Genomic DNA, 60948 nt, shown 5'->3' on the forward strand with positions numbered 1-60948 from the left:
GGTGGGAGTGCTAGTAAAGATCCAGCTGGACCAGCTGGCAAGCAGGTGAAGTGGTCTCAGAGCTGGGGAGTGCCTGTAAGGGAACAGCTGCCCGTCCCAGCAACAGGGACAGTCCCAGCCAGCAGCCAGAGAGACCGTGGGGTCTAGGGGTCTCTCACCAGGGGTGAGACCCACTGGTGTCTAAGGGTGAGGCCATGGCAGTTGGCTACTGGAGGGACCAGGGGAGTCCTGGCCAGCTGTGCACATGCACGCACTTGTGTCTGTCTGTGAGTGATGGGGTCTGCACCAGCAACAGGAGTCGGGCTGCAGCCTTGGGGTCTCATGTGCCCAGGTGCCAGCAACTGGGGAGACTGGGATCTGGGAGCAGGCTGTGTGTCTGAGCCCAGCTCCTGGAAGCATCCAGACGTGTATATATGTGTATATAGAGAGATATATTTCCTGCTATTGGACCTCCATCCTGCTCAGTCTGGGAGGGCAACAGGATGAAGCCATTGGTGCTGTTTGTGTACATGCTCTGCGTAGATCCATGTGGCAGCCATGTGTACATATGTGTACATATGTGGTGTGTATGTGTGTTTTTATGCATATGCCTACAGGAAATACATGCTCAGCCTTGCTACTGGAGCTGTGGCAGCCTTGCTCCTTCTATCAGGCTGCCAGATCCTGCCCTAATTCCCTAACACTTTGTGTTTGACTTATCTTGGCTCATATTTTTCTTTTTCCTAGCTTACTTTCCATTTGTTTGCAAGCATAGCAAACTCCACCTTGAATCTGATCACCCAACTGTCTCTGGCATTAGCTCTGGAAATACTCATTTACTGGTTAGTGTGGGAACTTGCCATATTTGGGGAGGCTCTTAAGCATATCCAAATTTCAGAGGCAATCTTCAGACCGCACAAAGCATTCCTCTAAAATGGCCTCATTCCTTGTTTATTCTTGACCTGAACTGCAAGTGCGGCACAAGCGAAACTTCAACAGTATTAAATACGTTATTAAATACATACATAACACCAGTCCAACTTAGAAGCAATAAGAGTTTAGCTGAAAATTAAATCTCTAACACACGATGCAGAACACAGTGGGTGGCACTTCTTTATCTACGGAGCTCATAGAGTAAACAGCAGTAAGAAAGAGACACGAGCTCAAAATGCATCACCAAAACCCAAATTTCCCTATGGAATGTGGGAAAAATACCCCACCCTCCCATTTCAGTGAGTTTTGCCCCAGTCTGAATTCATCTGCTGATGCTCAAATATTTAGATTTGAAGTTTGCATCACAGCCTGTTCCTCCTAAATATCAGTTTTGCTTCTGTCCTAGGACACACACCTACCCCCCACATCACAGATAATTCTGAAGATCAGCTGTTGGGGGAAGTACCTTATTAGCAGAACAATTTGATACTGCACCAAGTAAAACTATCCACCTCGTCTGTTTGTGAATATAATAGACATGTATTATGCAATGTACATTAACTGCACTAGCATGGAGGCCCACTGCAGGTTGCCAGCGGCCAGCCAGACACAAGATTTCTAAGGGAAGGGCCGTACAGAACCGGCTGCAGGTAGAACCTGATGCTGGCTGCCCCACATTAAAAACCAGTATCCTAACCATGGAGGTATGGGGATTGAGAAAAGATCATCTCTTGCTTAAGAATCTTTCTTTTTAGCTTTGAGTATGTCTAAACTAGTGATGCCAACTAACATTTCATTTCCAGGGAACTCACATTTTCTGAGAAAAGCTGTTTTAGTCAGAGAATGTGTATTTAGCATTAAGAGCCCAAACAATGAGCAAGCCTGTTCTTAATTTATCTCAGAGACTGGAGCTGGCAAGTGACCCCGCAGAAGCACCTTGCTGTGTGGCTTTTTGAGAACATCGGTGGAGCTCCTACAGGTACAGTTCTCTGGCAAACTCAGTTCATATAGACAAAGTCTTGGCTCAAGGGACAGATGAGGAGACAGTACAAGAAATTCTGTGTTAACAAAAAAAATTAATTTTTTATCCTGTCCATGCCTCCACAACCTAATGGGAACAGAGACTGGCCAACAGGGTCATCACTCTGCTATCCAAGCTCCTGGCAATCTGTATTTCACCTTACACTAGCTGCTTACACTGCCCAGCTTTCAGTTCAGCAGTACTGCCCCATATGATGAAGCTCTTTCCTGACTCTCCCCTCCAAGTTTAGTGAATTCTTTCTCATGCTTATTATTATTTTGCCTGGAGAACAAATTCTTCAGAGATAAGAGGAGAGCAGGGACAAGAAGGATTATTATGCAGTGTTTGCCCTGAGAGATGATTTTTCTGTTTGTTGTGTTTATAACAAAAGAGCATTCAGAACAAAGGAGAGAGAATGAGAGCCAGCATGGGCCAGATGCTTCCCCCACAAGCCATGAGTAACTTTTATTGTTGAGAGAAGCTGAGAAGGAGTGGGGGAAAGGAGAAACAAGAGGATGGGTGGGGAGTAGGCTGGCCTGTACACAACAGGATGTTAAGAGAGTGAGAAGAGAACTAAGGGAGAGACAGAAGGCAAAAACAAAAAGAAAGGAAAAGGCATAACGAGGTGAAGAAAGAAAGCACTAGAACAGATTAGAAAGGCAGGGCAAAGGAATAAAAGAAAAGGAAGGAAAAAGCAGCAGCAAAATACCAGAGGAAAAGAGAACAGGTGAGTACATGAAAAAGATGGACACACAGAGAGAGAGGTACAGGAAGAAATTGCAGAATTTCTCAACCAGGAGAGCACAGACACAGCACTGGAGAGATCATGGCATTAAACCAGTCTTCTTTAACTTCTGCCCTCTCTACCATGGTGAAATGTAGGCTGAAGCTAATGTCTCTGAAAACTTTCCTAATTAACCTAGTCGATTAATCAAATCACTAAAGTAAAAAGTTTTTAAAACTTTAGCACTCACTTGCAAAGGGGAAGTAAGCTTTGTAAAAAAAGTGAATAGTTCTGTAGAAACCAACACTGGCGAGTAAACCACGAGCAGTGGCATCATATTGAAAATTCTGTTTCCTGAACCTCAGTGCTACGCGAGAGACGTGACAACCCCCAGAAAGCCGTCTATTTTTTTCCTAGTCTTACTTCCTATAACACTTCAGGCCTTTTCTTCTTTTGCTCTGATTGGTAAAAGACTCCTGCCCAGCATCTAGGCCACAAGCCTACTTTTTTTCTGATTGATATTGCCTGGGCAACCAGGCTTTCTAGCAAAGCGAGGAGCTATAGATCTGTGCATTTGCCTTCTTCTTGTGCTATCTATTTATCTTGTTTCATTCTAACATTGGTCCACATCTGAGAATAGTAATAATGAAGTATGTGCATGTGACTCACAAAGAATGCTGTAAATATATTGTTTCCATAAGCAACTGCTCTTATTACAGTCTCTCTCAGTTTCCGCCTCCTTTTCTCTGGAATGTACTGGCAACAGGTCAACTACATCCAAAACTGCCCCAAAGCCTTCCTCCCTGTCCTGGAGTGGGATGCTGCAGCAGCTGGGGTGGTGGAGGCAGCAGCAGAGCTGTGATGGGAGCTCAGGAGTGAGCTAGCAGGAGGCCACAGGGGAGGAGCGACAGGCTTTGGCCAAAATATCTGTGGTGAGGGTTTTTTTACATATGAGCCACTGCATCTCGCTGTGGTTTCCTCCACCCTAAGCAAGAAACTGAATTTGAAGGGCAACGTAAGAAAACAACCTGACTGATGAAGCTCACTTAAAAACCATCATCATAAGGAAAGGATAAAAAAAATGTACTGAGGAATAAAATTACAAAGATAACTTCCTAGCAATGTCCTGAGCAGCAGCATAGCAATAGGAAAATACACCCAGTTCAGGAGAGTGGTTGGACTGAGAACTGGTTCATGAAGAGGCCTGAAGAGGAACAGAAGGTATGGGATAGAGGGAATTAGGGTTTCCATTCAGCTGAGACCTCAGATGACCCTTCTCTCCTTTTCCCAAAGGCCGAACAGCACATATATGAGTAGGTTGTTTTTGATGAGTCTTCACAAAACTAATCTTTACTTCATATTTCTCAAGAAAATACTACATTCAGGTGGAAAAATGTTACTTTTTAAGGAGCGGAAAAAATTTTTTTCTGGAAGGCATAAAAAGAATCCTCTCTGGTACGTGCGGGGCACCACGCCAGCCCGATGAAAGGATGATGGGAAGTTTGACGAATTCAGTTAGACAATGTTCTCTAGCTGCTTAACCAGCTGCAGTGTTCTAGTCACACAGATACTGATCAGAAAGCATAGGCTTCCTCACAGCAGCATTTTAAGCCTAGCCTGGTCAATCCAGCACCAGTGCAATAGGTGGTAGGGCATGCTGCCTGCTGGCACATGGAGCCCGTTTGGGCCTGCACACCATGGCATGGGGTGGAGGCGTTTCAGCAGCAGAGGCTACCTTATCTCCTGTCCCCACTTAGGCATACTTCTCACACCCCAGCATTAATTAGTAAGAGAGAACTACACACACAGCCAGCACACAGACATACAGCATGCAGAGTCAAAACCACCCACTATACATACACACTCCCCAGCAAATACACACGTATGTTGACACAGCAGCTCAGACACAGAAACACGCTGACAGACACATAACTAGGCGCAAGCGGAGCTCCGGATTCACAAACACCACTTCTGGAGGCATTTCTCATCAAGCCACGTTCTACTCCCAGGTACCTGGCCCGAATCACATTATATTTTCCAGCAATGACATGAAGGGTTGTAGCCTGGGGGGGGTGGGGGGGAACAGAGGCTGTGAAAATGGCTCACTGAGATCACATGTGATTACAGCAGCAGGATTCACAGGAAAGAAACAAAGCCCCTGGCTGACCCATCTCAGTTCTCCTTGCTGTTGTAATCTAAAAATAGCTCCTGTTGAGCTGGAAACACTCAGGCAGCAGGATCTGAGCCTCCCCCTCTCCCTGTGTGGGCTTGTTTCACCTCGTGGGCTAACAATGGCTAAGCCAGTCTAGCGCACAGGGGTTTATCACTCCTCTCCCAGCAGGAGATGCTCTGATCTGCCCTGTGGCAGTGCTTCCCTCATCCCCACAAGCACGGTGCCCCACACTTGCTGCGTAGTAGCCAGGACCACAAGGAGCTGCCGGTGTAGAACAAGAAAGAGGGTTATGTGAAGAGTGCTCTAAAACACCACGCACCACTCCCGTGCTGAGATCCAGGCAGAGCAGATGAGGAAAGACGAGATTAAACCCATCTCTAGGAAGAGCTGCCTTATGCAACCAGTCACACGCTCTGCATTGCCAGCAGGGTCTGCCACCAGAAAGGGGAAGGAGGGATCCTGGCATGCAAGCCTCATCATCCCATCCCGGCAGTCCTGCCTCGCTCCCCCTTGGAAATGGAGTGCCGGCAAGCCAGGGTGGGCATCTCCCCTAATCCGCCTCCTCATTTTATACAGATGCTTTCCAGAGGAAGACCACACATTTCCTGATTCATGCTTGCTGTCTCTCCCCCAGCCTCCCTCCTCACCCTCCAAGCCTCCTTCCTCACCCTCCAGTGATGCCACTCTGCTTATGAAAACCCATCTGGCTCTTGCATTGCTCCCTCTGGGTGCTCCACACACCCTTCGTCCTCCCCCAGCATCATTCCTGCACGGAATTCCTGTCGCGGCTCACTTCCACTCCTACACACACGTGTATCTGCTTGCCTGTTGCCCTCCTCATCTTTACGAAAACTAGAGTGGTTACATTCAGCTAGCCTAGTTGTGCAAGGGCGCTGTGAACACAAACGATCGGGTGTGCTTCTATGGGCAGGTGGAGGATACTCTGGGGCTCGTATTACACTTACATTTCTATATAAAATGTTCGTATCTGAGTAACTTTATGTTCTGCTACATAAACAGATAAGTAATGTGTGCTATTGCATGCCTGTACAAACACCAGCATGTCTGAGATTACCAGTGCACGAATTCATAATATTGAAATGTCTACATGTGTATTACTTTATGTCCATATACGTATGCACATGCTTTTATTTCTGAGCATACATTTAACATCTAAAGATATTTGCACACATGCTACTTCATACATACAAAGGTATGTACATATGCACTCGTTCATACAAATGTTAGATAATATATAGCTGCATTTTTGCTTGTGTTTGCATATCTCTGCTTGCCTGCATCATGTATCTACTACATTTCTTTATATGTATGCATTTCTGTGTACCAGTATTCACCTGTTCCCTATCTGAAAGCCTGTATTTTTATTGTTTATTCCTACTGAACACAGTTTGTCCAAAACCAAACATTAACTTTCACATTAGCATTCACATTAACAAAAATAAAAGTAAAATAAAATCCTACACAGAAACTTCTGTAGGTAATGAAGGAGGGTTTTTTTTCTTCGTATTTTGTTGTGCAAAAAATATTGCTCTTTACAGTGGTAAGGTTTCAAAACCCGGAAAAAAGAGAGCTTGAGCAGTAGAGATAAGAGTTTTGATGAAAGCATTAAGAAACTTAACACTACCGACCAAATCCTCAAAAGAAATCTGTACTTTTCCAACAAGATGTGAAGGGCAACACTTTTAATATTATACATCACCATTTGCCACGGGGTAAGCCACAACTGCTGTTCTGCACAGCTACCCTTTGCCTTACACTTACGTGTAAGGAGAGGACCTTGGTACTCCCCAGTGGCAACTCCCCGCAGAGGTTGCTGCGGGAATCGCACAGGAGCAATGGTTGCTCTGGCCAAGGCCTCTCCCAGGGAAAGCTTTGGAAACTGGAGAGGTCACAGTCCTGGCTGCATGGCTCCCTCCTTCCTATCCATATTACTCCAGCATGAGTCCTGCCCACAAAATATTTTGTTTGCTCTGGAACAGCTCTGACTGTGGCTCTGTTTCTCAGTATGGTACAGGCCAGCTGTGGAGAGGTCAGGGACTCCTTCATGAATATAGGCTTAGAGGCAGAGATGGTTTAAATATTTTCAGTGCTGAGACGCTTCAGCTGTGAGTTCCCCAGAGATAACACACATTGTGGGACAGCTGGGAGGAAACAGCCTCAGCACAGCTCTGTGTCTTTTGGTCTATGAGAGCAACAGCTTCATAAAGCATCACTTGTTCCAACAGGGGCTTCTCTCTTGGAGTCATTCCTTCAAGGGATTGGGGTGGATTGTACAGGTGTGTATCGCACAGACACCACCATCACGGCTGGCTCCAACCCTGCTGTTGTCTGCCTGAGCAGACAGGCAGTGGACGGCGGGGATGAGCTCTCCATCCCACAGCTCCAGGTAGGGCTGAGGTGGTGTTCACGGGGGAAGTCATCTACATCTTTCCAGGAGGGAAAGTGCTTGGCCTCAGGTCAGTGCTTCTGCACAGATTTGTTCCAGTTTAATTGACCAGGTGGGAACAGGGTGCACTTTGTTTGAAAGAGATTATACTCCTGAATTAGCTCTCCTGCCAAGTCTGTTATCGCTCTGCAAACAATGTGAGTATGGGGAAATGGACCTGGGAAAGCAGAGACTGGATGCATGAGGAAGACCGTAGATTCCTCTGTTGATGACACAGATAAGTAGAGCTGGCCATTCCCCAGCTCAGAAACTAAAGAAATGGATGGCAGATCTAGGATAGTAAGGAGCCATAGTGCAGGGACTACATGCTGGCCAGTCCAATTCACCCTGCCTACTGACAGAGCTCACGAGTGCTACAAGGGGACATACAGAAGGGAAACCACCCACAGGGAAAGACTGAGGAATCCATCCAGTCTTTAAACCTGGTCTCCAGCTAGTGGTCTTCTCCCCACTAAGCAGCATTTTTAAGCATTAGTAGTTTCCCTTCTACAAAACTCCCCCCAGGCGGGGCCAGATGCCATGTTTGTACCCGTTGGCTCGGTGACTCGCTCTCTGCATGTCACTAACTCTCCTCCAGCCACCTCTTGGCACCTCCTGCATTACTACCTTCTCCCAGTCAGGCCATCTCTCTTCTTTTTCCCTTCTTTCTCTTTCTTCCAGGTGTCTTTCCATCCCTTTGTAGTTTCTCTGTCTGTCCTTTTACCTATTGCTGTATCTGCCTCTGACCAGTGTACATCTTTCTGTACACTCCCTGCCTTGACATGTACTGCCTTTTCACCCCACTACTCATCAGTAGCTCCTCCTTTCCCCATCCGTGCTTCCTCTCATCCCTCCTTCCCTCATAATTTTTCACTGCCTGTGCCTCCCCATTCCTCTCCCAGCCTCTCTGCAGCTGTACTTCCCTCACTTCTGTCCGGGAGTCCCTTTGGAAAGGATGCTATGGTCACCACAGGGTTAAAAGGATGAGTGGGGGTGGGGAGCTGCCCTTCTCTTCCCTTGATTATTGACATGTCTTTTGGGAGACAGAAGGTGGCTGGAGGGAGCTGGACTGCATCCGTGGGGTCTCTCACGTCCTCAGCCCAGAGGCTGAGTGTAGCGGCCCTGCTACCAGCTGCATCAGTGCCAGTCAGGAGGGAGGGAGGCCAGGTAAAGCAGGCTTTTTGGCAGACACAGCCAGTACCAACATGTGGAAGCCTCAGAAACATGAGGATTGAAGGGGATTGATATGGTGAGAGACTGCTGCTTTTTTAGACAGCTGGAGCATATTCAGTGTCATTGTCCTTGTGCTCAGCGGCTCTGCAGAGGCCCCTCAGTCCTGCACGCTCCTCATGGGTTCTCCTAGGCTGCAGTGGGGCTCTTGTCTTTGCCTTCCCACAGCATACCACAGAGTCCCTCTCGGTAATCCTCCTTCTGACCCACCTACTCACACATACATATGTGCATTTCTCAGCCCTGCAATCCCCAAGCAGTTGAATTCCTAAAGAAGTTAATACCTTGCAGCAGTCAGTCTGACAGACATCCTCCCTGGAAGACTGAATCTCCTTGGCAATGGTGAGAGTGAAGGGACAGACGGAACAGAATGAGATTTTTCAGAAGTAAGAGCAAGGAGCAGACAACTCCCGATGAGACATCCACACACCCTCCACTCAGAAATACAGTAGGAGAATTTAGTGGGTAGAAGTAAAAGAAATGCCAGAATTGAATAGGACCTGGCTGAGTAAGACTGAGCACGGGAGTTTAGGTGTGATGTCAGGGACTGTGCGTTTGAGCCAAATGTCCCCAGCTGAAGGACTGCTGGGTTATTCCCACTTCTGGTACAGCCAGTTGGAACCTGACATAGTATAGAGCAGTACCTTGCCAGATCCTCAGCCTTCAGGGGATCGCAGAACAATATGTCAGATGCTTCAAAATATGTCACTAATTGCACATCCCCCCCCAACCATGAGGCATGTGTGCAGATACATCATGTCTGCAGCACTGCAGGATCTGGACACGTCACAGTTTTGATTTTTCACAGCACCCCACTGAAAGGAGGAAAGAGCCTTTTTTCAGATGCAGAACTGAGACAAAAAGAGACTAAAAGTGGATCCCAGACAGAGACACCACAATGCTGAGCCCTGCAGTGTAAGCACTTTCTCAGTCCCTTAAAGGGAAATCAGAAGCCTGGAAGATGAATATTGCTACTATGGATCCAAAAAGCCAGCACTCAGGGGAGCAGTAATACAAAATGGCACAGAGAAAAATAGTAAAGCCCAGCATTCTCCAGGCTATGTTGCTTTACTCAGCACTGCTGGGAGGTGTCTCCCTCCCTTGCAACCTCTAGCCTTTCTGAACTTGCACTCACGCCTCTCTTTACTTCTAAAAAAAGCATCTACTACTAAAGAATCGGCTGTTTCTCTCCATCAACAGAGTATCTCTATGGTTAGTGCAATACCCCAGAAGACGAGACCCATGTTCAGCTTCTCCATGAAGGGACCCTTTTTCTGCATTCCTAGACATGGTGTTCATGGATCCACAAGTTGCTGTTGGAGGACAGACCCACTCACCATGCTGCTCTGAATGCCTGATTAGGTTTCATAGCTACCTGCGGTAGTCCTTAAAATATACATATGCTCTCCCTAATAAATTCAAACAAGCTTATGGTGAAAAAATGACTGGAGCAAAGACTAGAAGCCAAGATTCTCCATACCTATGCCAGGTAGGGTAGGAATCAGGCTTCTGCATGCCTCATACCCAATACATCCTTAATTATTCTTTTTATGGGGATGTGTCCCACTGCCTGAGCCAGAATTTGGAGTTAGTAACTTCTTAGGGCCTCCACCACTCCAGTTGCTTCCAGTGGTGAGAAGGACTTCCCAAGGAGGCTTTTGGACAAAAAACACCCTAATCACCACTGCATTTCATGTCATGTCTGATCTAGGAGGGATGCATACAGTATTTTCAGAAATTTGCCTCTATGTGACAGCCACTGAGTGTGGGTTTTCTGGGAACATGTTTTTTAGGTGTAGTTGCCTAAATGCTGCCTATATCCCCCTTCGGATTCATAAGACCCTGTGTTGGAGTCTATCTGAACAAGCACTGCGCTACCTGTTTGTAGAACAAGCAGCTGAACAAAGGGTGGGTGAACTACAACAGACAATGATGTGGGCCTGGGAACCTCTCTCAAGGGAGGAGGTTGTGTGCATAGGTGGTGGGGGAGTACAGCCTGTTTAGATCTACTCCTTAACTCCAGCCACTGCCCTGGCACTACAGCCACTGTAGCGCTCCTCCTATTTTAACTCTCATCTGTTTTTCTAGATCTTCTCATGGTAGCACAGACAGTGACTGAGAAATGGCAAAAGGGATGAAGAATTACTGAAGCAAAACATAAGGGAAGGAAATATCTGTCTTACAGAAAATGAAGGAATGACAGAAAAAAAAAAAAAAAAAAAGAGATAAACCCAAGATGCAGGTTAAAACAATGTAAGAAAGGAACAGTTGTGCAAAATAAATATTTGTGAAAGAAAGAACAATGTAACACAAATGAAGAAAAGGAGACAGAAACAGACAGCTGATATAGAAACATATCTCTTTCTAGTAGACAATATCCTTCTGAATTTCAGAAAGTTACTGGGTATAAGTTGCATGACAGTGTAAGGGAAGGATGTTCTTGTAGCATTTTCATGTGAAGTGATGCAATTTGTGCAGCACTGAGCAGTGGGGACAGAACACGTGCAGGATTCCTCCACTGCCTGCAGGATATTCTCTTTCAGTTGAAAGCCCAGTACTTCAGTGACTCCATAATTTTCAGGTCTTCAAAGTTTCTCTTGGTCAAGAAATATCCCCTGCACTCTCCCTGATGTTAGGTGCAGGGTCTGTGCAGCTCTTTGTGTCACAAAGGCGCAGGACACTGCAACCATTCAGCCTAACTTATGCCAAGAGTTCAGGTTCCCCTGGGAATTTGGGACCCTGAGCCAAACCACCTTTAACAGGTCCAAAGACTTATCAGATAACACATTCTTCAGCCTTTCAGAAGAATCACTGGATCAGAGACAGAGAGGACAATGTGCCAGTCACATGAGACCCTAAATCCTGAACTGACCTAAAAATGCAGTGAAGCTCAAAACTCCATAAATAACATATTTATCTGCAACTGATTCCTAATCAAATGTTGATGCAAGATTTATGGGAACAGCCGAAACTGTGGGGTGAATGTAGTAGTAAAATACATGTCTGACCACTGTTACCATTATCTGAGACAAACAGATGTTTGTGCAGCAGACCCAAGCCTCCCTGAATCCCATCCCATTCTGTGCCAGGCTCAGTGTAAGGTCTGGAATTACTTCCCCATGGCAGCCACTCCCCAGATTGTTCCAGAGTTTACCCCACAGAGCTCAGAATATTGCAGAAACGAACAAATGAAACTACTGATGACATGATCTTCAGAGCCTGGAGCCTGCTAGGGATGGATTATTAATAGGATTTAGTTAGTCCTAAAGGGTTCAGCTTAAATCAGGATGACACTGTAGAAAACATTGTATGTATACAAACAGTAAGAGATAGCTGCGTCCTCAAGATCAATCTCAAGACCTACATACATAAAGGAAAAAAATTATTAACTCCATTTTGCTGATATGGGAACCAGGCATGTAGAGATTATATGGTTTGGCCCAAGCAAAAAATCTGTGATGGAGCTGTAAATCAAACCCCAATATCCAGAGACCCAGACCAGTGTTTCACCAGCTAGACAATCCATGATTTTCCCCTGGACTAAAAGCAGACACCATGACACAGGTGGCTGCTAGGTCTGCTAAACAGAGCCACTACAAATGCTGTATTTTCAGTGTGTGGTTCATGTTCATTTTAGATTTCATGCGTCTTTATTTACTTGAAGCCTCTGGCACCAAATAATAATTTGCTGGGAAGCAAGAAAGTGTAGTTATGGATCATAAACCCTCCCTTGCCTCCTGGGAATGTGCACAGCCGATGCTATCGGGGAACCTACACATGTCAGATTCTGTCCATCTAGCCCAGACCAGAAACAAGAAAATGACCTTTAGAGTTGCACTCCAAATTTCTGTGCTTAGATGGCTGGGAAACTGATATTCCAGTAGGACACTCTTCCTAAACTAGGAAGAAAACCAAAGCCACTCTCTGGGGTACAGCTCTTGGGATATTGCAGCCCAGAATGTAAAAGTATTGTCATGACTCCCTATATGAGCTCAAGCATATTCTTACTTTCTACTGAGAGGAATGAGAGTTGCTCAGTACTGTGACATTGTTCCTAAACTGTTGTTGGCAGATGACAATCTGTTCAAAGAGAGGACCAAAATAACACTGAAGAATACATACTAAAAAAATGCAACCTACTCTTGCAGCCCTATGGCCTGTTGTCCCCACTGGGACCTTCAAAAAGCTAAACTAAACCTAACTAAACCAGTAAAAGACCTGCCTTGACCCCAGTCACAGAGAACGGACATGACATGCTTGAATACCGTACATCTCTTTCTGTCTCTAATTTTGGCTCCTTAATCACCTAATATCTGGACCTGATGTAAACTGCTGTGTGAAGCAGGTTTCTGCAAGTTCAGCATGCTCTGCGGAGATCAGCTGTGTCCTCCTGCCAGGCAGCACGTGTGGACATTGAACCTGCCCAGCCCCTTCCCTTGGTCCATTTTCAAGGTGCCCAGAAGTCAGCAGGGAGGTCAGCCTGGGTCCTGTGTTTTCTAGTACAAAAAAGGCTACAGAGATCCAGAGAGAGATCTGGCTGACAAGCATGCACGGCTCTCAGGCACTAAACTGTGCCCACATTCCCCAGCAGATACCAGCCTTTCCAGTTCTACTCTGCTTTTCTTCCCCTGTCACAGGCTCAGCTGGTGGGCAGTCATGTCTCAACTCCCACCAAAACAATGAAGGTGTCTGATATACCTCAGGGAGGTAACTCTACAGTCAGAATCCCTGAAATGAGGACATCTCTTCCAAATTCCCATTTGAGGCTGGCTTGTAAGGCAGATAAGCTTCTATGCTCCACTGCAAGTTTTCATAACCCTCCTGTGGCATCTGTACCCCTTTCTGCCATCCTTTAAGCAGTGAGGCACAATCAGAACAGGAGCAAGTGCATATGTACAACAAGAGTTGGGGGCACATTAAGCAGTGGGAGTAGGACACATGGAGCAGATACGGATTTTGTCCACGGCAGGGAGGAGCGTACAATCGCCCCAACTTCACTCTGGCTCTGCCCCAGCTGGAAAGATGCTGCAACATCTGGCAGCAATCAATGGCATTCAAACATAGTGTTCCCCCTGCTCTGTTTTCCCTGTACCCCCACCTTGCCTGCAGCTTCAGAGCCCCACCAGAGCTGCCCCACTTTGTGACCCACCACTGGGAATCTGTCAGCATGCACCGATGGGAAATTAAGATGGACCCACAGCAGTTTAAGTGACGATAAATATAACTCCCTTTAAAAGGGACGAGGAAAATGTATGTCACCTATCCCACCTACTGCACGAATCATGTGAACGCAGGTTATTACAACCTGAAAAACTGGATGGAGACTAAACACAGCAATCCAACACAGACAAGCCTGCATCTGCTCACCTCAGACACCACCTCTGCCATTTCTACCTTACAACAGCTCTCCCACAAGCCTCTTTTCCTTGGGGCCCCTCCGCCTGCAGCGTCCCTCTGTTATGCACCCAGGTAATCCTCGTGGAGGAGCTCTGTTACTGCTTGAAATCTTTGCCCTCCTACCTGCCCTATGACATTTTTTTCAGCTGCCTTCCTAACTCCATGACCTGCAATAACTCTCCCACTTTCTAAGTGCTTTCCTCAGGGTAACACCTCCTGACCTGCTCTGGAGACTGTGATACTCGTGTCCCCCCAGGCTTCCAGCCTTAGCTGACCTGGCTTGATCTCCAGCCTCCGCACCACCTCACCTGCCTTCACCCAGGAAAACAAGAAGGTGAAAGGCAGCACAGCAGAAGGAGGAGCTACATCTGGGTCACCGTGTTAGTTGTGCCATCTGCAAGACTTCACAGCCCTCTGCTTCCAGGAGATCTTCTCCCATTCTGAAGAATGGAGGGGCTGATCTCTTTATACTTGTCCCCTAAGAAAGCCACTGTTTGCTGCCCAGCCACAAGCACTGACCAAAAAGGCTTGTCCCGGTGAATAAAAGGCCAAGGGAACTGGGATGTGGCTGCACTGGAGACAATAAACCAGTCTCCAGCACTGCTGGGTCTCAGACCCAATCCAAGATCAGGTCTTCAGGACCTCCTCTCCTTTAGCCCTTTCACTTCTTTCTTACTTCCTTTCCCCTCACCTATGTTCTCCTCCCGCTCTCATCGCCAAAAGGCTGGGGTAGAGGTGTTGCTGAGAGGATCTCCCTGTCACAGTGACACGGCCAGCATGCCAGTGCTGACCCCAGACAGACACGGGGTCCTCAAGGTCCCTTGTCTCTGCTGTCCCTTCCCTGCTCCAACAGAGGGGCTGGAAGGACAGAGACACAGACCCTGCAGGGGCAGGCTGGTTCCTGATGGGCAAGCAGGCTGCCAGGCGTGCAGCAGCTCCCTGGTGCCTCTGGGCCTGCCACAGGACATGGTACAATCTGTCTCACCTCCACCAGGAAAACCTAGAAGCACCACAAGTCACTTCCTCCCCTTTAAGCTTGCCAGTTGTCTTCCATTCACAGCTGCAGCAATCGGGTGGCCTCGCTTGTTCCATCTGGGACAAGGACTCTGCCTTTAGGTCTACAACAATTATGATTACTTTAGAGTTAGTCTGGCTCACGGATTTTGTAGAAGTCTGACAGCTTTCCTTCTTTCAGACAAGGAGTGTCAGTATCTGTGACCATGCTAACACATTCTGAGCTCTCCCAGCAATGCTTCCTTCTACACCATCATGGGCCAAAAATCTCCAAAACGAGTCTTACAGAGTTCCTCTGCCAGCTTTTACCGTAACAAAATAAGCATAGAAATGTTTATGACTCTTCTGTTGCACATTGGATCATTTGAGGCTTTTTATCTGCATTTGTTAAAGTGTAGGTCACAAATGGGCAGCTTTTGAGAAGTGTAAACAAATTCCTCTTGTAGTTCTTTGTGTGAGTCATTTTGTCTTAGATCTGTTATAAAAATCTCTTATCAGCCTGTTTCACAATGAATGGTTATTTTGATAGTTACATGATCTGTTTCTGATGTGCACGTTGTTTCAAAGTTCTATGCTTTTTTTTCCAGACTAAAAATGGCTTTGGAAGCAAGGTACTTGTTACTGATTGAGGTAGGGATAGCCATAGCAGAATAATTATCCCACTGAGATGAACACCAGTTTATTTCCCCCCATAAGTAAGTACGGCTAGATTTAATGGCAACATGAGCCGTGGTAGCCAGTAAGGCCTTAGAACAAGGGGATCTTCTTGGGCATATTAATATCTCTCCAGACAAAGTCAGCCTTGATTTGTCATTAAGTCCTTTACTCAGAACACCATGTTAAGGACTGCACAGAAAAACTACCACAACAGCAGCAACTAATATTTCCAGTAGTTTACAAAGGTCAGAGTTATTTAATGCCCTTGACACGACAAGGGTCAGTCATGCCAGACCTGGAAATAGATTTCAAGACTTTTAATTTTGTAATTCCATTATTCCCTGTTCCCCACCTCCACAGCAACTGGAATTCCTGGCCCTTCTTCTGTTCTCTTCCACCTTGGCACCTCTGCAGCCAAAGCTCCAAGATGGCTAATGTGATGAGAACGTGCAACTGGATCCCCAAGCCTCCCCTCTCACCTCCTGCTCATGCATCTGCCCCGTGCTCACTCTCCTGTAGCAGGTCCCCTCTCACCCCCAAGATTCTGTGCTGTGCTCTGTACCCAGCACTGCCTATCTCTTGCACATTACACATCCCCCTTGCCTTTGCAACAGTTATCTTCTGCACTATCTCTTCACCATCATCTTTCTTCTCTCCAGCCTCTTTTTTTTTTTTCTAAAATCTAACTCCTCCTCTCTTTCTCAGGCTTAATCTAGACTGAGGTTAAGGTGTGATGTTAGCCACAAAGGATAATCTGGTCATTTAACCAGTCTAATATGGACACAGCAGACTGGCAGTCATGTTAACTAGATCAAGTTAGAATCTAAGGCATGTACTTTAAATCCTAATTGAGTCAAGAAATCAGTGTTTCTTTGCATATCTCTCAGTTTTTATCAGTTTCTGACATCCTTTCCAAGAGTCTCTCCTCATTTTGTTTCTGGTCATCGTCTGTCTCTTTTTCTTCCTTTTCTGCCCCAAAGAGGCTCCTTTACACAACTTCTTCATCACCTTAAACAGGACTCAAGTCTTGTTTTTCCCCTTCAGACTCAGCTACCCACAAGGTGGTTTTTAACCCACTCTCAGGTGAATCACATGGCCTTTTTCATTTAGCTGCTTGCTCTTTGCATGTGTTTATGTTACTATGTGCTTGCTTCTCATTCCGAGTTTATCGCTCCTGCCTCAAAGTCAAAGATGATTTTTTTTAGAACAAAGAACTTCTTTTCCGTCTTAGATATGGATAAGGTGAGGTCAGGATCCGGGAGGACTGTCGCTAATCATACAGGGAGGCAGAAAGGGAACAAAAGAGAGTCTAGAAAATAAAGCTGGAGTGAAAGCATGAAGGCAAAAGGTTACAGATAGGGCTGACTAACAGCTAACATCAAGAACAACAGAGGAGGCTTGATTCCACCTTCCCAGCGGTGCCTTTGGCACCCAGGAGAGGGCAGGTGGTAGCAAAATCCGGATTGTATAACAGGACCCAACCCGTTCCAGCACTCCCCTCTGCTGGCCTGTGCCTGGGGCCACCAGACAGGGCGAGGTCTGTTGGGGACTAGGTGCTCCGGATTGCTCCCCTCTGCCCTGTGAGCGAACAGGACCCCGATGAGCCTCAAAACCGTCTCTGCTAGCTGAACCACAGCGTTCTTGGCTGAGGATGGCTGAATTATTGGGGGAACTTTAGCTAAATTTTCCATATTTATTTTGTGTTACTCATTCAACTTTAAGATCAATTAGTAGGTCTTCTATGTTTTTAAATGCACACTAATATACTGCAACACTCTTGTCCTTACAGCACATAACTCTTTCCCCCAGTGGCCTGGATTTTCTTTCCTTGCTGCTGTTAGAAGAGGGTAGAAGCTACAAGAAAATGATAAACAGGAAGCCCTAAAAGGCCAGATCCTTTATAAAAGAGCACGTAGGCACATGTATCCATAATGTATTGTGGATAGTGCTAAATAGCATGAAAAATTGTTATTTGTTTTGCTGTATCCTTTTATACTTAAAGAAATACTGATGTATGATCTTGGTTTAACAGGCATAAAGAGCTTCCTGGCCTGCTCCCCAGATGTGCACAGATCTGTAAAATTTCCTAGAGCTTTTCTGTTGACAGTGCAGTATAGAAGGCACTATTATTTGGCTACAGCAGAGCTCTTGCTGTTTTGTTGCAGGGGATCTGCAATGTACGTCATGTCTGTTGCATGTGTAATGAAGAGAGTTTCCGGATTTCCTTCCTGTGCTGTCGGACTGCAGACTTACAGCCAAGATCCATATTTCCTAAGGCTCCCAGCTCTAGATCTTTCTGCAACTTAAAATTTCCTTTATCTTGCTTTTAGCTACAGGTTTTAGACAGGTTTTCTGGGTACTTAAATCTTGGTAAGCATTCATTTCAATACACGTTCACTCCCCAAACCTCCCACCTGTGGTTGCATCCCACTCTCCTCTCTGGCGCCCATCACGCAGATTCCCGTCTGCTCTCCCAGTCATTCCACCTCGCTGCTTCTTCTCACCTCAGCAATCCCACCCACTCTCTTTTTCTTTCCCTGTTTCCCTCACCAGTCTCCCCTCTCCTTCCTTCCTCCCTTTCTCTTCCTTTCTGCTTTCTCTGAATGACTGTAACGCTGCCAGGACTTGGCAGATGAGACACCCCCATCTCCGAATTAGCTAAATTAGCTATATTAGTTACATTAGTTGTGTGTGCTACAGGGAAACCCTCTTTCACAAGCTCACCTCTGCCAATCCCGGATAAGTGAGGGGCATTTTTAGGGATTCAGTTTTCTGCGGTCAATTCAGCTGCTTGATGTAATTTGCTTCTGAACCGAGCTCAGGTGACTGGTCAGGGCAGACTCTGAGGTGCGTGGTGATTTACCCAAGCAGTTATTTATTGATATCAAAATGTGCCCGTTGCCCCTGGAAACCGGCTCTCCAGCTCATCTCAGGCAGGGGTTGCTAAGCAATGCTCTCGTGCTTGGGGGTAGGGGGAAGCAGGGCTAAGATCTGGCAGTGCTTCTCTTAGGAGTGACCTGTTGCAAAATAGGAGGGCAGGGACAGGCAGGACCACCTGCCACTTAGCGGCAGAGGCCACAGAAGGGATGGCTGATTTATTGTGATGTTTGACCGACAGCTAGTTGCTTGGCAGAGAGAATAAGTGGATGGGATGGAGGGAAGAGCAAACTAGTCCCCATGGCAACTGTGCTCAAGTCATCTGAGGTCAAAATGATGACTGAGGCTGCCAGAGAAAACGAATTTTGATGTGAGGATAAATCCCACAGCAGTGACTGCGTGGCTCAGTCTGCCAGCTCTGGGTGCCTGAGCAGCCCTGTACCCCTATCCCCCCTCGCCCCCCAGACTGGATTGCATTGCTCCTCGTTACGGTTGCTCCTCGGGGCTCTCCCAAAGCCTGATCAATTATCTCAATGCCTGTCCTGATTTCACCCCTAGCTATTTTGGTTTCTGGGTCACCGAGAACACATCTGCACAGCCGGCAGCGGTTGACTGCAGTGCGGGCTGGCACATCCACACGCCCCTGTCACCAGGGCTGCCCACGGCCGCCGGCCGGCTCTCAGGGAAGGCTCAGCTTGCCAGTCACCACTCCTTTGCTGTCCTCAAGTACCCGGCTTCATCGAAAGCCAACGTATACGTGCCTAGTGATGATAAAATCACGTCGGCTAGTTTGTTGTTTTTTTTTTTTTTCTTTTCTTTTTTTGGTAGGCAGGCAGCCTTTGCAGCCCTCCTGCAAACCTTTCAGGCAGGAAGGCAGCTGGAAGCGAGCAGTCGCTGCAGAATCCTACTGCGCTGAAACGGATTTCTGTTGCCATCTGGTGGCAACTGCAGGGCACCTGGAAATGTAGAATAAATACCAGGATCCAACCCCCCCACACCCCCCGCCATTCTCTGAGCGAGGCTTGTTCTCCATTTATTCCAGAGGCCTTTGCTCCATCACAACTTCCTCACTTTAGAGAGGAGGCGGGGAGAATGTTAATGCTATTATTTATTTATTTATTATTTAATCAAATGTTACTAGAATCCAGGTTATACCCAGCAATGCAAGCCTTCCCCACAGTTCTCAATTCAACACTAGCAATTTTTCTGATTACTCCACATGCTGTAGTCGGGACTCTCTCCTAACCTCTGAAGCGTGTGGTTTAGCTCAGCCTAAATTAGAAATCTTTACTCTAGCCTGAGAGTTGCTGAATGAGTCACCCACAGTGGGTCATTTAATGAATGTAAAATTGCCAACCCCATCTGCCTGGTGCAGAAATCTCTTTATAGGATTGCACCCCTGCTTACCAAGGAACATACAAACAGCCAGCCAGCTTCAGACTCCCTCTCTATCTAGCCCAGGGCCCCACCGCTGACTTAGGGGCAGAGGCCTCATGGAAGGCAGAGATCTCGCATCAGATGGTTTGCCTTGACACGCTCCTTCTGTGGGCACTGTTCCAGCTTCTGCCAGAGCCTGGCTTAAACTGCAGCACAAGAGTTGCTGCAGGTAGCCACATATTCACCCTCTTGTCATCTCATTATTTCCTGGTAGAGAATAATCCCCTTCCCATTTCAGAGGGTGCCAAACCTAAAGACTGCGTGGACAACTCAGAAGCAGGGCACACTGATGGCATTTGTTTGTAGTCCTTTGGTTTTTGCTCCCACCTATGCTTAGCTCCTTGTTGGAGCCCTGCCTCTGTACCTCCACCTGTGCCAGCCTTGTTCTTGCCACTGTTCCCTGCTCCAGCCCAGCCATGTCTGCCTCTCGGAACCACCTAACCTCGTTTGTGACCATCTTGCCTAAACTCCAACAAAGTGACTTTACCGGTCAGGCACGGAGTCCCCCTGTGAATTTCCCACTCCGGTGTTCCCAGAGGCAGGGATGACTCACGATATCTTGTCACTCCCAGTAACTCAGCTGATGAAATCCCAGGAGCAGCCAGTCCATTCCAGCTCCCTGCACCAGCTTCTGCCCCATGTGAAACTATCTGTGGAAATGCAGCAGCTCCTTCACTAGCCTCATCTCAGAGCTCGCCACACAAAACCAGTGCTGTTATTTGTACTGTCCACCTATGTCATCAGTTGTTTTTGCCCTAGTCTCTGGTGTGTGCTGTTGATGGTTGTCCTGAGGGCCCAAACAAGCCCTCCGCTGCAGAAGGTGAGGCATTTCTTTTAATGGTTTATGTAGACCCCAGGAAAGGGCAATCAGCAGAAACTTCACCACATTAAAGCAAAGGCAGCGGGACTGAGTGAGGATGTTGGCAGTACTGTGATGCTCAGCATGGTCCCAGGAAGGAGCCCTGCAATGCAGCACCCCCACTTTCAACAGGGGCCAATTGGAGAAGTCCTGGTGCCACTGTAAACATCCTTTGCTTTATGTAATTTATTTTTTATTCTCTACATCAGTACTGACATCCACTGGCAGGAAAGCTGAGTGTTTGAGGGGCTCATCACTGGCAGTGATTCTCTCACCCAGCTCTCTACAGCTTCGTGTTGCAGCTTCAGGCTCACTCCATGTTGCATTCACAACTGTTCCTTCAGTGCAGAGACCGGCACTAGAGAGTTGTTTGCCACCACGCTGCTGGAAGGTGGTGGTGGGACAGATGGCGGTTCTCAGCCATTTTGAGTTAAACACCTGATTCCATAGACATCACAAACAGAGGCAGTCCAAGGCACCCTGCTGACCTGTCAGCCCACTGCTCTGCTCCAAAATGAGGTAACCTCATCCTACCACGATACGATGGCAATGGGTCACATTCATCCAAAAGGCACAGGCCTCTCTAGAAACTTCATAGATACAGGATTTTATTAATTGTTTTTTACAACTTAGGCCTGGAGTGGATCTTCATTCACTCCAAATTATTTTGTGACAGAGATTATTTGGTTATACAACCACACTAGTAAATGAAACGGTGGCTGGGAGTGTTTCTCAGCACTAAAATTTTATGTTTAGGGTTTTGGTAGCAGCGAACTAGCAATCTTCCAAACAGTTCTGTTCATGGTTTTGGAGCCAGTACATGGCAAGGAATGGTCCAAAAGGAAGTCTGCATGCAGCAAACCTGTTATGGAGGGTAAGAGAGTCTTAACAGTATGGTTACTCCATGTCCATTAGCCTCAGAGCCAGGGAAGTCTTGTTTAATTTACTACCACAGAGTCAGCCTTTCTTTCTGAGTGGGCACTGAGCCAATTTATAGACACTTTGTTCACTTTTCATACTTCCCAGTTACTCTAGCCTTTCTGCATGGTGCCAAAATCATTTGGGGCAAGGGACTAATGCAGTTTAGGTCCAAAGTCATCTTTCACTAGCAGGTCTCTACATGGAATGCTTGATTCACTATGATGACAGAGCCAAGTTTATTGGTTTGGTTTGGTTTGGTTTTTTTAAGCTGCATTGCCTTTAGAAAATTAGATCTTGCTGCTGGTTTTCAGGATCCAGGCTACTGGAAACACTGGTTAATGGGTCAGGTGCATTCTCTAGCACGGAGTCATGCTCTACCACATGACTCCCATTGATTTGATCCCAGACGCCAAGACTCCCTATCAGAGCCAAAGCCAATGCTGCTTTGAAACAAAGCCAGGTTACTCTAAATACTTAATATAGGGTTCATGTGTTCCCAGAGCTTCATCTACAGATCTCCATGTTCTTTCTGAGCTGGAAAGAAGAGCTTCCTTGAATCTTGGGCTCCCTATCAAGCACTGAAGAGGAGTACTGGGAAATACCTCTTTAATTGCATCCCTGAGCTACTGGCTTGCATGTGGCAAAAATCACTATAAAGCTAGAGCTGTGGAAGCACGGAAGTTCTAAATCCAAAAGGAAACAATTGGTAAATAAATCTTCCAGGCCAGAACTGGTCATTTCGAGTATATGGTTACTTATCTTGCTGACAGTGATTCTTCCAGAGGCTGCAGGCTAACTTAGCTCTGAATATTTTATGTCATCACTGAGAGTGCATATCATAACTTCAGCAGTGCCATTTTAAGCAATCCAGAGCAGAACTGCTGGCTCATAGCAATTAAGGGCTAGGGACGATTCATGTTAAGATTTCAAAGCTCACAGGTTGAACCAGGCCTACTGGTGTTTATGGACTCTGCAAATGTTTACTACCAATTTGTTACTAAGTTATCAATATTAATACTCCTTAAGCAGAGAGCAGTATTTTGGGGACAGCAGCCATTTAAAAATCCTTTGAAAACTGTACACAAAATAATAAATAATTTATTCTTCCTCCTTTTCACCCTGTGTCTCCTGAAATGTTTAAAACAAAAATCATCTGATTATGCACATGAACACAGTTATCCCTGTTCCTCATTCCTTGGACAGAAGGGCATCTGATGCTGACTATTCCTCTAAACTAACAACTTCAGAACATAATTAACAATATTGTCAAAAAATCCCACAAGTAATTAGGACCGTGTCTGGCCAATGGTAACACCACTTGAAGAAGTATGTTGTGCTTTCAAATGTGGACTGATCAGAAAGCTTTAATAGTTCAAAGAAGAAACTGAATTAAGATCAAGTTAAACAGCTGTTTCCTTTTCCTGTTTCCACTCTAACACCTCAGGCTGAGGAAGAGTAGGACAGCAGATGCCTGTCCACAAAAGGAAACGTTAGTCACCCCCCTTCTCGAGCTCTGTATCTTCATTTTAAATTCAGTCAGGTTTCAGTGTGACTCATAGACCTTTGGGGCTCCTCACTACAGTCTCTCCTGGGCATCAGTCACCTACCAGATAATTCAGCATCCTCAGCCAGGATGTTCCCCCTCACAACCTCTCAACAGCTCATGGGGACATCACCCTAACAAATACACCCATCCTAAGTGTATTGTCATTGAAACCACTAGGCACTTGTGAGAGCTACATAAATGTCCAGTCCTTTCTGAAAGCTAGTGAAATATTTGGCTTAACTACTTCCTTTGGCAATGAATTCACCAGTATGATCTCATGACACAGAAAAGTGTTTCCCCATCTTCACTCCCCAGTTTCATTGAATGGTTCCTCTGTTCTCATATTATGATATAGGAAGAACAGAAGCTCTCAAGTCTACTTTTCCTACTCTAGTAATTGTTTTATATTCAACCACTTCTATATCCCTCCTTTCTAAAATAGCAACCTCAATTTTTCTAAGATCAGAGATTTTACATGTCACCATTTCCTGAAATCTCTTTAAGGGCAGACTTCTGTGTCCTCCCCAGACCACCCAGACAAGATTGTCCACACTGGTGCTGCAATCTCATGCCTGTGATTATCACAGAGTTAATTTAAATCCCAGAATGGGTAACATCAGCCTAAATGTTTCCCTTGCCATTGCACTGTTAACACTGAATTTCAATTACTGTTGCACTGTCCAGTCACCTTCCCTGTTTAGGTCTGACTGAAGTCTTCCAGAGACCTAATACAACTACTCTAAATTACTTTGTCTTCTGCAGAAGTTGTTGCTTCACCGTACTCTTTTCCCTCCTCTTTCCTGATGAACAATAAATAAACACAAGACAGGGCACAGGATAAATCCGTAACATTTTGCTTTTAGCTTTTTGCCATGATGAAAATTAATTGTTCAATTCCACCCTTTGCTTGCTGCTTACAGGACAGTTCTTGTTCCAAGACAATTAGTTGCGTCTTACACTGTAATGTTTAAAATTTTTTAAGTTTTTGTTTGCACGATTTAGGGAAGGCCATTTTGGAAAGTCCCTACTTAATTCTGGAATTTTTTCTGCCTACTGTTCAGCCTAACTTTGTCCACTCTATACCTATTTGTACTAAACTAGTAACATTCTTCCAATTAAAAGCTCCTTTCCCTACCTGTTGCTTACTGTCAGGTATATTTCTGGCCAGCCATCAGATCCCTTCCCAGTCTCAATTTTACTAGGCAAGGTTTTTAAGCCTCCAAAACTCTGGTGATAGAATCTTCATTCTCCAGAGAATTCTAGAACCCATTCTTGCACCTGCTTTAATTTGAATTAATATTTATTGAGAATGACTGATCAGAATTGTTCACAATATTCTATATGAGATTTTTTAAATAGAAAATTCTCTTGATACTTTCCTGGATCCCATTTACCTTTTAGCAGTTCATGGTGTGTGACCAGCTAATACTCAAAGATCCTTTTCCTCCTTCTCTCTCATTTCCAGTTGGTGAGTTCCCAGGAAAAAAAAAAAAAGTTATTAGTCCCTATATTCATGGCACTAAATTTTGCATACCTGAATCTCATCCAAGATTTCATTTCATCCAAATCTCAGAGGTCTTTCAGTATTCATATATAACATCCTGATCATTCTGTCCTTGTGCCATCAGCAAATTTCATCCAAATGCTCTTTTTGATTTATGCCAAGGCCATGAATTCAAATATGAAAAAAGATAAGGCCCCAGAGTGACCTACATTAGTAATCCCTTTTCCCTATCAAGATTTGTCTTTGTGGAGCAGTCTCAAAGGCCTTTTAAAAATCTAAATATATCAGATTAAATGTTTCTCTTTTATTAACTTCTTTATTGACACATGCAGAAAACTGAGAAAGGGATTTATGAGATATTCTTTGCTTAAAGAATTCATCTTGGTTATCACAGTCCTCCAGGTGCTTTGACATATTTTTAATTACCATTCCGACCAGCTTTCAAGAAACAGATAAAAGTTTCACTATTCTACTTCCCTGCTTCATCCCTAGCACCTTTTTTTTTGTTTTTTTTTTAAATTGTGGGTACAGTCTGTATTGTCTCTCCTGATGCTCTGGTACCATGGCAGCTTTCTATGAGAGACCACATATTCTCCTTACCCAAGAAGCCAATGTGCCCCAACTACTTCTCACTTGAAGTTCTCTGAAATTCTTGGAGGTATGCCATATTATGTTTTAAAATTATTAGTTTGGTCTACCATTTCTTCTTATGAGATCTTAATCTCCTGAAGTTGCTTCATTGTAAAAAATAGAATGGATGCAGGACAAGTATATAAAAGCCTCCTACATCCTCAAAACTGAAGGTGGATATGAAAAAGCAAAGTTTTTCTTGATTGTTCTCTTTAACCTCCCTTGATCCAACACATCCACTAATTCTTTCACAGGCTTCCTGGTTCTCACACCCTGGAAGACTCTCGTTTATACTTTTCATTCATTTCATTGTTTGCTTTGCAACTCCTTGTTCTAGCTTCCCTCCTAATTATTACATGCTGCAAATTCAAGCTTCTCCCTGCTGTAAAATTTGAAGAACCTCTTGCACGACTTCCAGTTTCTCAGAAATTATAACTTAAGTCACAAAGGTATCCTATTTTCCTTTTGATCCACAGGGATGCTTGTCATCCAAGACTATTATTATTGCTGATATCATAGGTATCCGCAGCACTTCTAAGGATTTTAATCTTTGACTATTAACTCTGATGGCTGCTTCTCAGTCAGATCGCAACAGCATGAACTGCTCATTAGTTTGAGCTATTGCGATCAAACTTTATATCCTGTCTGCATTTTCACACCATCTGCTTTTGAAGTGGTAGACAGACTGTTAATCAGACTTACTCTGCTTCAGTGTCTGTGAAGTGTAGTGGTTCTTTGAAATGTGACTTGAGGTGGTTCTACATTGACTGTTTCACAGCAACTTCTGTCCACACTTACAGGCAGGCAGAGTTTTCCTAGATGACAGTCCTGGGATGTGAAGGCCCTGGCACCATTGCCTAATATGAAGACCCAAACTTTGAGGCACAAAAGAGGATTTTCTTTTATGGACAGCTACTAATTGATCTTTTGGTTTGTTCACTATAGCTACCTGAAACTTAGAATACCATTTTGTCAGTGCAGTACAGGAAGGAGCAGTATCCAGCTTCTTCTCTCGGAGCTATTTTAATTCTGCAGGGCTAACAAGCAAGAAAAACAGTAAAAATTATTTCAATCGGTCAAGTCAGAAGATTAGTCAGAACACACCTAAGCACCTTAACTGCTGAGTAAGAAAGTACCTTTTCATGTACAGCTTCTTAGCAGAGAATCACTTTATAACTTTGCCGCATTTTCCTTTGTATCCACTGAGCCTATAGTAACATAACGTATAACAGCACCTCTGTGAGCTTTTGGGCCCTAGAATCTTACTCATTATCAGTTTGTCTGTCTGTCTAACTACTGAAATGTCTCACTTGTGAGTACTTCATAATCTTTAACATAGTAACACTACGTAAACCTTCTGAGTTGGGAAAGTGCAATTATCGTGGAAATATTTTCTCATGGAAAGCTTTAAAGATGTCTTACACTGAAGGAAAAACAACAGGAATTGGAAACGTACATCAAATTCACTGCATTCACTGACAACTCCTTCTCTTCCTGGGAAAGCTTCTTTGTCTCACGCAAGTGGGCTAGAACATAGCACAGCAGACCCTAGGCCACTAGAAGCACTTCACAAGACCCCAACGCCCCCCTGGACTGCCAGACCATGACAATGAGGAATCTCATCTCCAGGGCTTCCCTGCTCTCTAGCCAAAGTTGTGCTGGAGTCTGCATTTAAGTATTACTTATTCTCATGTAAGCACTTGCTGACTCTGTCAGCTCTGACTTCACCCTCCAAGCTTTTCAGGTTGGGTGGAAGCTCCAGAACGACTCCTACATACGATTTGCACCCACCAAGAAGACGTCAGTCCCGGAGGCCCATTCAGAGCACATCTCAGCCACAGGGAACCCGTAAGGAAGGGCTGGGGCGTCTAGACCAAGCACATCACTATTAAAACATTTTTCCCTGCTTGTGGGAGATCTGGATCCCGACTCCTGCCTCCCCATGTTGCTTTCTGTCAGAGGTATCACAGTCTAAACACACAATTAAGTATTTTTTGCAGTAAGTATTGGTCATTTTGTATGATGTCCCTGGTATCTTCCATATACTGACTGAATGTCCTGAAGACTAGGGTTTATAATACATCTATTTTTGTCTCTGGGAATATTTAATCACTCACACAGAGGGGAAGAGCTTCAAGCAAAAAAGCATTAGAAAAGGCAACCAACTCCAATTACCTAAAGCTGGGTAATAAGAGCCTTTACCTAAGATTTGCTGGTACATGTCTCTTTCAAACAGGGTGTTTAACCTCAGGCAGACACAGAAGTCTCCTTCTGCTCATGATTCTTGAGAATGAACCCTGCTCTGCTCAGGTACCTACCTACAGTCACTATGCCTGTCTGAAAGATTGAGGGAAAAGCAGGTGACCCAAGTTTAAACCTTTGCTATAAAGCTTTGAGAAGAATGAAAACCCCTTGCAGAGATCTAAAAAAACAAGAACTCCTGTAGGATTCATGACAATAAGAGACCAAATACAGGAGAAATGCTTTATTTTTGTCCTTGCAGAGGGAAGGTCATGATAGGAGCTAAAGATTTAAAAGGCATAACAGAACCAGAATGAAAAGAGACATTACAGATGCACCAATTAGGGGAAAAGCTTCAGTTAGAATTTGTGCCTTATTGGATGTCAAAGAACCCAATTATGAGACCAAAACTGATAAGAAACCAGGCTTTGTTAGTTCTGCAATTCATAGAACTGCCTTCTTCAAAGCACATTAAAGTGCAGCTGTAGCCTGAAAAATGACTATCACAACCATGTGTGATGGCATGGAGCCTGCACAGAGTCCAGCCTGGAGGAAACAAAGAGCAAACCGTCAGTCACTAGGAAATGAAGGCTGGGACTTTCTTTTGAAGACGACTTTCTGCATTGAAAGCACAGCAACTGTCCCTGTCTTGGACTTCCGAAGGGTTCAGGGAAGGGTTCATCTAGTTGCAGGTCCTGTTTGAAAGCAGGGGGTAAGCCCATGGTAGAGACAGGGCAGTCCATGTAGAAACTGTACTTTTGTGGGTGGTGAAAGACAGCAAGACTTCTGTCCACCCAAAATATTCCATTATCTTTCCCAGTGACTAAAACCTCTGGAGCAGGATTGATTTGATGTTTTATGTAACCTGGCAGGGTTACACTGGCAGTTCTTCATCAGACAAGGTTGTAACAGATTAAATAAGCTCCACTGCTGAGTGGAGTTTAAGTAGGAAAAGGATACACTTCACCCCGTGAATTCAGTCATACCTGCCGAGCAAGCGAGTAAATTAAACTTAACAGCGGCTTTTACTCCCATCTACAGAGGCATGAACACAACTATGAGAGCAAGGGGGATTCGCCGCTTCCCGCTGTATCCCCACCCGAGCGCTGCACGCTACGTTTCAACCGATCACGGAGCCTGAGGAGTCCGCGTGAAGGCCGGGCAGCTCCGCTCGCAAACGTAACGGCCCCAGCGTGGGTGCTGCTGCGAGAGACAACATGGAGCCCCCTTCTGCCATTTTACAGCCGCCGCTCCCCACGCGGAGACGAGGGAGGGGGGGGATTCCCCCGCACGGCGCCAGCCGCGGGGAGGCTGCGGAGGGGAAGGGGACGGCGCGGCCGCAGCCCAGGTGTCCCTGCACGGCCACAGGGCCGCAGCTTCCCGCGGGAGCGGCGGGGCCGGGGCGGAGCGCTGCCTCCCCCGGCCGCCAGCCGCACCGCGGCCCCGCACGGGAGGCGGCCGCACGCCGCCCCGCCACCGCTCGCGACGTGACGTGACGCGACGCGACGCGCGCAGCGGCAGGAGCACGGCCAGGCGCCGCCGCGCATGCGCCGGCCGTGGGACGGCGGCACCCGCCTCAGGCCGCGAGGTTAACCGGAAGTGACCCCCGCGCGTCCCGGAAGTGCCCCCCGCGCACTGTGACCAACGGCCCCGCCGCTGGGCCCGCTGCCCGCGCCCCGCTCTAGCCGGCCGCGCGGCCCTTTGTGACTCATTTGACTGACACGCGGCGGGCGACCAATGGGAGCTATGTCTCGCTTCTCGTCTGGCCCGCCTTCTCTCGGGCCACAGCCAATCGGAAGGGCAAACTCTTCTCCGTCGCCGTCGCCCTTTGATGGATGGATGCAGCAGCCAACCAGGCGGTGCGCTGCGGGCTAGCCCTGCCCCCGTCTCCCACCAATGGGCGCTGTGGAATGAAGGCGCTAGCGGGACCGGGGCGGGGGGGGAAGGGAGGGCCGCGCCAGCCGCCCCCGCCCCAACGGGCCCGTCGCCGCCCGCGCGCCTGTGCCCGGGGGAGCCGCCCCCCCCCGCCGTGCGGTCCTCCCGCCGCCCCCGGGCCGGGGCAGCCCCGGCGGCGCGTCCCCGCGGCGGCTCCACTCCCCGCCACACGTTCCCAGGCTGGATGCGACACGGGGCGGGGAGGAGCCGCCCGGCCGCTGCGTGCGGGGGCTCCTGGCGCTCTTAAGGTGGCCCGGCGCGGCGGGTGGCGTGGGCCCGCCGACCTGCGCGGCCGTGGGCGGCGCGGCGGACCCGCGCGGTAACGGCGGGCCGCATCGCGTCAGGCGGGAGCTGCCTGGTGCGAGGGCGGCGTGCGGGGGTGCCCGGCGGCGGGAGCGTGGGCCCGCTTTTCCCTCAGGGCGAGAGGAGGAGGAGGCCGCTCCTGGCTTCGTGTACCGGGAGATAAGAGCCTGTCTCGTCAGTCTTCCTGTGGTGTGACGGCCAGCCGTCCCACCGAGGGAACCGCAGCTGGGGACGAGGTTTCTGCCTTCACCGGTGTCTGAGGCTGGGCCAGCAAACGCCTCCCTCAGCGCTTGCCCAACCGTTGAAACTCCCGAGCTCCCGGTGGGTCTGGCTGGCGCTGGTGGAGACGCAGGGCACGGAGCCTCTCTTATAGTCAAAAGTCCTAAACACGTATGTAAAGCGCCAGATTGAAACCACCAGTTTTAGCCTCTTGTAAGACACATCGTTACATGGGGCTACCCTGGAGAGGGAGCAGATACACCACTTCCATATAGTGCTGAGAAATGATTGAGGGAGCATAGCATGAGCAACTAAAGTAGATCTTTATATTTACACACAAATGCATAAAAGAAAATATTTCCTGGGTAAAAAGACGTTTTGAAAAAAAACCCCCACCAATCACCAAACCCTATTTGGGGAAAAAAATATGTTAGGATAGCTGTATGTTTACATGGGATTGCTGAGATGCCTGTTTACTACTAGTGGCAAATGGATTTCCATCCTTCAGCCAGGATGTGGAAGAGAATTCCTTCCCAAATACTGTAAGTTTCAATGTCCTAACTGCCAAAACACAAAGCCACCTCCTACACCTTTCTGGGAACCAGAAGCCCCAACTGCCTGCTACCCATCTGTCAAAATTCATTGCTTTCCCTAGACAAATATTAATAATTCAGTCATGCACAAAGCCAGTGGCATCTTGACAAGTTGGGAGAAGGATAAAACACAACAAATGTAGTGTAAAAATAAGTTATGTAGTGACTAGTTTACTTCTTCCCCCATGTCTCTACCTGCTATCCTCTTATCTTCTACTTAGCTTGCAGAGGCTTTGGGACGGATCTGTTTGTTCTCTGAATGCTAAATATGATAACAGATCACCATACATTCACTTTTGTGTGTTTCTGCAACACCAATTCTTTGGCCTGCCTGCCAAGGGCTTTTATTCTGTTGGACATTTTTGTATTTACAGTCTTTCAAGTAGTGGAATAAATTAGTTACATCTTTTTTTTTTTTTTTCTTTTCTCTATAAAAAGCAGGCAGTATTTCAGAAATTCATCTGGGAGAGAGGATCCTGAAAACCCAAAGGAAGAATAAATGGGGAACGCACATTGGATGCCTGGCATGTGTCGAGTCCAACCGCAGTCTTCTAACACCTCTGCAGTTGGCTATAGATCAAACAGCTCGCAGATACCACCTGTCAGTGCCTCCCAGCACCGTGATGCTTCTGCCTTGTCTCTCAGTAGAGTTAAGAGGAGCCTGTGTACAGTATGGACATGAATCCTAGCCACAGGGAACTGGAGAACTTGGTGTGGGAGTAGCAGGGAGACCCAAAGATCACCTAGCCCAAAGAGAAGTCCAAGGAGAGGCAGAAGGCTGAGGGAACTGGAGCTCAGATGTTTACCTAGGACTGGAGTAAGGCTGGGGGAAAAGACAGAGCTCTGCTGTGGAGGTGGGAGGGAGAGATGGTTGTTAATGATGGTTGGTGATGATTAGGAGCACTAATGGGATCTGTAATGAAATAATATGAGTAATACAGGAAAAGGGTCAGGAAATCCTCCTTGACAGAGAGAATAACAGGTAGTAGCACAGGGAGAAGAGCTACAGCCAGAGTTGCTGGCTTAGGAGCCAAAAAAAGGTTTGGTGTGGGAGAAGAGGACACAGAGCATCCTAAGAGGATGGAGGTGGAGCGTTCATTCTTGTGACTTCCTGAAATGAAGGCATGGGATTTTGGCACAGCTTTGGACTTGTTGAAGGAAGGAGAGGAGTCATTGCAGGTACAGCAGTAAAGGAAGCCCTGCAAAAGCATCTAGTCTTACAACACGCCCTCTACTATTAGAACAATTGCCATATTATGGTTTCCAGAAGGAAAGAAAGAAATTTACTCAGAAAATGCCATTTTCTCCCAGCATGTGTCCCATCCTCTATTCCAAGCCTTACAGCAGTGTTACCATTTGGAGGGATGCAAAGGTGAAACCACCCACAGAAAGAAGAGATTCTCAAATACAGGGGGTCTTTGAGATAACTGAGGTAGGGACCCTGAGGGTCATGCATTTTGGATTTCCATGTAGAAGTGACCTGCCTATGACACTGCCCTCAGATGCAGAGGTATCCCAGGCAGTGCCGGTTCCTTCTCATACGCACATTTTGGAGTGTTTGACCTATTTAGTTCACTGCACATTCCCCTTTAATGTTATAAAATAGCAGACAGGTATCTTGGTCTGGGTCCCTAAGACCAGCCTCGCAACACACCAAGAGGAGACTCCCAGTTTTCGGCCAGCTAGGTGAAAGCGGCACAACACTATACAGATGTAACTCATGGGGTTTTCTATATGGTTTTAACTGGTTGTAACACATCGGAGAGAGAGCGACGAGACTTTTAACAGGGTTGTGGCAGAAACACCTCTTCAGATTTGGGGATGTTACTGCAAGAGGTTATTGACAAATACAAGGCATGAGGAAAGATTACCAGGGACAGAGAGGTGAATTTTTCGGGGGTGGGAGAAGACTCTGAGCGTCCTGGGCTGGAGCAGGGCACAACCACGGCGTGGCTGGTGGGAGCAGCGCAGGTTGCCTGGGGCGTCGAGCCCGACGCGCGGCGGGGCTGCCAGGCCCGGGCGGCCATTTGGGAGCGGGGTCCGGCGGGAGGCCGCGGAGCGCGCTGCGGCCCGAGGAGATGACCGGCGGGTGGGCGAGCGGCTGGTGCACGAGTGGCCCAACAGCTGCCGCCGCTACCGGCCGCGGGGCGGCAAGAGACTGCCCCTGGCAACGGCCCGAGGGGGGAAGGCCCCCCGGCCGGCGGCCATCTCCGGCGTGAATCGAGCCCCCGCTCCCGGGCGGGGGTGCCGGCAAGGCCGCGGCCGGGGAACCGGGCTCTCCCTCTGCCGCGCAGAACGGGCGCGGCCCCCCCGGGGCAGCCGCAGCTCCCCCAGCCCGGCGCCTCCTTAACCCGGGGAGGCGGGGGCGGCCGCGGCCGGGGGGAGCCGGGGGAGGCGGAGCGGAGGCCGGGGAGGAGCCGGGGCCTGCAGTGGAGCCGCAGCCCGGAGCAGCCGGAGCAGCAGCCGCGGGAGCGGCGGGGCCTGGAGAGACTCAGCGCCGCCCGGCCGGGGCCCCCCGCACCGGAGCCCGGGGAGCCCCCCGGGGACGAAGCCGAGGCCCGGCGGAAGGCGGCGGAGGCGGCCGCTCAGCCCCGCGCAGGCCCGTGAGCCGCCGCGGCCTCCCGTGGTAGCCGGGCCCGGGCAAGAGGAGCTGGGGCCTGGGGGGAAGCCAGGGACAGCCTCCGGGCAGCCGGGGTGGGGGGACACCCCCGTAGCCTGCCGGGGTGGGGGAGAGACCCTGCCCGCCGCCGCCCCCCGCCCCATCCGCAGCCGTGAGGGGACACCCCGTTAGGCAGCCCCGCTCCCGGCGGGGGGGACACCCCGGCGGCCCCTCGCCGCCCCCGCCTCGCTGGCAGGCCGGAGCGCACCCGCCCGCCACCCCCTTCCCTGCAACTGGTGGGGGATCTTAACACTTGCCCCCGTCGCCGGTGACGAGCCAAGGGTGGGCAGAGGCCCCCGGCAGCAAGCTCTGGTAACTATCTAGAAGCAGGTCTGCTCTTCCTCGCTGTGGAATAGAGCCTCCCGGAGCTCCCTCCATACCCGTTTAGGGGAGAGGCATCCTCAGACCCCAGTTTCTGAGGGTTGTGAGAATAACCCTTACCACCTACTCCCCCCTGCTACAGAGGAAATTCCTCCCCCGAGCAGAGGAGACAGCTCTTCCCCAGACCAGATAGTAACAGGGGAGCCTTCATAAAAGAAACCCCGTATGCCCAAGAGAGGCAGTCCCCAAGACAGAAATAAGCAGGAGCTACAGATACTTACCTAGTAATTTTATTTTTTTACGTCTGCTCAGCAGGCAGGAGAGAAAGCAAAACAAGGGAGAGAAAGTGGAGACAGAATTTAGATATTCTTCCCTTTTTCAGTTGCTGTTAACCACTGGAGATAAAGGTAATTTCCAATACTGACCTCATCCTTCATCCCAAGGAAGATCCCTCATCCCCTAATTCCAAGACGGTTTTCTTCAGATATCCTGTGCAAGGAGAGAAGACACACCTCCCAGTTACAGGGAAAAGAGAAGGCAGATTTCGCTGATAATATCCACAGATAGCAAGAATTTTTTCAGAGAAAGAGATTTGCCGACCCTTAAAGACAAGGTGCATCTAGGGGAAAGAAGAGAGATTTACAGGTAGGGAGATTGGGGAAATTGATCTCTGAAATAATCTGACAATCAGTGGAAAGGCTGTCTCCCAGGGGAACACCCCTTTAGCAGTTAGCTTGCCAAAAGGGAGAGAGGATCTCCATCCTGGGATAAAACCAGCAGCTTTAGGGGACTGACAATCCCAAGGAGATTGTTTCAGTACTCAAGATCCTGATTTCGTCTACAATCCCTTCGCCCCCAAAATATTTCTTGAAGAAGCTCTTGGATTAGCTGACAGCAACACTCTGAGGATGGGTCTCAGAGAAGGAGTGTGAAGGGCAGCACCCCAGAAACCAGCACTGAAGATAATCCATCTCCCTCCAGAAAATCTTCCGGACAAGAGTGAGTGACCACGTTATATCACCTCTCTATTCCTAGCTGTCCTTCTCTTTTGCCTTCTGTCCTTGTTTTCCATGTCTCTTCCCTCACTGTATCTGCTTTCCTTTTAATCTTTACTCTCTGTTTCTGAACCTCTCTCCAGGCTTCTTTTTCTGCATGTCTTTCTCCATCTCTCTCATTTAGATCCCTTATATGCTATATGGAATTGACCTGATTGTTTCCCTTACTATTTAGTTTATGGGAGACCTTAGCCCTGTTTAATTGTAATCTGCCCTTTCCCTTCTACTTTCTTTCACTGGTGTGTTAATCTTAGGCTCAGCCTTTATCATCACCGATATGAAATTAATTTCTGTCATTTAGGGGTCACTGAAAAGGGTAATACTGGCCAAAAAAGCTTTGAGGAGACAGGATCAGCGATTTGTAGTGCTGGTGTCCAAGGATGCACCCATGGGGTTGGAGTGTCAGTTGTTCTCCGTGTGGGTCCTACTATGCTTGTAAAGGTGGGAATAAAATCATTGTGCGATGCAGACCTCGCTGTGCTTGGGAGCTGAATGCACAGATCCCGGTGCTCGTACTCTGAGATATGTGTCCTAATGTACCTGGGGGCTGCGGGATGAATTCTGGAAAGAGTGCCCTTGAGAATAGGTTCTGTGGTGCTCAGGGGCCTGGGAATGAAAATTGTGACAGTGCTGGTGGAACCTGCTCTGAAAGCCAAAAGAAGCCATACCGTTGCCACCAGTCTTCATCTGTGTTTTATGCTGTGTTCAGGGACTAGGAATGTGAATCCTAATGCTAGTGCTGTGGTGAGTGAGCCAAGCTGTCTGCTTTTTGTAAATTAGGCAGTCACAAATGAGTATTCTGACACTAACATTGTGATTTCCTGAGAAATCAAGTCTAAGGGAGACCTTGATCTCGAAGCCAAAGCAGATACCCATAGCAGAAGAATCATGCCTAAGGATATCTCACCTGAGATATTACTGTTTCTGTTCTCCAGGGAGATAGCAGTCAGGAAATCCAAGATCAAAGGGTCCTTGGCCAGGACAGGAACTCTTCTGGAACCCATTTGGGAGCACAGTGGTTAACAAGGGAGTCCCTGAGGAAGGAACTCCGCTGTGTAATTTGCTAGCAAGATCAGACAAAAGATGCCAGGTCCCTCCAAAGTGATTCCCCATTTTGGCAGAGGATTTTGACAGTTACCCATAGCTTCACAAGGTGCCTCTTTCTGAGGGAATGCTGAACCATGAAGTGTACATATGTTCTGGGGGTACTGTTAGATGCCCTCCTACCTGTTGCCCTATAGTTATGCAATCAGCCTGTTTTGAGTACAGCTGTGTGTTATCTAGCACAAGGGAAGAGATAACCGAGGCATTTTGGCCTTTGTACATTCAAGGGGGTAACTGACTTTTCATGCTCTTGAGGTTAATTTACCTTGCACTGCCCCCTTCCTCACAGTAATGACTTGACATTTTTCAAGTGCTTTTGGCTCTGACGGATGCCTGGGCACTTTACAGAATATATATGCCAGCCTTACAAAATTCTGTTCTCCAACAACAATTATCTTTCTGTATATAAACCGGTTTTTTCTTCATTATTTGTGGTAAAGATTCAGATTTTGTATTTGCTGCCTGAGCTTTAAATATTCATGACAGACATAACAAGGCTGAAAGTCGTGTGCTGTAGAGTAATTGTTATTTATTTGTTAATTGCTGACAGGGCATTCAGTACTGACTTGGACACACAAAATTAAGACAATCTGTGCTCCAAAGATCTTGTAGTCTAAAACACAGCTATACAAAAGATAGGACATACTGATAAATTGAAGGAAGGGAATAATTTTTACAGAGCATAGCTCTTCAGTGTGATCATGGCATTTACATGAAATGTTTATCACAGGTGAAAATGCAGCTTCCTCTGAGGTGGAATACTGCAGCTGTTCTGCACCATTTATTTTATACAAAAGTATCCATAAAAGAAAAAGGGAGATGATTATTTATCTTCATAAAAGTGTAAGGTACTTTATAGACACATTTAAATGAAAGTGCTATGTCTTTAAGAGTTTACCTTAAGAATGTTAAACCTGAACACCTAAAATTAGACTTTAAAAACCACATTTAGGTACCTAAGTAAATAGCCTAATTCTTGTAAATGCCCAGGAATGTAGAGCTGACTTCAACAGAACAATGAAGTCTTCAACATTTGAGTAAAGAGACACTTAGTTATAGGTATATGGGTTTGTAAATGTAAATTGGGACATTCATGCTTCCAGAAGTTGACTTTTTAAGTTGAAGCAGTCTGATCCTATCCTATGGGCGCTCCACTCCCATCTGAGAACTGAGTGTGTGGCATTTCTCAGGTCAAGGCCTTAAGTAAAATTAAATGAGAAGGTCTAGAGAGTTATGGGAAAAGGATTACGTTACTGAAAGATCATGAGGTTATATTAATGTTTAAGTATGTGTTCTGTAAGTTCTTGGGTTTTATCTTGAAATCTGGTTCTGTAGGCAAGTTTCTAGGATAGAATAAGGAGTCAGAAAAGTTAGAATTAAATACAATAAACAGTTTGAGGAGTTTGGATATAATTTTCCAGTCTAAGATGGGGTTGTGTTGTACTTTTTTTTTTTTTTTTTTTTTTTTTGGTCTTCCTCTAAAAATACAGCCGAATGCTGGTATCTCTGGAGAAGTTTTTTTCTTCTGCAGAGGTACAGGTATCTTTGCTTACTGCCTCGTCCCCTAAACTTCAGCTGACCTTCGTATAGTGGGACATTCGGTCTGCATCACAGTTTGGATCTTCAGCCTTTTACGTCAACTATCACGAAGGAGGTATGGTTAATGGCAACTGTGATACGGACAGCTGTCCCTCAAGAGGAGGACTGAGCTGATTATCTCATTTTACACAGCTGTCCAACAGGAATTACATTTCAGTCATTAGCAACCAAAAGATGAAATGCTTTTGGACTCATTTTTCCGTTTGCTTCTCTCAACCTCGGGTAAAACTGTAACCGGTGACTTTCGCAGAGAACCCTCTGTGTTTTGTAGTGCTCCATTTGCAGGATCTCTTACTGAGTGATGCTTCAGAATTGAAACTTGAAAAACATACTGTTTCTAGCATTTTCGGTCTGAAAGGCAACTTTGAAAAGATGAGTAGTGCCTAGTTTAATGGACCAGCTTATAATAGTATCTCCAAAATGTTTGAACTCTCCAGTTGTGTTAACTCTGAAGCCTAAGGAAAAACATTTAACTCTCTTTATTGCTGGCTGCTAAACATCATGTTATTTTAGAAAGAATATCCAGTTGAACCGCCAAGTGCTTATCTTGGTAGGAGTCACTGTTGCTACTTGCTATCTGTTCTGCTGGTTTTGTTTCCGTCTTCCTTCTGAGGGATCTTTGATGAACTTAAAAATCTGTAACATATTTCTGCCCTGTACTCATGTTTTCACTTTTTAAAGGCAGTCTGTGTATGTGTGTTACTGAGAGAGAGCAAGCATGCTGCAGTATGTTTTCACAACTAATTAATTGCAAATTTTCATTTTAAGTTTGGGAATGTTTCAAAATTCGGAGACCTTGCAACGGAGTTTAGGATTGATTTAATGTTGTGTCCTGTGGTGCTTCGCCAAGATTTGGACTAGACTGTTGTTTCATCCTTCTGTCTTTGACCTGCCCCATCCTCTACCACATCCTACTATGAACCTCGGAGTTGGTGTCTTAAAGGGAGACAGTGAACAGATTTTGCTAGTTCCTGACTCTTGTGAACCCTTTCCTGCATCCTGGCCTGGGCTTCCTAGTGTCGTGTCACAGTCAGGCTCCTCTCCTGCACCTTTAAGACCCAGCATGTTTCCACCCCGCCTACTTCTTTACTCTCATTTCCTCCTACACCCCACTCCTCCTCCCAGTTCTCTCTGTACTGCTCTTTGCATCGCATTTTCCATGCTGTCCCTTTGGCATTCTGTCCTGTGGTCCTATAGGCCTAAAATGCTGCTTCTCTCTTCGTCAGGGAAGCATCCCTCATCTCCTCTCGAGGATTCTTCACTGGCAGGAATCCTTTCTTACTACAGATCACAGTCCCCGCTCTTTCTTCCACACCCGCGTTTTGACCTGTTCTTGGTTTGGCTTTCACTAGATTATATGCTTGTGGACACACAGTGGTTTTTGTCTGAGGTTATGTCAAGAAACCTGTTCTTTTTTACCACTACACAATAAATAGAATTTTGTTCCTCCGAAAATAGCCAGTTCTGCTAGGCTGGGGAATGGTGCTTTGTCTCCATGATCCATCTGACTCATTCATTCTCCCACCCTCCTTTCTCTCCTGCCTCCTTCCCATCCCCAGGAATAGGTGGATTTTAGTTGGTTAGAATGAAAAGCCCTTGCGTTACATTCTCTGGTTCCTTCCAGCACTCCAGGATCTGGGTTTTGAGAATTAGGGTGAACGTTCTGTGCAAGGCCCAGCACCTCATTCATCATCTTTCTAAGCTGGTCAGTTTACTTAATGTGAATTGAAGAAATTATTCCTTTCTGTGTTCCTTTCTGGCCCTTTTTTATGTATGAGAGGCTGAATAATGAGCTAGAGGGGGAGATGACGGGTGAGAGTTTTTATACCTCAAGGAAAATATATTTGCTTTTTTGTTTTTTACAATTAGCAATTCAAATTTTGTTTATGCTCTCTGCTGTATAAAGACTGTGGCTGATTATAGCAGAAATATGTAATTACTGTTAAAAGTTCAAATCTGAATAATTGGGAAGGAATCTGAACTCTTTGTGGTCACAAATTAAAGGAGCAAAGTTTCTGAATTCTCAGTTTCCCCAAAAAAACTATTGTTAAGTAAAACCAAAACAATTCTCCCTCCCCATCAGAAACTTGCAGAGAAAAATAAACAAGCTGCTAAAATAGTTACCTCTGAAATTCCCTTTATCTCTACCTGAACCAAGCAGACAAGCATTGAATGTAGAGAACTGGGTTTTGGGAGACCTGTGTTCTCTGCGTGGTTCTGCTACTCTTTTGCTGGCTGACCTTGGGCTGAACACTTCTCCATGCATGGCTTCCCATTTATCCTGGAATAGGTTATTGATCCTTTATAAGGGTTCCAAAGTATAAGGATGAAAAACACTTTATAAAGGCTGGCTGTTCTTGCTGCTGATTACCTTAATTACAATGTGATGCTGAACCCAAAACCTCTATATGCTGCCTTTTGTGACATTAAGAAACACAGTGAAAGCACAATGCCCCAATTAATTTTTATTTTATGGAAGGAGCTGCGACTCCAAAACTGAAGGATCCTGTACCATGTCTACAGCCTGGAACTGTTTTTTAAAGTTAACTTAAGTATAGATATTCTGACTCCCATGAAGCTTCTGAGATCTCTAATGACCTTTTCTTGGCCAGGTCTCAGGGTCTCTATTCCGTCTTCATCCTTCTTGGCTTCTCTGCTGTTTTTGACACTTGATCATGCCCAGTCTTGAAATCTTGTCCTCTCTTGACTTTTGTATCAGTATTTTCCTGGTTTCCCTCCTACTGTTCTAGTCATTCATTCAGTAGCTTCTGCACTAAGCTATTTACTTTCCTCCGTTTATTTTTTTTGTAAGCTAGACACAAAGACCCACCTCTGGAATACTCTCTTTGCTTTTCTTTACTTCCTTCGTGCCAGTGATACTAAATTATGCAACTTGGCGTACTACCTTAACATATTTTTTGAATGATTTGCTGTAAGTTTAAGACCGCTGGGGCCAAGATGGAAGTCCAGAAAACTCCTTTTAGATTTCCTTTTGTTTCACTCTTTCCACTGTTGCAAGCCTCCACAGTGGGACCCATAACATGGGTTTTCTTGAACTCTTCTTCTTGCTCTGCACATACAGGATAAGGACTCATTTTCTGGTTTCATGGCCTGAATCTCTCACTTCTTCTTAGTCTCTTTGGGTAACCCTTATTCTTTCTCCTTCATTTACCATCTTGGTCTAGCTGTTCTTGCTGGCCGCTGACAAATGTGTTACCTTCTTGTCTTGTTAAAAACACGATTACTGAAGCCATCCTCCTGGCATGTTTTCTCAACATGTTGCCATCTCCTCCTTGACAAGCCTGTTCTTTGGCTATCATCCACCACATAAGGTTCCAGCTTCTTATACTCACTCTAAGGGGCCTTCACATTTATGTTTCTCCCCTATCTGTTGCTGTCTCTTACTGTATTGTCCTTTGCTCCGCCAGCAACACAAGCATGACATTGTGCTTTTCCACTTCTTGCATGAGCATCTCTTCACATTCTTTCTCAGCTGACTCATACCTTGATACATATAGGAAAATTGCCAGCCACTAGAGGCCAGACATACTGGAAACTACTTATTTGCATATTTGAAAATTATTCAAAAGGTCTAACTGATACTCAGAGATAGTTTTCTTGTTACATGTACCCTCCTCTCTCTGGCTTCTTTTGTAATGAAGGATGATTACAGAAGTAAGAAAAGATCATCTTAAGGAAAGACACAACATCTCAGAGACTGGAAAGGTCAGGGCTGGACCAGAATATTTACTTGCAATTGCAAGGTGGCAACTGTGGCAAGTATATGTGTGGAAGAGGGGCTTCTTTCAGTGTCCGTAAGGAAACGAACAGGAGCTTTAATTTGAGGATGATACACAAAATGGAACATTTTATGAGTAGGATGCAGAAAGCCAAATACAGTACTAGTGTTTTAAACCAGAAGAAACTGCTAATGGGTTTGTGTTCCTTGCTGGTGTGGTTCTGAATCCTCTTGACTTTCAAGCTTGGTACACATCTTTACAAGTTGTGAGCCTGGTTAGGGATTGTCACGTGTTTTGTCTCCTGGAAGACAGTTCAGTCAGTTTAGTTCATCTTAACAGCTAACAGAATAGTGAAAAAGAATTATGTTAAAACAGTGGTTGAGACCTAATTTATGAGCTTCACGCAGTATTACTTGATTCTTCTGATCATTCTCCAACTCCAATTTCAGCTCCGCTTTGCTTCCAAACTCCTCTTTACCAGGCTTTTCTGCAGTGCTTTGGTAAACTTAACTCTGGGATCATCTGCTGTAGGTACATTTTGGCCACGTGGTATACAACTAATCTGCACTTTATTTCCTTATTTTCTATGAATTCAGTACATAGTTCTTGCTAGTGCTTGATACCCATTTCCACAAGTGGGACGGAATGGGTTGTGGCTTGTTTCAGCAACTATTGCAGAGTTCATATTGACTAATCTATTTTCAGTGGTTCAGCCTTTGGTGAACAGGTTCTGACCACTTGCAGTCAGATTTTCATTTTCACTATGCCTGGCTGGCATTCATTTAGCCCTGGGAGCTCTCTTACATAGAAGCTTTGTAGTATTACTATTATTAAACTGCAAGGGTAACAGTCATTTTTCACTGATAGACCCATTTTTTAATGGGAATAAGAATATAGTTTTCATTTATAAGTGCATGTTGCATTCTTTTAACCTGGGTTTCAGTACCTATCTTTGCAACGATGTGAAGATCTTCTAAGCAAGATATTCTACATGCTGATCTACTTCTGATACTGTCTCTAATTTCAGAGACAATCTGGGTATCATATCAGTGTTTGCATATCCTGTACTGAAGGTTTACTACTGGATGTGATTCTCATAGGCAGCTAAAATTGAAATCCCTCTCTTCAACCTGGGTGCTCCCACAAGGCTGGGGAAAATACCTTCTCTTAGATACAGTTTCTCTACCACAGACTTCCTGGTTTCCAAGGGAATATTTCATTCCAGGTACGTGTTCATAAATTTGAATTATTCCAAAAACAATACCCAGTACCTTTCTGAATGTAAGAGTAATTGTTCTGTTAATATTCTTAAAGCAAATGCCAAAGATTTCTCTTGCCTGCCTTGGCATATGTTTAGAATTACAGCTCCTGCTTCCCATGGTAAAATATTGTATAGTGGTACTGAGGGTGGAGGGATGCTGTGGAGACATTTCTGCTGTGGTGATGTATTTTCATCGTGCTTCTTCAAAGTGCTTGGTTTACTTTTTACTTCAAATCTGTTATTGGGAGGGTTGTCATGGGACATTTGGCTTATTATTAGAATAAATCTTTTATAGTAGTCTTATTATGAAGAAAATAATTTTCAGTTCAAAAGTATTTTAGGCATACCAGTATTCTCAGTATCATTTGTTATTTCTTTTGACAGGTGTTACGTATTCCTCACTTTCATTTACGCAGCACCATAAATAAGCAAACTAATCTTAACTTTGAACACATATTTTCAGACTGTCTGAGGGGTCTCTGCAATGTTTGTATAGTACTTCTCAGTGCATTTTTGCTTCTTGTTTATATAGCAGACAACAAAAATACTTGATTAGTTGGTCTTATTAAAATCTGGCAAGGCACTAGCTATCCTTGATCTTAGCCTTTTATGCCTTTAAAGATATTGTATCCCTTGACATGAGAATATTTTAGACTTTGGCTATAATGCCATCTGTTGATAAGTTTAAGTAAGCAGGTCAGGTTTTGTAAACTATACCCTTTTGTCAGTTTTGTACAAAACTAGTACATAATTGCTTTTGGAATTGGATCCTGATGCACTTCCAACATGGGGGTTTTGGTGACTTTATAGTTCCCACAAGAGTTCATGCTTCATTAGTACCAAGAATGCATGTACAGTCAGGGCCGTTCATTCACAAAATATAAAATTATACTCTGCTTGTGCACTTTTCACAAAATGGAGGGAATCAAAAGGTCCTGTGTTAAAATGTGCTATTATGATATTGATGTGATTAGTAACTTATGAAAACAAAATTTGTTTTCTTTTTATTTTACCTCAAGACAATATGAACCTTATGTTGTTGAGATTTCTGTCTGTTAGGAAGACCATATCTGTACAACAATTTAATTCTAATAGAACAATTAGTCCAGTGATTTATAATAAGCCATACAAGGTCTAAAAGTTTTCATCTTCTAACTCTTGATTTTTTCAGTACCATCTTAGTGTGCTGTGTTGTAACTTTTAGCAAATTTCCAGTTCAGGGTGCCATAATTACGTACCACCAGTGTTCTTTTACATAAAATAGCATTGAATATCCAAAGCTATTCTATCTTGCACGCTGAGTAGTTTTGAGCAGTGGTACAGAGTCACACCACTGTGCAGTGGACAGGCCCAGACTGTGACAGTTCATATTTGTATAGGTGATGCCATGCTGTGTGCTCTTAGATGCTAGTAACTTCCTTTAGTTTAATTCTTTTCTCCTTTTGGTTCATGACTAGTAAGAACTGTGTGCCCCCTATTACCACATCTGCAAGCCTATAGTTTATTGGGAAAATGGGTTTTTGGCTTGTTCTGGTGCTCACAAAGAAGGGAAGCATAGTTTTAGGGTATGATGATTTCTCTTACCTTTTGCCCCAGGGACCAGTTTTCCTCCTTTCATATGGCACTGCAGACAGAACCAAACTGCAGTGCTTTTCTTTTGGTTTGCTGATACACTGATATGACACCTACCCCTCCTTCCAGGTTAAGTTTCATTTTATGAACAATACCCAGCAGCCTCTCTCTTCCTTCTGGATTTGTTTCCAGAAACACAAACATTTCCTGAAGGCTTCTTACAAGTAATTACCAAAATGATGGATAACCATTTCAGACTATGCAGGTAATCAGTATTCTTTCTTCCAATTTCTGACGTGAAACACATATCTCTCAGCGAGAATGTTTGCTTAGAGAAGATAAGATTTTTAAGTGTTTTGTTCCTTCCCTCTTAGTTCACACCTCCTTATTTTTGAGGGAAAGCACATGTCTTAAAACAGCAAATTTCTCTTCCTGCCAGAGTTAACAAAATAGATTCTTTTTCCCTTTCTGTACTGGCATAAGAATACAGGTTTCTTGCACGTATAATTGACACGAGTATATCAAAATTGCCTTTTCCCATCAAAGTAGATAGAATGTGTCCATTTTTCCATGCATGTGGTATTATGTATTACTTTTCTTCCTTACTTTTTGAGGCAGTTTCCTCTAATTGGCATTGCACTCATCTTTCTGTTTCAGAAGGGTTGCAGTCAAATGGTTCTTTTTTGCCAGTTTGTTGGGTTTGAGGTTTTTTATTGGTTAAATACCTTAGAAGCTAGGTGTATCTCTGAGGATATTAGATGGATATTGTTAGTTAGATCACTGGATCTGTGTTTCAGGCACCTAAATAGAAGTGGTCTTATTTTTATAGGTGTTCTACAGCAAAGTCTCTCATTGCTTGGTAGTCTGTTGTGTGTTTCTTCCTTCTCAAAGTTCATGTTGAGAAACCTAAGTTGAGTTTCCTTTGAATGTTTTGCCAGTAGTGTTTCATTGGATTGGAATAGCAGCAAATAAAGCATCAGTGAAAGTAAATATAATAAAATAAATGTAGATAATTATTCTAGACCATGCATCTTCTGTAGGCTGTGGACAGCATGGGTTCATTCATTGTATGACTCTGCTTCAGTCTTCACTGATTCTGACTGGCCAGCCTCTGAGTATGTTTTAGGCTACAGATGTTTATTAACAATTCAGTATGACGCTTAGAGTGCTGCTCCCCACATTTCATACATTTTTTCAGTCCTGATATATAAGTAGCAGTGATCTTGGATAAGGTCTGACTGGCTTAGAGCAAGCATTTGCAAAATAACAGGGCAGGCAAAGTACAGATTTCTTCACTCCAGCAGCAAGGATGGTACTGTCTGATAGACAGAAGGCTGGCTTGCATTTTCAGCCTGAGGTCTGATTTGCTAGTTGCAAATATTCAAAGTAAGGCAGTAGCTTTCCTGGAAGGCTGTAGTGAAGTATTACTAGTCCCGAGTGAATTAGTGGTTATTAAAAGGTATTCAATGCTAGGATTTTCTTTAATGATTTTTTTTTTTTTTTTTTTTGTAGGAATATGACAGATTCTCATCTGTTTAATTGTAGTTTTGGATCAGAGCTTGGCTGTCATTTCTGCATCTCTCTGACCTGTCTTGACTTGGGGTTGTACTGGAACTAGTTAGTGCTTGAGAAATTAAGACTCTGCAGTCAATTTCCAGCTGATGATGGTGGTTATGACTTGGCTACCTTACCTTTGGTTTTTGAAGTCAGCCAAATACATAAACAGATACCATTTACTGTGTAAAGTGGGAGATTATGAATTCCGTTCTTCGACTTTCTTTTTACTTCTTCAACGTTAATTCTGGTTTGCTAATATAGTAGGATATATTTTTTTAACTCTTGATTTCAGTTCAATGTGTTTGTTAGTCCTTAGTATATTTTTTTTTTTTTCTTTATTTGAGTGGGATCATAAGAGAAGAGTTTGAAAGATTTGCCAGGCAGTAAACTGGGAAGGGAAAGTTGGAAGAATCATCAGCTGCTCTGGTTTGGCTGCAGTCTTGTTTTATCGTACCATTAAGTAGTATCAAGCTGGTGTACTGCTTGGATCAGGTGAATCAGATACACAGCATAAATTATAGCAAGTATTACTGTTATAGTAAGTATTCTTTCAAATAATTTAGTAGCCCAATACACCAAATTATTTTTGCACTGACAGTGTTCTGGAATTGCTACCTTACCTAAGGTTTGGCTGCCTGATGATTACAGATACCATATCACCAGGATACAGACTTATAAATCCAGTAACATGATAAAGTTTAAACTTGGAAAAAATTCTTATTCCACTGCTTTGAAACTTCCTATGTGATTACTATTGGGTATGAGTCTTCACTTTGTGTTCTAAATTACTGTGTAGCCTATATGTTCTTAAAGATCATCTGTATTTTACTGAAAGGTAGTTGTTTCACTACTGGGTGATTAGTGCATATGTATACACAGAGTTCTTTTATTTAAGATTTTGGGATTTTTTTTTTTTTAAATCAAAGATTTTTATTATCCAGGGAATTAAAATATTGAGACTCTTAGTGTGGGTGTAATGTGACCCAATTCTAACCTTGCTTGTCTCCCAGACAAGTGTATTTTACACAAATACATAACACGCCCATCAACCTTATATTTTACTGCATAGCCAGTCATCCCAAATGCTCTACTGACATAACCTGGGCAAATCTGAAGCTCTGTGAAAACTGCAGTGTTTTATTCTGCTTCTTGAATTTCTGATGTTTCAGATTGGTGTCTTAATCTGCCATAGGCTTTTATAACCTAATTTTCTCGATTTCTGTGCTTGTCTTAAAGGAAAAAATAAAAGGGTGGCTGGGAAATTTGTATTTGATTTTGGGTTTGTATTGTTAGCACAACTGATATTTCATAGTGGTTTAACATGCACTGTGGAAACTAAAGTTTATAGGATGCACGCTTACCAAATGAAGCGTTCAACTGATACTTAGTTCATGTTTGTTTTCACCCAGGTTGAATGCTACTTTTGGTGAGGGCTGAACCTGTAAAGTTACCATGCAAATGTAGCAGTGTTTCAGTTACATGGATACCTCAGCGGTCTGTCCATCCCCTCTGGATAGACATACGTTGTTGCTTTTTCCTTGTATAATTCAGGAAGGAATAGTGCTGGGGTTTTGGTGGGTTTTTTTTGTTTGTTTGGTTTTGGTTTTGTTTTGTTTTGTTTTGTTTTTTTTAAAAAAAATTTAAAATGTTTGAGATTAGATCAATCCAGCCAAAAAGCTCTATATTCAATAAACAACGACTTGAGGAGGGTGGATAATGGAAAGCCTTTTGCAGCTCAGATCGTCTAGTTGGCTGTGTAGCGAGCAGTCATCGCTATCATATGTGATAGTGTGGCAGATGAGTAGATAGATAAGTTAGTAGCAGTTGGGCTTTTCCTTTCCTCCACAGACAGAAAAATGTTTCCACTCGCTACAGATGCTGTAGTGCTGCAATTTTACTTTTCAGCCTGTGCGTGCAATAAGCGTGAGTGGTATGTTAGCTGTGCAATTTGGAGGTGTTTTCTGAGCACAGGTCTTTGGACCACTGCTTGTGGTGGTTGAGGGATGGATGGATGGATGGATTTTGTGGGGGTATTGTGTAGGTGTTTGAGCCTTAAGAGGTGTGATGAGCACATGCATGAAAATGAAAGGTTTAGTGCATACAAACGTGTGGAGTGTAGGCTCTTAAGTGCTTTTGTGCTGTGAGAGCACTTCAGTGCAGAAGTGCACGGTATAATGCATATGGTTGTGGGGGAAGAACGGGGAGCTTCTGTGTCAAAATGCAGAGTGCATCTGTCTCTGGATCTGTGCATCCACACTGTGTTATTGTCAAATACCTATTTTTAGAATGAGTATCTAATTGGTATTCATGCAGATGGGTGTCTCCCTGTCTCATCTGATCCACTCATCTGAGTGATGCACTTGGTGGGAGGTGTCTGCTGATGAATCTTTCCTGAGCAGTGTGTTCATGTTGGTCTGTTCTCTTACATGTATGCATGTGTTTAATTTGTTACATGCTTGTGTATGTAAATATGTACATGTGTGTTTGCGCGTTTACCTTTTGTATGCGCTAGCATGCTCAAAGATAGTATCATCTAATCCTCTAAAAAAATAATTTCAAAAATGAGAGACACAGAACTTGCAGCCTTTCAAGATATGATTCTTCTCATTATGCAAAGAACAAGCGCAGAGCAGTGCAGGTTGTGGCCATGGAAACTTAGCCACCTCAGTCCAGACTTCAAGGGATTGCTCCTAGTATAGTGATGCAGCCAATTATGAGTAAGAATGATGATCTTTCTGCTGCCTTGACTACTACAAAAGACAGCATACAAGTTTGGGTGCTAAGTGTATAAGTTCGTACAAGTTCATGCTGCTAAATATTTTCTTGATATAATTGTTAAGTAGAAAACCCTGGGTACAAGTGCTAGTCATGTTGGACAGGTGTGTTTTATTTTCATGAGAGGAAATATTTATGAGAGGAAAGATCCTGAGTCTGTTTCCACCCTGTGGCAAACTTGTCGTGTGACTTTGGACAAGTAAGTTTGTCTTGTGTCTCAGATTTGGGGAAAATACTTGCCTGTTACATTTTGAATTAAGCAAGATTTAATTCAATAAAATGATATGTATATTTGTGAAAAATGGGTTATGGTAGGCAAAGCTTTAACTATTATGAGCTTAATATAGTCTGTTCCACTTCGACATGGTAGATGTAATTATCTATATATAGTATTATGCATGATCTTGGTGTTTTAAAATGAGATATGTAATCCTAGCTCTAAGGAATAGGATTCATTATAATGTCACCTGATACAAAAAGAGAGGCTAGGCCTTAGCGAGAAATGAATTTTCCCCAAATTAAGACAGTCACCATCCTGACTTTTCCAGATGATCTAATTAAATTGTGGTTTGTATATGGCATGAAGGAGTATTCCCTTTTAGCTATAATTTTCCTCTTACCTGACAACAGTAAACCTACTGGATTGCAGGAAGGGTCCCAAGGTTTTATTGCTTACATAGTAAAGGAGTGAATGTGAAACAGCTGCTGAAAAGGCTCCACTTCTTTGGATAGATCTTAGCGCTTTACCTGGGAGCAGCTGTGATGCTCTGGGTGAGACTGTTCTAGCAATGTTACCATCAGCACTGTCCTAGCTACTATCAGCAAGGATGATCCTCCCAGAGACACAGTCATAGGCCTTTTTGGGTGATTCTGACTAGCTGTGAGTACGATATGGGAAGCAGGGTGATCATCACAGAGGTATTTGTGATAGGGGGAGAAGCAAAGGAGGAATGCAAATGGATGTTTCTGTTCTTAGGGTTCACCTTGTTTATGTCTCAGGAGTTCCCTTTCTACTCTTTTCTCCTCACAGATACTCCTGCTTCCAGCATCATGGCCTCTGACCTGGAAAGCAGCCTCACTTCCATAGACTGGCTCCCACAGCTTACTTTAAGGGCTACTATTGAAAAATTAGGGGGTTCTTCACAGGCAGGACCTCCAGGAGCTGCCCGAAAGTGTCCCCCAGGCTCACCAACAGATCCCAATGCCACCCTGAGCAAGGATGAGGCTGCAGTGCACCAAGATGGGAAGCCACGTTACAGCTATGCCACTTTGATCACATATGCCATCAACTCATCACCTGCCAAGAAGATGACACTTAGTGAGATCTACCGTTGGATCTGTGACAACTTTCCCTACTACAAAAATGCTGGTATTGGTTGGAAGGTGAGGACTTGCATTGCTAAAGTACCTTTTTTGTCTAATTCCAAGACTTATTTTCTAAATTCTGTACAAAATGCCCTCATTGAACAAAATAGACAGATGAGAAACTAAGTTGACCAATAGGAGAAAATACAGAGCCAGAAGTCCCATTTTCTCTCAGAAATTTTTTGTATGCATGTGGTGGCCCCTTAAGGAGGAGTGTGCAAAAAACCCACCAACAACCAAGAGAAACAAAACAAAAACCCCCACAAAACCCACATCGCTACCAACCTCTACATCACACTGATACTGTTTTCATTGCACCTTCTGTACATGTATAGGTGATTCAGCCTCATATTATTAATCCTAATCCATCCCTCTCTTTTCCACAGCTTCTGTTCTGCTCAGTTCCAAGTATATGTAGTGAGCTTTGTTTTTTGAGTATGCACCATCCTTCTGTTTTTCCCTACCCGCTCCTGGGCATACTCAGAAGGCTGTATTGTTTTTGCTTTAGCACTTACTTGTATCCCTTACTCTCTCATCAGAACTCTATTCGTCATAACCTCTCTCTGAATAAATGTTTTCGGAAGGTGCCTCGACCGAGAGATGATCCTGGGAAGGTAAGAAATCTGCATGCTCCTGGTCAGGCAATTTAGAACTGCAGGGAATAAGCCGGGGTTGCCCTTTCTAACTCATGGTTGGAATTTGAAACCTAAAGTGTAGGCAAAAATGGAAGCAGTAGTAAGATTTACTGCAGTGCTTTGGCTGCAGAAGCATTCACTTAAAGGGAACTTGTAAGGGGGCCTTAATGGTTTTAGCAATTACTTTTCTTATCTGTGATCTTCAGTTGACTTTAAAGATAATGGAAGGAGGAAAAAATGGGGTTGAATGTGCCTTCTTAGTTTTGTTTCTTTTTTGTGATCTTTATATGTAAAATGTGGGTCTAGTCCAGCCTGTTCTATTATGAAAGCCCATACTGGCTGCTGGTGAACAGCAGGACTATGTTGTGACATCATGGGTTTTGTGGAGGCAAGATCCATGGAAGTGAGAGCAGAACTACTGCCTGTTTAGACTGCAAAACATTTGGTGTTGGGAAAAAGATATCACCATCAGATAGTTCAAATCTATAGAAATAATTTACAAGTAAAACTCAAAAATTTAGAAATTTGTTGGCTAAGTAAGGGCTAATAAAGCTCTGTTAGTATATATAGATTGTAAAGGCAAATTGCTGGCAAAACTAAGACTTGGCATCTTGGCACGCAGATATTATTACTGTTAAAAAAAACAAACAAGCAGAGGGAGATGGTGGGGTCAAGAAGCTGTGTATTTTCACAGAAAGATTGTCTCTTCCCCCCATCCTAGAGTTACCAGAAAGGGCCATTTGCTCAGGCTGTTTGATTTTCAGGTTATATTTAAAGGACTAAGTGGTGCTCAGTTGGTGTCTATAAATGGAAGTAGTATATCTTTGAAGATCACTGCTCAAAAATACCATTGATTATATGGCTCATTCCAGGAAATCCTAACTGACTTCAGTGTATATGTTTGCAGGTGTTCACTGGCACGTTGGGCTGGGCTTACAATGAAAGCTTGTCCTGTGCTTGTCACTGATAATCCAGATTTCAGTTGGAGGTTGAAATGAGATAATCACACTCTAGAGTTCTCTTTCTACTTATTCAGAAAACAACAAACACAATTATAGACTGCTTTATGTTGAAAGGGACCTCTGGAGGTCAACGTGCACCCCCATCCTCCTCCCAGACAGGGATAATTAGATTGGGTTGTTGAGCTCTTTGTTGAGTTTTGAATACCTCCAAAGATGGAGATACCACAACTGGGCTCTTGTTCCAGTGCTGCACCACCATCATAAAGAAATTTTTCTGTATATCTGATTGTAATTTCTCTTGCTCTAACTTGTGTTTGTTTGCCTCTTGTTCATTTTTGAGAAGAGTTTAATTCTGTCGTATTTATAGTCTCCTTACACAGTTGAAGACAGTGGTTAGATCCCCTGAACCTTCTCTTGTCCAGGCTAAACAGATCTCTCTGTGTGTACTGCTTGTCCATCATGTGTTTTAGTTCTTAACCATCATGGTGGCCCCTCTTTGGATGCATTCTAGCATGCCAGTGTCAGTCTTGCACTGGGAACCCCCCAGATGGGCACAGTACTCAAAGTGGAGTCTCACAAGTATGGAAAGAGAGCAATCCTTCTCGCTGTCTCTGCCCAGTCTGAACATTGAATTGATTCTCATCAGGCAATAACGAAGTCAGGTTGTGAGGAATGTACTGAAGGGGGTGTGCAGGCCCTAAAGAGTTCGCCTAGCTTGGAACAAAACATCCTTTGCTCTTCTTGGTGTCCTGTCTTGGAGTGAGGGAAATTTAGAGCATTCTGCCTTCCACCAGTAGCATTGTACCTCATTGTTCAATACAGCCCAATGCAAGAGAGGAGTCTCTTTTTCCAACACCCAAGTTGTCTGATGTTCTGGAGGGTGGTCCTTGTGGTCCTAATGTTTAGTTGGTGCTGCGTTCTTTGGGTCAGTGACCCCCCGCTTCAGGAAGCTCTCTGTTTTAATCATGCACTCACCAATGGGTCTTCTTTCCAGGGCTCTTATTGGACAATAGATACGTGTCCAGATATATCTCGCAAGAGGCGGCATCCTCCAGATGATGACGTGAGTGTTATTCTTTCCAGACAGCATGGAGCAGGAGGGGGAATGCCCTTCTTGTTTCAAGAAGTCCTTCCAGTACCAGACCATGGTATTGTTTTGGGGGCAGGGTGTACAGATGGGGAGACAATGGCTAGGACTGAATGAACTAGCATGTATGTCCTGCTGATTGGCTGTTGCTGCTGTTCAGTAGCAAAGTTCATCTTGTTTAAAGTCCTTTATCCTGACTCTTTAGTGACTAAGGCCCAGTCCTCCTCTTTTCTAAGCCGTGAACTTCTACAGCGGGGGAGCTGGCTTCCCATCTGCAGTTTCACTTCTCCATCTGTTTTTGATTTCTGCTCCTTTCCTTTTCTCTTTCTTCCCCATCCACAGATACCGCAAGACTCCCCAGAGCAAGAGGCAAGTAAAAGCCCCCGAGGGGCTGTTCCAGTCAGCACAGAAGCCTCTTTGCCACCTGAGGCCACCCCTCAGCTGTCACTCCAGAGCACCACCCCTATTGCCAACTACAGCCAGGTGAGCAGAGGAGGAGAGGATAGAAGCTTTATGGTGGGGGAAAAGGAGAGGGGCAGGAGTGTGTGAATGGAAAAGCGAGAAAATAAGGATGAAGTGAATTTTAACGAAGGGCTGGATGGGGATGAAGGCAAAGGTATATAATGGTATTAGGTAGCTGAAGAAAAGGCTGGAGCCAGTGTGCTGCAGAGGGAGGGTGGTGGTTGATTTTCCTCAAGGAAAATGGCGTTTGGGGAGATTTGCTGGGAGATGAGCTAAGCAGTATGGGATATCAGTGCATGTTCTACCTGTATCTAGTCTCTGGATCCCTGTCTCAAGTTACAAAGCTTAGTACAAGCTAAAGGCCTTACTTCTGCCTTCCTTAGCAGGGTGCAGGTCCTGTGGATGTTGCCTCTACTGTAGCAGGGGGGCAGGGCCGTGAAGGGGCTGATGTGCCACCCCCGCTGTACAGTGCCAACCATGACTTCAAGTTCTCCTACTCCGAGATCAACTTCCAGGATCTTAGCTGGTCCTTCCGAAATCTCTACAAATCCATGCTGGAGAAATCATCTTCTTCTCAGCACGGTGAGTAACTGTATGCGTCATGTGGGGTGGGCAGGTATCTGCCCACACAGTCTTGTCCACTGATCTATCCTTGGTATCTCTCAGATCTTTCCTCGTTTAGGAGCCTGTGCAAACAGACTTTCCTTCTTTGGCATGCTGTAATTAGTTCTGCCAGGAGCAGATAAGAAATCTGCATGTCCTTTATCTATTGCTCCCCCTAGTTCTCTCAGAATAAAGAGGATAATGATTTAAAAATACCTTGTGTTGACACAAAATCAAATACTAAAATGGCAGAAGCTTAGGGAAATGAAGCCCTGAAGAAAAGCATGTCGGAGAAGTGTTCACAATGTCAGGCTAGAAACCATGAGAGGGAGGGGATTGCTGCATGTGGAGTTTCTTCAAATGGAGAGTGGAAAGTCGTCATTGCTCAGATCTGTTAAAACTAGGATTGTACAAGGCCTCTGAGAATTGAGTTTTTGTGGATTGAGATCGCGCAAGAGGGAGCCGACAGCTCCATTCATAGCTTGAATTTCTGGGGCTGAGGAAGCAGCCAGCAGAGGGCACAGTGGCTGTAGGGATGCGGTGGGATGAGGTGTCCGTGGAAAAAACACTTCAGAAAAATCTTCAGTTGTTTCCCCCGCTTAAACACTCTTCTAAATATTAGTCTGGTGTAAAAAGGAATGTATTATTAGATGAGTCTCTCACCTATGCTGTCAATTATTAGATGAGCCTCTCACCTATGCAGGCAGAGTTTGCTACTCTAGGAGGAGCCTCCTGAACTTGTAGCTTCAGTGAAATAAAAATTTATTACTTTTACTGCTTTCGTCATGCTGGCACTTGAGATTCCTAGTAGGAGCCTGTTGTGTGAGGTGGTGTAGAATGAGCAAGCTACAAAAACATAGAGAAGAACCTTGACTCAGTGTGTGTCTCTGTAAAAGCTTAGCAGCAGCCTGGTTTTTTTCCCCCAAGTCTTCAGCTGTAAGCTAGTCTAGGAAAAATTGTAGGTTTTGAGGAAATTTTGTGGGCAACTTTTGAGTCAGGATGGCAGTATTCATCCTTTAACCCCATTGCAGTAGTAGGATATTCTGAGGGTTGACTTTGGATCTAGTAAAAAACCGAGGCTTGCTTGCAGATGGTCACGTAAAGGCACGGGTAAAGGCTCACGTAAAGGCTCACGTAAAAGAAACAGGTAGCTCAGGTTAGTGACAGGTAATACCCTTCACTGTGATTTTTTTCCTGGAGATTCCACATCATGAGGGGAGAATTAGCTGGGGGAGCAGACAGATATGCTGAGCTCCTGATGTGGGGAAGAACGGAGAACACCTGATACTTCTGCCTGTAGGGGACGCCTGAAATACAAGAGGATAGAAATGACACACCCAATGAGTCAGGAGGAATGAAAGCAATAAAGGAGCTCTCATGTGTGCATTGTGTTCTGTGTACAAAAGCAGTAGAATGTGTGACCAGTGATGATCTGTGTGAGAAAAATTGTGAAGGTTTCCAACGAAGCTGCTTGTAAGATGGGAACTGAAGGGAGCTTTTGGAAACAAGAAGTCAGATTTATCAAGTTTTCTGTTTTCTAAATGTTTTGTTGTTTAAGTTTGCTTAATGGTCATTTCTAGGAAAACAGCACGTGCATGACGTTTCAGGAGACCATGGGTTACTTTGGAAGGTATAGAAAAAAACCAAGGAGGAGTTTAAGAGCCTAACTCTGTACCAGAAGTTTAAATCCTGATGGGGCTTTGTTGTAGAGCCTTTTGTTTTGAACAGAATTTGGAGCAAAGTGAGGGCATAACCGGGAAGGTGATAATTGTTGGCAGCCTGTAGAGGGCACTCTGAAAGCTTCATAAATAGCAGGATGAGCAGTGTGAAATTAGAGATGGATAATTTAAGTGGAGGTCTGGTCCAGGCAGCTCTTAAAGCTCCCTCCTCTTTCTTTCACTCGGCAGGTTTCTCTTCTCTCCTTGGTGACATGCAGCCCTCCAACCACAACTACTACATGTACCAGCAGCAGCAGCAGCAAGGCCCCTCCTCAGTGGGTGCTGCTCCCCCACTTCACACTCCAACCCCGGAGGGTTGCCCATCCCAAGGGGGAAAGCAGCAGGGTGGTGAAGGTTACGGCCCTCCACCAGTGATGTCCATGCACCCACCCCCAATGCAGCATGGAGGCTACCACCAGCATCAACAACATCACCCACACTCCCACCCACAGCAGCAGCCACATCAGCACCAGCAGCAGCAGCAGTCACAGGCTTCAATCAACAATGCTGGCTTTGGTGAGTCAGGGGCGATGGAAAGAACAGTGGGGGAAAAGGGAGCAGCGAGGAGCCCCCAGGCAGAAATCCCACAAGAGTTTTTCGTAAATAGTGCCTATGTTTTCTGGAAAAAGGGTGAAAAGCCAGTTATGATTGAAATCTGAAAGGAAAATTGCTTCCTTACTGAAGGAAGAGAAGATACATTCACACTCGGTTTGGGATTCTGTTTAGAGATGCAGGATAAAGTCAGGGGCTAAATGAAAAAGGAGGCACCCTCCCCGGTCTTCCGAGACAGAATGGATTTCCGGTCACTGTAGCATCAGGAGGGAAAGGGCAGCCTGTATTGGAATAATCTTCTCCCCATTTCATTCCAGCATTTCCCCCTGATTGGTGCTCCAACATTGATTCCCTGAAGGAAAGCTTCAAGATGGTAAACCGGCTGAACTGGTCTAGCATTGAGCACTCCCAATTCTCAGGTCAGTGTTGGCCTAGTGACCAGGCCTAGTGACTCAGTGACTAGGGCTGTAGTCTAGAATATGTGAGTGCTGTGCCCGGATCTCTTTTTCAATGTAACCGTGTCAAGTCCACGGATTTCTCAGTGACTCAACTCCTCTATTTGTAAAATGAGGTGTCCTACTTCACGGGTTCTGCTAAAGACCCTGAAGCACTTGAACGCTGCAGGAATTTGGGGCAGGGGGGATGAATTCATAAAAGTATGTCAGAAAGCTAACTGAGATTTTTCCCTCCTACTCTTCCCTCCCCTACCTGAGTCAGTGAGACAGTATCCTAGCTATGGAGCTCTCCAGGAGTTCGATGACAGATTTGAAGCGTTGAAGTTGGGTTTGTGGGCAGAAGTTAGGATTTAGGGGTAGAAGGCAGAAAGCCCTTTGCAGGGAGGACCACAGTGTGAATGCTGGCTTTGACATTGTCCTCTGTCCCCTGCAGAGTTGATGGAGAGTCTGCGCCAGGCTGAGCGGAAGAACTGGACGCTGGATCAACACCATATTGCCAACCTCTGTGACTCCCTTAATCACTTTCTTACCCAGACTGGTCAGCTCCCTCATCTGGTTGGCCCACAGCAGCCCCCCCGAATCTCTGATTCTTGTGCCCTGAACAGTGGCAAGCAGGAGCAGTCCATGAACCAAGGTAATGAGGAGGGAGACTAAAATGATGTGTAAATGAAGGCCCAATTCTGTGAATATTCTAAACTACTTACAGCCTTGCCAGGCAACGTAGCACTGAGCAACTCAGGGCTAGGCTGTCAGAGCTGTTCATACAACTCACCTTCCTCTGGCTTTAAAGAATTAGCATGTCCTATGTCTGTGGCCTAGACAGACCGTTATTATGTTTTGCATACCATGGAGAGGCAACCTCTCCAGGCAGAAATACATTTAAAAGGCAAACCCATAAAAGGAGAAGGGGGTGGTGTGTTTGTAGGTGACCAACAGAAAGGAATTGCAAGGTAGAGGAGACTCCTATTCCACATGACAGGGGCTGTAGGAGCTGTGAAGAAGGAAGCTCTTACACCCGTGTTGGAGAAATACTGACTGGATAAAGAGTAGGAGGATGCGCTCTGCGGAGAGCACAGAGAATATCATGGTCTTGACAGAACTGTGATGGTGTGTGTCATCTAGTACTGAACTAAATGAATGATATTGAGCCAGCCTGTGGCGTTTCTGGATGAAAATTTTCTTTTTTTACAATGATAGAGAAACTTCTGCTGGTTCCAAGAACAAGATCCCTGACCAAGCTATAGTTAGGACACAACAGCTGAACATCTCCTCAGTATCCCGTGGGTCTGAGTGAGTTGCTCTGTGGCTGAGCTGCCACCCAGTCAGGGCCAAGGCAGCTGAGCAGAACGTTAACAGGGCTCTTTTTATTCCTTTCACAGTGAACTCCTATGGTCAGCCCCAGCCTCCCCATCTCTTCTCCGGGCCGTCTCCTATGTACCAGATTTCCACCCAGGACTCTCCAGGATATAATCGCCCAGGTAAGGGGTGACATTAAGACATACTGTACCACTGAACGTTAGAGAACTGGTTCCCAAGCTCTTTGTGCATTTCTCCCAATGCATTTACTAATCAAACGGAGCACTGAGGGTAGAGAGGGAGCCTGGGTTGCGAGGGACCCGCCACAGCTCTGGCAACGTTTAGGGTTTCAGTGGCCTGATATCTTTCACTTCACATAAATAGTCTTCTAGCTGAGCCTCACCCTCAGTTAGTTGCTTGAAGGCAACTTTACTTGAGAAGCTTCTGATGATGAAGTCATTCGTGCTCTATCAGTAGTCAGCTGTAAGGAAAGTTAAGGAGACTGAAACTTAACCTCTGTAGAAGCTGCTGTGGCGAATTTCACAGCAGACCACCTACAGACATTGGTAGGTGCTGTCTGACAGAGAAATCCATGCCAGTAGCGTTTTTGCTTGTTAAACTGTTGGAATGGAGAAGGCCCAAATCGCTTATGCTTTCTTTTGCACAAGGGCCCACTGTAAAACAGCGTGGCATTTTTTATTCTAACTGTTCTCTTTCCTTTCTCTTCTTTTTTTCTTGTTTTTGGCTCAGCTCACCATCTGGTCCCTCGGCCTCCAGGGCCTCCTCCAGGCGCCAACGAGGAAATCCCCGATGATTTCGACTGGGACTTGATCACCTAGCGAGTTACAGACTTGATAGAGCCCGTCCTTTGTGAAGGACGCGGGAGGGGAGGGGAACATGGGGTCAATGGTGCCAGCACCACCCTCCCCAGCCTCCCTGCCTTGCCTGTATATAGATATATATTCTCTATCTCCGCCAGAGAAGCCACCGCAAGATGCTGCCGAAGATAATCCTTCCTTGCGTCCTGTTTTATCTTCTTTTTCTTCTTTTGTTTATTATTATTATTGTTATTATTATTATTATTATTATTACCAATAATTGAGCACAGCCCTCCCCCTCCTCTGGTGGCCTCAGACGCATCAGATTGGCTCTTTCGTGTTGCGTAGCGCCCTGTGGAGGGCGGAAAGGTGGGTCCTTGGTGCCATGAAAAGACCTCGGAAGGCTGAATCCTCGAGTGCATCTTTCTCTGCCTCCCTCAATTTTTGCGTTTAACAATCCCTCTTTCCCTTCAAGGTGGCCGGTGAATCTGTTGTATTGGCTACTGGAGTGAGAGAGCCTAATGGACCCTGGGAGCCTGTAGTTATGTTGTTCCGTAAATGTTGTAAAGGTCAGGGGGCTGAAGGGACACCGGAGGGGTGATCTTAGCTCTGTGAACTTTCTCGCACCGGCAGGAAAAGCAAAAAAAGAAGTTCCCAAGTACAAAGAGAGGGTAATCCCTGAGGTAGGGAGAGCTGAGCTGTGAGGGTAGACCTGAGTTTGGAGAAAGGAGAATGTGGCAGAGATGGTATTTCAGCAGAGGTTTTGGAATGCAGTGCCATCTGTGAGGACTGAGAGGGATTTTGAGGGAATCCTGACCTATTTTCTACACTGCCTTTTGCAGTCTCCAGGTGAAGCCTACATACCCATCGGGCAAAAGAAGCAGTCAGGGGTGTCACATGTGATTCAGCAAATTCTATTCCCCAGAGCTTTTAATTCCACCCCCAACCCCTTCCAGCCCTTCTTCAAAATATGTAGTGAGGTCCTTGCATATGCAAATTTGGAAATTTTCTCCCATCAGTATTTGTTCAGTTGCATTTGGCTTTCCACCCCTCGTATTGCGTTGGAGACTGTCCTCGCCTGCGGTTTGAGAGTGCCAGCAACAGGAGTCTTGTTGCGTTGGTGCGAGTTCTCCGTCAGTGGTTCCCACTTTGGGAATGGGCTAATGGTGGGGAGAGGAAGCTGCTGCTCGGTGTGGAGGTGCGTTAGGGGACTTCTGGACCCTCTGGTCATGCAACCGGGAGGCCCTCACAAAGTGTTTTTTCTAAGAGGTGCGTTAGAAGAGAGAGGGTGAAGTGGGGCAGATTTTTAAACCGAACAGCCAAAGAGTGTAGGATAAAAGGGAGGAGGGTGGGTCAGACCCCTTGCAGTTCAGCTGGGGAGATGATGGAATCTAGGGTACATCTGAAGGATGAGTTTTGTCAGCACTTGCAAATCAGGAAAAGGTGCAGGAGCAGGAGTGAGTGTTGAGATGCCTCCTCCCCAAAGCTGTGTCCTGTGTTCCCCTTTTTTCTGGTATGACTCTGTTCTGTCAGACCTCTTGTTTCCTCTTAATATTGTGTAAAGCCTCCCCTCAGCGCTTACTCCCCGTTTACCAGTGAAGGGAACCAAGATGGAAATAAAACATCATGGCCGCTTGACAGACCTGGGACAGGGGAGCAGTAACGCCTACTCTGACTGCAGGAAGGTGGGGAACTAGCATTGCTTTTTAAATTTGCTGTAGGGATAAACCAATTGGATCTTTGTCAGGGAAGTGGACAGAGTCTCATTGTATTGGGGGGGGGGGGGGCATTTTTGTTTGTTTCTTTTTTTTTTTTTTTTTTTTTTCTTTTTTAAGTGTGTGTTTTGGGGGGAGTTCATCATTGAGTGTTTCCAAGAGAAATGAGGAATCCCAGACAACTTCAGCATGGAGTCAGCTGTTATCTCTGCTGCCTCAGGATGGGACTGATACAGCTTGGAAGCGTGTGTGATGGGTTTCTGTGGAAAGTGGCACCAGAGACAACCACAAGAGACAACTTCTGGTAGGTGCCAGTTAGCGCTTTGCAGAGGATGTTACTGAGAGCAGGCTCTGTGGAAGTCTGAAAACACCACCGGAAGAAAACCAAACCAAGATGGCTCCTTCTGCGTATCCAAGTGCTCCTCATTTTGCATATTTGCCTCATTTGCGTATTAAGTTGCGCCTCATTTGCATATGTAAATACATGCCGGTCAGTGTGCAAATTATCCTCGTTCCTCTGCCCCTGAAATAAATGTGCGTTGTTAGTGCGTGGGAAGGCATCGGGTGGGCGTCGTGGAGCTCTGCAGGGTGCGCGGGCACCGGCCTGCAGGGAGGGGGGACGCCGGCCTGTCCCCGGGGGGGCGCTCCTGCAGGCCCCCCCCCCAGCGTGGTGTGGCCCCCGCGCTTTGTGTCAGTGGTCAGGGAGAGAGGGGCGTGGTCTCACGAGTTTATTTTTGTGCATGCTTTCTTAATAAAAAGAAAAAGTGAATGTTTATGGTTTAACTCTTTTGGTGCCAGTATTGAATTTTTTTGCAGCGGCGCCTGTCCGGTGGGCTTGGTTCCACCTTAGAAACAGAATTTGGGTGTGGATATCCCTAAATTAACAGCCCACACTGTGGTGGGTTGACCCTGGCTGGACACCAGGTGCTCCTCAAAGCCACTCTTATCACTCCCCTCCTCAGCTGGACAGGGGGGAGAAAATATAATGGAAGGCTCAT

General features: G+C 45.4%; 1 protein-coding gene across 2 annotated transcripts; it reads left to right on the forward strand.

Annotated features, from left to right (window-relative positions):
* Positions 1-32810: 32810 nt before the first annotated feature.
* Positions 32811-60733, forward strand: FOXJ2 (forkhead box J2). 2 transcript variants are annotated; one of them, XM_074901885.1, is made up of 11 exons: positions 32811-34618; positions 49313-49665; positions 50187-50261; positions 52239-52307; positions 52674-52814; positions 53180-53375; positions 55304-55630; positions 55984-56085; positions 56555-56755; positions 57501-57599; positions 58168-60733. In XM_074901885.1, exons 2-11 carry the CDS (start codon positions 49333-49335, stop codon positions 58254-58256), a joined length of 1632 nt encoding a protein of 543 aa, XP_074757986.1. In that variant the 5' UTR covers positions 32811-34618; positions 49313-49332; the 3' UTR covers positions 58257-60733. The 2 variants fall into 2 exon arrangements, with proteins under 2 accessions (XP_074757986.1, XP_074757985.1); XM_074901884.1 differs by having other exon boundaries at positions 32812-34618; positions 53177-53375.
* The last annotated feature ends 215 nt before the right edge of the window (positions 60734-60948 follow it).

This window comes from Athene noctua, chromosome 3 (assembly GCF_965140245.1).
Source record: "Athene noctua chromosome 3, bAthNoc1.hap1.1, whole genome shotgun sequence".
NCBI lineage: Eukaryota > Metazoa > Chordata > Aves > Strigiformes > Strigidae > Athene > Athene noctua.

Bases quoted from the DNA above. Each gene is read 5' to 3' on its own strand.
- FOXJ2 (XM_074901884.1), top strand. From the start codon at position 49,333: ATGGCCTCTGACCTGGAAAGCAGCCTCACTTCCATAGACTGGCTCCCA. The intron at 56,086-56,554 runs GTCAGTGTTGGC...TGTCCCCTGCAG, and splicing joins TGAGCACTCCCAATTCTCAG to AGTTGATGGAGAGTCTGCGC. The intron at 57,600-58,167 runs GTAAGGGGTGAC...TTTTTGGCTCAG, and splicing joins TCCAGGATATAATCGCCCAG to CTCACCATCTGGTCCCTCGG.